At 40.5% G+C, this 72,089-nt stretch overlaps 2 protein-coding genes across 4 annotated transcripts; one reads left to right on the top strand and one right to left on the bottom strand.

Moving 5' to 3' along the window:
• Positions 1–14,232: 14,232 nt before the first annotated feature.
• LOC122661975 (prostaglandin reductase-3-like) lies at positions 14,233–54,919 on the bottom strand. 3 transcript variants are annotated; one of them, XM_043857501.1, is made up of 6 exons: positions 54,914–54,919; positions 46,606–46,611; positions 40,784–40,877; positions 23,248–23,334; positions 15,734–15,820; positions 14,233–14,421 (listed from the first exon to the last, which is right to left on the bottom strand). In XM_043857501.1, the coding sequence occupies exons 3-6, from the start codon at positions 40,838–40,840 to the stop codon at positions 14,371–14,373; spliced, it is 282 nt and encodes a 93-aa protein (XP_043713436.1). In that variant the 5' UTR covers positions 40,841–40,877; positions 46,606–46,611; positions 54,914–54,919; the 3' UTR covers positions 14,233–14,370. The 3 variants fall into 3 exon arrangements, with proteins under 3 accessions (XP_043713436.1, XP_043713437.1, XP_043713438.1); XM_043857502.1 differs by lacking the exon at positions 54,914–54,919 and adding an exon at positions 51,489–51,493; XM_043857503.1 differs by lacking the exons at positions 46,606–46,611; positions 54,914–54,919 and adding exons at positions 42,490–42,495; positions 46,402–46,407 and having other exon boundaries at positions 40,784–40,864.
• Positions 54,920–56,855: 1,936 nt separating this feature from the next.
• On the top strand, positions 56,856–69,145 carry LOC122661974 (T-complex protein 1 subunit eta-like). The gene is made up of 10 exons (XM_043857499.1): positions 56,856–57,043; positions 57,330–57,465; positions 58,293–58,409; positions 58,587–58,706; positions 58,790–58,888; positions 58,977–59,066; positions 67,543–67,630; positions 67,866–67,954; positions 68,042–68,116; positions 68,849–69,145. Exons 1-10 carry the CDS (start codon positions 56,889–56,891, stop codon positions 68,948–68,950), a joined length of 1,071 nt encoding a protein of 356 aa, XP_043713434.1. The 5' UTR covers positions 56,856–56,888; the 3' UTR covers positions 68,951–69,145.
• The last annotated feature ends 2,944 nt before the right edge of the window (positions 69,146–72,089 follow it).

Here is a 72,089-nt window from a genome sequence, read left to right as displayed (position 1 = left end):
GTCAAACTTCTTTGCCTTAGTGGCCCAGGCAACAACTTTCTCCTCCTTGTCATTTAAGGGAATTGGCCGGTTCATAATTTTCAATTTAATCTCGAGCCACTCCGACCTGAAGGGTGACCCAAGAATGTCGGCATAAAAGAACCGATCTTTCCACTTCTTAACCGAACTAGGCATAGCCACCAAGAGCTTGAGCCCCTTTTTATTTTTGCCCAAATTACGTCAAGTAAAGTAGTACCACCCATCCAAATTACATTTCTTTAACATAAAATAAAAATAAAATAGAGGCAAGGTCGGTTCACAACTAATTCTCTTGAAAAACACATAAAAACCGAGGATAATTCTCTAGGAGTTCGGGACAAGCTGGTAGGTGGTCAGAAGCCAGTGATCAAATATCTCCCTGACAAGGTCCAGGACAGGGAGCCTTAGTCCATTAAAAAAGGACATTTCATAAAGATTGACCCAGGGACTCTGGGTGTGGCATGCCATCTCTTCCTCGGACGAAACTCTTAAGACGACCTGATCCGAAATTCCATATTTTTTCCTTATCCGAGCTAGGTCAGGTTTAACCAGAATACAACACACATTATATACGCTCTCTTTCTGCTCGTCCGACCCGGACTCGTCACTATCATCGTCGTCATCATCATCATCATCATCGTCATCTTCATCGTCCTCCTCGTCGGTGCTGACTTGACCTCCTTGGCCGACCTGATCTTGACCACCATGATCAACAGAGCCCTGGCTCTTCGCGGCCATAATTTCTATTTGTTCAGCCTCGTCCGCCTCAGCGGCAGGACCGGCAGTCTAGACTCGTCTCCCCAAATTGGGACGAGCGACTAGAGGTTTATGGATCTCACGATTGGGTCCCACCGCCACATCCTGATCAGGATGAACATTTTCAAGATCGTTGGAAGCCGAACAGAGGAGTTCTTCTACATTAAGACTATCGGACATGATAGGGTCGGAGATTTGGCTAAAGCCCTCTACAGAACCACTCACCTCAGGTAATTTATACTCACTACCACTATAAGCCATGGGTAAAAGAAAAAACTTTCTTTTGATCGATCCGATCAAATATTACTTCTCGAAGCAAGAAGATAAAACGCCGACCAAAGAAACAATCCGAACTCAAGGAATGTCACCGACCTAGACAGCAGCGCGACCTTTAAAGCGAATAACGAATAAGAAAAATGAAGTTCAATGCTCTCCTATTTATAGCTAGAAGAAGCGGTGATCCAACGGACAGAAATCGACGTGATGTGTTTGCAAGAAATAATTAACCGCAAGCGTACGGATCAATCGTAGCTACGGGTCCAACTCAAGGAGATGTACGCCACTCTATTTTACTCAATTAAAGCAATACAAAGTGAACCAAATTAATTAAAGGGTGGAATTAAACTAATGATAATTAAATTAACGCGTCCTAACTCACAAACATCTAGCAAAATTATGCATCTAACGAATTAAATTGGCGTCCTAACACACAAGCATCTAACTTATCAATTCTAACGCGGATTGAAAGGAATAAATCGCAGCCACACACCACAACCACACAAAAAAACAAAAGAAGAGGTTAGAAAGGGAGAATGAGACTAAGAGATTAGAGATGTAAAACCTGAAGGGGCTTGAACCGGATTGAAATTGCTTGCTTCTCACACTTGAAATGGCGTTACCAAATTTGAAATTAAAACAAAAATAATTAAATTAAAATTCTACCATAATGCATGATAATAATAGTGAATGAAAAATAAAATCTTAAAAGCATGATTGAATTAGAGAGGTAGAGAATGAGAAAAAAAATAAAAAGTGGAATATGAGAGTCCTACTAGAATGGATGGAATGGAGGTGGTGAGAGTGTGATTAAAATAAAAATAATGGAGAAATTAGAAGGTTAAGAAGAAGAAGAAAAAACTAAAAATAAACATAAGAGATTAAGAAGAAGAAGAAACTAAAAATAAAATTAAGAACTAATACTCCCATCTACCAAAGTTGAAAGTGCATGAATTAAATAGGCCTTGCATGAATGAAATTGAAGAAGCTTGAACACTTGAATAATCCTTGCATGGCTTCCTCTTCCAAGTCTTCTAAATCTTCTCACTAGAATTAGAAGCCTAGACTAGAAAGCTTTAAAACTAAACTAGAATTAAAATATTACAATCAAATTGAAGACATAAATTGAAAGCATAAAATTATTACAACCATTGAACTAAGCTCATAAAATCAAACTAGAACTAAAAAAGCACAAATTAGAAGGAGAAGCAGAAGAATTTTTACTAAGCAATTGAACTAAAAATTGCACTAAAAAAACTGAACTAGATTAAACTAGAATTAACTAAAACTGAACTAGAACTAACACTCTTACAACCCAAGAGCAAGGGGTATTTATAGGAGAAGGAGAAAAGAAGAGAGAAGAGGTAGGAGAAATATTCCCTTCTCCTTCCTTTACAAAAAGGCTTGAACCCCAAGAAAAAAGAAAAAAATAGAAAGTGGGAGAGATAAAAATCTTAGCTACATAAATCTTCTATTTTTCAAAAAGTGGACTTTCTAATTCTATTCTTGTGCTTCCTTTTCTTTGTAGGTGTCTTCTCTAAGGAATGAGATCATGGTATCTTTGACTTTTCAACCTTCCAAGGATGAGGGAATATTCTACAAAAAATATCTATCCATAGTAAAATTCCTAAAATACCCTTGGAGAGTTGGAGGAGAGAGAGTGTGAGGACTAAGATTCCACTCAAGAATAAATAAAATACTCATTCTGTCCTTCAAAAAATATGGAGCATGGGGTGCATATATAGGCATCACTATTGCGTTCCTTGCGAAAAATCACCCAAAATAGACCCAAATTTCGTCCAATTTGGAGTTCGGGAGCCCAAGATATCTCAAGTTGAAGTTGGACTGCTCCAGAGCCTTCCAAATGGAATCTTTCGGCTAACAGAAAAGATAACTTCTGATAATTGTAATATGGCCCCTCGAATCCGAACTTCCACTTTACTTTGTCCCCAGTCGATTTTCGATAATATTAACAAACCCCTGCATGCCATTTTCACGTGTCGTTACGGAAACGGCCGTAACTTCTTCGTTTCAACTCGGAATCAAGTGCCGTTTGAACCGTTGCGAAGCTGACTCGATGGGCTACGCATCCATACTATTAACACCTCAAAATTATGCTAAGGGTCCCACTGTACTCACGTTCAAATTTGACTAATTGGCGTGATTCTTTCAGTGCTCAATCCAAACTTTATTTTCTCGACTCCTGGGCGCTTCCGGCTACTGCCAAACACCACTAAATAGCTTAAAAATGGCTCTTTAGCATAATTTGCTCTATTTTCACAAGAATTCACCTAAAACCTGAAAACACAAACAAAAACCTTGAGTAGCTCCATTCCAAGTATGAAAATGCATGCTCTATGGCCCTAAGATTTCACCCATAAATGTGATCATCAGATTCTCCCACACTTGAACTTTGCTTGACCTCAAATAAACAAAACAAAAATTATCTTAAAATGCAGAAAATCCTAATTCACTTTCGTAGGAATCACGGTTGCACTTAGCATGTGCAACATGCCTTTAAACCCCTAGGTTACCCCTAGTGGACGAGTTTAGTCTCGTGGTGTTTGCAATGAATGTACACCCAAAATTCAATAAAAAGAAAGAATGCTGCAAGTTTTAATCATGGCATAAGTAGGATAGTGCACATAATCTCAGAAAGTGCTCAACTAAAGATCAAGGAGCCAAAGGTTCCCCCACACTTGAATTTTATCACCCCACATCAATTCAAGTAACAAGCATGCATCAAGATTAAGGGATCTTCTCATATTTTCTGAACACTACTCACCTTCAGGTAAACCACTCTTAGCATCGATGGAACCAAAGACTTAGGCTTTGAGCATTTTTTACGATACTTTCTTTTCAGGCATTAAGGCAATAGCTTTTCTTTCACAAGAGTAAACTCTGTTTCTACTCCACTACTGTTCCCTGAATGTAGGGGTGTCAATAATGCCCGGCTGGCCCGAACCCGCCCTGAGCCCGGCCCGGACCCGACCCTGATCTGCCAGCCCGAAGGGGGGGTCAGGGTTGAGATTTTGGCTGACCCTGGCAGGGTCGGGTCGGGTTTGGGATAAGACCCTGGGCTTAGCCGGCCCGGCCCTGACCCGACCCTGTATTAGTTATAGGCAATGTATAGTTGTAATAATGTATCAATTTGTCATGGAAAAGATAAAAATGCCCATCTCTTGAGGGCAAACTAGTGAACCCTAATACCCAATTTCGTTTCACTCTTCATCCATCTCTTGAGGAAAGCGCCGCTCGAGTTCATCACTTCCTCCTTTCCTGCTACGATCAAGGTATAGTAGCTTGTTTCTCCTCCACTCGACCTGCTACGATGAAGGCATTGAGCAGCTTGTTTCTCCTCCAGTCGACCTGCTACGACGCTCTCTTGACACAGGTATGTTCATGACCAAGAAACATCCTTTTCCTTCCTCGATCTGAAAAGACGAAGAATGCCACAACAATTCCCGCTGCCCCACCAAACCCCACAAAGTATCCGCTCAGTACGATTTACCAATCATACCCAAACAATTGGCGATTTTTGCTCTGGGTTCCTTCTGGCGGAATCTCCTGCAATTTTTTTGGCAAAAAGCAGATCCGGGTCTGTATTTGGTAGGCGAATTTCCACCCCAGTCATATGGGTTCTCCCGTGAAAAGACTTTGCTTTGTTCTTCAATTTCCTCGCTCCTTTTCCATTGTCTTCTATCCCTCTTCGGTTCCTACTCTTCAAAGGGTTCGGCATTTTTTTTCCCTCTATGTAATGAGTTTGAAAATCGATCACCTCAATCTGCGGTAATGGAAGAATCTGGTGTCGGGGAAGCCGAGAGCTGGAGAAGAGCTTAGGCTCTCAGGGTCCCTGTCGATTGCAGCGATCATAACCAAATTTATAGAGTTGTAGAGTGAAGGGGAAGTAAAGGGTTTGGAGGCGTTAAGGGAAATTGAGATCCCTTTGGTATCATTCCCGTAAGGTTGTTCCAAGATAGGTGCAGGACCAAAAGGAATGTTAGGATTGTCAGCTGCTGAGGGATCTCTCCTCCTGACTTGTTGCTTGAGAGGTCTAATGACTCTAGCTGTTTCAGGTTCCCCAAGGATGATGGTATTCGACCAGTTAGAGGCTTAGAGCATTCTGTGACAAGTTAAGAACGTAGAGAGAAGTGAGATTTCCTATCACATATGGAATTTCCCCTTGGAATCCATTATTTGAGAAGTCAATGGAGGCATGAATGGTTAGGATGTTTGTCAAGTCCATTTCTTGTCTTTTGATTGTAACAGGTAGTACCCTTTTTTTATCAAAAAAAAAACAAGTAGTACACTTGTGACTTGACTGCATTTTCCTAGCTATATTAGGACTGCTCTACATAGCCTTACCTGCAAAACTCTTATTGCTATGATATCTTTAGAGAAATTATCACCTACTTGATGATACAGAAATAATTACATGCATTTCTAATAAAAAAAAAGAGATTGGGTAGGTAGCAAGAGGAAGTTGGGGGTGATTGAGGACATGCGAAATTGGATGAGCTGTTCATTGCTATTTTAGACTTGATTATGTTTCCAGGACTACACTTTGAAATTTTTTTCTCCTTCATTTTTTTACCCTATATATGCTTGAAAGAAGCTAGTCATCAACAAATTCAGATGCAAATGCTTGTTAAAATTGATTGAGATGCAGTTAGTAAAGAGAAAGATTTTTTTTTTGGTGCCACTGGGGGAGTTAGTTTGTAGAATTCTTGGCCATTCATAACACTCTCTTGTCATGTTTGTTTATGCGAATTGATGGTCGTAAAATGACAGTACTAGTGTTATTATATTATCTATTGTTTTTCCTTTACAACTATGAAATTCTGTTACTTTCCTTCCCCTCTTATTCTTCTTCTTTAAAGAATTTTTTAGGTTTTTTGTAGATATATTCTTTGATATATATCAATCAAGGTCAAGATAGGGTCAAAACAGGGTCAAGATAGGGTCAATCAGGGCCAACCCAACCTTGCCTGACCCTATCAGGGTCGGGTCGGGCCGGGCCGGGTTAGGGAAAACCCTGGTAGGGCAGGGTCAGGGTTGAGGGTTTCTTGGCCCTGCCAGAGTTGGGTCAGGGTCAGGGTTTAGGTTAAGGCCTCTAGGGTCAGGGTCAGGGTTTAGGCAGGCCCGGCCCAACCCGACCCATTGACACCCCTACCTGAATGACATGGTGGAGCATACACCAGACACCCAAGTACTTGGTAGCTTCACTTTTTGCATATATCCATAAAGACTTTGAGACATTGATGCAAGCGTTTTTTTTTTTTTTAGTTTCCTTCCAAGGAATTTCGAACAAGTCACCCTGCTTCCTGAGGCAACAGTGCCCTGTCTAGTTCCAAGGAATTCCACTTTCCTTTCTTGGTCCCTTTTTTTTTTTTTCATTCACTTTCACTTTCATGCCTTGCCTTGCCTTGCCATAAACAAATTGGTCTAACTACTAGCCAAAAGATCAAAGGGGCCATAAAACACATAGAGGAATCGAGCCATCAAATGAAATAACGCTCATATTTTCCAACTTTGTCCCTCTTACCGGATACATACCAATTACCGTCCTTGAAAAGGGATTTTTTTTATTATTTCGCATGCTAGGGCACCTAATTCCCTCTCTCTCTCGCTTTGCACTCAAAGAAACGTATGCACAAAACCAAACTACCGCCATAATCAAAATTCAGAAACTTCACCAATTAAGTCCAACACATCCCCCACACTTAAATCATAAAATGTCCTCAATGCATACAGAAAAATAAAGAATAAGGACAAGGGAGGGGATAAAGGGGGCTTACCAGATATAATCAACAAAGAGGATCATGAAGAATCATGAGCTCTACAAAAAGTGCTAGGGGCAGCAACAGAAATCTCAATCCATGGCCAGTAAATGTAAAAAGAGCTTCAGAACCAGAAAATAATCGACCATGAATTTTAGTGAAACGAGAAATAATATTGAAGTTAAGCACAAATGATAAATACCTAATAGGAAAATCTGTCCTCGTGGGATAGTGGAAAATGAAGGTAGTAAATCTCTAGTAGAGGAGATATCCATGTCCATATTAGGATAGTAGAGGAAGATTGTCTCTCTTCCTTTTCTCCTTGCTTCATTATGGTGATCATTCTACACCTTCCATCTTCGCTAGCTCTTTCTAAACAAAACTCACTCAAATTGTCTATCAGCAGTAAACTGTCGAAACCCTAAATCTCCTAAATCAGCTTTTCTATCAGACATGCACTACCATTTTCATTACAAGTAGAACTAGAATATCTGGTTGTAATTCAGATCATAGCTCTTATCAACAAAATTGACCAATTGATATGAGCACATGGAGAAGTAAACACCAAATTGAGCACTTGATTCCAACAAGGGAGTCTCCATAGATCTAAGTAAGAAGACAATAATATTACACTAAAACTGGATTGGATTTTGTCTAAACACCCACAAGTTTTAGGTGAACTGATCTACGTGAAGATATCACTTTGACCAAGTTTGACTTGCCTGATTCACCAAGTTTTGAAAATGGTGAGTCATGTTGAAAAACCTGGTTTTCCAACTATGTTCCACAATTGAAGAAAAACTTAATCTGAAAAACATATGAGGTTTGAAATGGAATAATAAAAAAGAAGAAGAGGGGGCTGGTTTCCTACACGGTCCATGTAGCAAGGGTTCTCTCTATGGTTCAAATATCTACCATGTGGTGGAGAAATTTTTCAGAAATAAGATTATTTACTGGTTCGGCCTTCCCCAAGTCCTTCTCACCGATAATGGAAAACAGTTCGACAAACGGGAGTTCCATTCTTTCTGCGACATGTATCAGATCGAGCTCCGCAACACATCGGTCGCATATCCTCAATGTAACGGCCAGGTGGAAGTGACGAACTGCACTATTAAAGATGGCATCAAAAAGCAGTTATTGGAGGCCAAGTAAAAGTGGGTTGATGAACTCCCCAACGTATTATGGTCTTACAGAACCATGGTTTGGACACCGACAGGAGAAACCCCTTTCAGATTAGCTTATGGAACCAACCAAGAATGGATCGCAGTCTAGAATCCCTTCCATTTCCTCCCATGGTCAATGCAAAATGCATGTCATTATCGCAAAAACCAACCAAGAATGGATCGCAGTAAGCATCAAAAGGATCATGAATATCAGTAACCTCATTAAGATAATCATAAAAGAATGGGAGGTTCACTCAAATCAATCCTAAAACTATCCGCCCTTTGCATAACTTGGTTTGCCAAATAGGGATCATGATAATATGCTTGAAGAGCATTATGACTAACATTGTCCTCCTCAATAAAATCATCAAACCTAGGAGGTTTGGACCAATCAACATACGGGACAAAACAATCCTCAGTATGACAGTATGACAATCATCTGAGTTTTCCAAAGAAAGAGAGGGAGATCGAATTTCTTGGGTTTCTATGCTATCATGAAAATTTGATTGTAAATCAGTAGAAACACTAGGCTCACTAAGATCAGGAATTTCAGGCAAAAGTTGGACTTCCCTAGGTGGCTCATCAAACTTCGCTTCACTAACATCTTCAGGAAACTCAATCTCAACAAATAAATCATCCTGAAAATCGTCTTGTTGGGGGTGACTCTCATTAACTTTAAATCGGGGTGGTGGATTTTCAACATCATTAAATTGGGGATGGGGCGGTTCATTCTGAACAGGAATCCGATAACATGGATTAGGTTCAGGCTGACTAGGTAATTTACCCATTTCCTCCTCCTGCATCATAGTGATCAGTTGAGAGAGTTGCTTGTTATTACTACTTTCTATGAAAAGTTCAACAGTCTTCTCAAGCTCACTTATTCTATCCTCCTCACCCATTTTCTGAAACTCAGGGGGTTGTTGATATGGTGCAAGGAGAGGTGGAAGGTTGGGCATTTGAGGACCAAACTAACCATGATATTGGAAATTGGGTGGTCCAGCTTGGTTATTCCATTGATCCCATGAGAAATTGGGATGATCACTCCACCCCTGATTGTAAGTGCCAAAAGAATTGTACTGAAATAGAGGACTCATATTCTCATCACCATAGCTACCTATCACTCCACCCCTGATTGTAAGTGCCAAAAGAATTGTACTGAAATAGAGGACTCACATTCTCATCACCATAGCTACCTCCATAAAGATTAGGGCATCCTTCCATATCATGGATAGTCTAGGGATGTGACCAATCAAAATTTCCTGAAAGCCCATAGTTGGGTTGGGGAACAAAATTGTACTGGGGTGGTGCAAAGTTGTTCTCTAACTCTCTACTTTTGGACGCCCTTGCCTGGTTAAACCTTTCCCCCAAAGTCATATGTGCCTTAGCATCGTTCCACCTCTCCCCCAAAGTCATAGGTGGAGGTGTACCTCCCATTATTCCAAACATGCATAAACTATCCACCTATCCAAAATTGAGGTCTCCCTAAAACAATTTTGTTTTTCTTTTTTTTTTTTTTTTTTTTTTTTTTTTTGGATGTTAAAGAAAAAGGACTAGAAAAAATCACTAACAACAAAAGCACTCACTATGTCGCTTTCCTGTTATCAAAGTTGGTCACCTCCAAAGATAAGACACATGCCAATCCACCCAACCAAGTCAAGATGCAGCGTCATAGGTAACTAAATCCTATGAGGGACACCAAAAGAGGCTGGGTTTGGGCATATGAAGGACTTTAGATTGGGTGTACGGTCTTTGAAACAGAAGAGTAACAAGATGAGGTTTTCAAAAACTTTTTTTTTTTTTTTTTTTTCTGAAAATGAAGAGGAGAAGGAAAAGAAATTAAAGCACTTCGAATTACTTAAAAATCAGAAAAATAAAGTGGTCAATAATTTCCCCGGCAACAGCGCCAAAAACTTGTTTGCAAGAAATAATTAACCGCAAGCCTATGGATCAATCGTAGCTACGGGTCGAATTTAAGGAGATGTACGCCACTCTATTTTATTCACCTAAAAGCAATGCAAAGTGAACCAAATTAATTAAAGGGTGGAATTAAACTAATGATAATTAAATAAACGCATCCTAACTCACAAGCATCTAGCGAAATTATGCATCTAGCGAAATTATGCATCTAACGAATTAAATTGGCGTCTTAACACACAAGCATCTAACCTATCAATACTAACGCGGATTAGAAGGAATAAATCGCAGTCACACACCACAACCACACAAAAAACAAAAGTAATTAGAGAGGGAGAATGAGACTAAGAGATTAGAGATGTAAAACCCGAAGGGGCTTGAACCGGATTGAAATTGCTTGCTTCTCACACTTGAAATGGCGCTACCAAATCTGAAATTAAAACAAAAATAATTAAATTAAAATCCTTCCATAATGCATGATAATGATAGTGAATGAAAAATAAATCCTAAAAGCATGATTGAATTAGAGAGGTAGAGAATGAGAAATAAAATAAAAAGTAGAATATGAGAGTCCTACTAGAATGGATGGAATGGAGGTGGTGAGATTAAGAAGAAGAAGAAACTAAAAATAAAATTAAGAACTAATACTCCCTTCTACCAAAGTTGAAAATGCATAAATTAATTAGGCCTTGCATGAATGAAATTAAAGAAGCTTGAACACTTGAATAATCCTTGCATGGCTTCCTCTTCCAAATCTTCTAAATCTTCTCGCTAGAATTAGAAACCTAGACTAGAAAACTTTAAAACTAAACTAGAATTAAAATATTGTAACAAAATTGAAGACATAAATTGAAAACATAAAATTATTACAACCATTGAATTAAGCTCATAAAATCAAACTAGAACTAGAAAAGCACAAATTAGAAGGAGAAGAAGAAGAATTTTTACTAAGCAATTGAACTAAAAATTGCACTAAAAAAACTGAACTAAATTAAACTAGAATTAATTAAAACTGAACTAGAACTAACACTCTTACAACCCAAGAGCAAGGGGTATTTATAGGAGAAGGAGAAAAGAAGAGAGAAGAGGTAGGAGAAATATTCCCTTCTCCTTCCTTCACAAAAAGGCTTGAACCCCAAGAAAAAAGAAAAAAAATAGAAAGTTGGAGAGATAAAAATCTTAGCTACATAAACCTTCTATTTTTCAAATAGTGGACTTTCTAATTCTATTATTGTGCTTCCTTTTCTTTGTAGGTGTCTTCTCCAAGGAATGAGATCAAGGCATCTTTGACTTTTCAACCTTCCAAGGATGAGGGAATATTCTTCAAAAGATATTTATCCATAATAAAATTCCTAAAATATCCTTGGAGAGTTGGAGGAGAGAGAGAGTGAGGACTAGGATTCCACTCAAGAATAAATAAAATATCCATTCTGTCCTTCAAAAAATGTGGAGCATGGGGTGCTTATATAGGCCTCACTATTGCGTTCCTTGCGAAAAATCACCCAAAATAGACCCAAATTTCGTCCAATTTGGAGTTCGGGAGCCTAAGATATCTCAAGTTGAAGTTGGACTGCTCCAGAGCCTTCCAAATGGAATCTTTCGGCTAATAAAAGATATCTTCTGATAATTGCAATATGGCTCCTCGAATCCGAACTTCCACTTTACTTTGTTCCCGACCAATTTTCGATAATATTAACAAACCCCTGCATGCCATTTTCGAGTGTCGTTACGAAAACGGCCGTAACTTCTTCGTTTCAACTCGGAATCAAGTGCCGTTTGAACCATTGCGAAGCTGACTCGATGGGCTACGCATCCATACTATTAACACCTCAAAATTATGCTAAGGGGCCCATTGTTCTCACATTCAAATTTGACTAGTTGGCATGATTCTTTCAGTGCTCAATCCAAACTTGATTTCTCGGCTCTTAGGCGCTTCCGGCTACTGCCAAACACCACTAAACAGCTTAAAAACGGTTCTTTAGCATCATGTGCTCCATTTTCACAAGAATTCACCAAAAACCTGAAAACACAAACAAAAACCTCGAGTAGCTCCGTTCCAAGTATAAAAATGCATGCTCTATGGCCCTAAGATTTCACACATAAATGTGACCATCATGATGGACGGACACGATTGGGGGGTGTTTCAGTTACCCGAGGCTTAATCATGATGCCTCAACACGTGGCTTGGAGGCGGCACTTTGCCTGAGAGCAGGCCTCGCGAGAAGTTCCAAAGGAAGCACGGCCCGGCTCGCATAAAAAAAAAAAGGGCGATGTTAGCATTGAAACTCACTCAGATCATTACTGAACAGAACGAGTGGGGGGCATTTGGTATACCAGATTCTACCCGGCCAATAGCGCACTGACGCGTGGCTTCTATAAAGGTTAGACAAGCCGAGCCAACTTGAACCGCTGAAGACTAGACCAAAACAGGTCGGTACAACGAGGCGACCCATATAAAACTATAAGTGGAGATCGGGTCGGGATCACCATGGCATAGCCGACCTTCTAGCACCCATCAATTAGCCCACGGAGCAACGACTGGATCACTTCACCCACGTCATGCATTCAGTGTGAGTCGAATGCATGACCCTCTAGGACAGATGTCCTCACCAGCAGAGCTCCACCTATGCATTTCGTAGATCGGAATGACGGTCTAACATCGACAAAAGCCTATGATGATCTATGATCTGGGTCCTGTAAATAGCCAAGCATTACACAGGTAAGGGGGACTTCACTTCTCAGATTTTCCAACTTTGAGATCATTTGTGGCGCACGATCTAATTTAGGCATCGGAGCTAACTCTGCCGGCTCAGACCGACACTCCTTAGCTTGAGTTTGCTATTTTGCAGGGCGGTTCAACTACAGGTCAGCATGTCCAGATCTCGTCACAACAATGCCTTACCTCGCAAGTGAACATGACAATCTCCAACATGTTCAAGAACATGGGGAAATTCCCTGGAAACAGATTTAGAATGAGATTGGGCAAAATCTAACAAAGAATCTGAACAACTCCTGAACCTATTCCCAATAATGGATAATATGGACTAGGGTATGTACCCACGACAGAAGACTTCAAGCGACTGGCTCACAAGTAGAGAGAAAAGAGCTAAGAGAATGAGATGGAGAAGCATAATCCAAGAAAAAGGAAAGAACAGAGAGACAAAGGAAAAAACTATCCCTCTTTATCCAAAACCCTAAACAGATATTGGGTAAGGGAAGGAGATGATTTTCAATATTGTGGAATCCCTGAACCTTGGATTAATGATAATAAGAAACTGACGCCAGTATTCAAAATCTTCTTTGTAGATAAATTCAATTGGATGGAGCTCGATCGTCTTGTGCAAGCAGAATCCCATGAAGATTTGAAAAAGTTCGAAAACGAAAGATGAAAAATTAAGGATGTGTTTGGACTTTAGGGCCTTAAATAAGACCAATCCAAAGGATGATTCCCCTTTACCCCACATAGACATCTTGGTAGAACCTAGTCATCTCATAGGTCAAATTTCACTAGAAGCATAGTTATCAAGGCGCGAAGGCGACCATAGCATTTTAGAGGGGCAAAGCGCCCAAGACGTCCAAGGAGCCTGGACACCATGGCGTTGCATTGGTGACGCCTTGATAACTATGACTAGAAGTGAGTTTTTCTTAACACTACAAGAATGTCACTTCACTGTTATTGAATCTAATGGCATGCATGTATTTTGATCACTTCAAACTGCATTTACACATGGTTTACGCTGAAACTTGGTCAATGAGAATGTGGTCAACCACTTTTTTGACCAACCCTTGTTTATCTTTTTTGCAAGATGCAAGTTTGTGATGGAGAAACGTCTGGAAACTTAGTTATGACCATTTGTTTATTCATTTTAGGGATAAAGTTCTCAGGGGCGTAGGGTGCGCCCAGACACATGGGGGTGGGCGAATGATTGGCCTGCCCCCCTGAATGACCGAAATCCCACCCCATGCTGCGCCCAGATGTGCTCTCGGGCAGAGAACATCGACCCCTCTACTTTATTCCAGTTCACTACTAAACGAAACACGGCCTCGAGGTACTTTAGAAAATTTGTAAGAAAATCCGTCTTAGCTTTCAACACGAGGCTCCTCCTGCACTTGCTGGTGTAGCAGTATGAGTTTAGGCAAGAAAAGAAAGAGCATGACAAAATATTGTAACAGAATTCTGCATTAGAAACCATGATAGTGCAATTAAGTACATCCATATATTACGAAGATCATTTATACAGTATTTCACCTTCAACAGTAGTATATGATTTTCTTGCTGGCCAATGCCTAGCTTATGGGTTCAGAAAAACTATTTCTGCTTTTCCTTATTCTGCATTTGTCTGGCAATTTGCTCTTGGATAGAAGCACTAATTTCTGGAAAATTGGAACATATACTCCTTGTTTCAAAACGGAATGGAAGGAAGAGGGAAAAAATATGTACATCAGAGATAGGCAACATAAGCTCATAGTTTTGCCACTTGTTGACTGTATGTTGGATCAATGCACACAACTACCTGCAAGATTTTGGGAGACAAATTTTGTAGTGTGAATTACAATTGCGAGAGAAGTACAAAAAATATACATGATGGGAAACAGTTTTATCCAGAGAACCTCTAAACATGAATGCATCGTTTGATGCATGGTGCCTTACAAACTAACAAATGGCAGTACATGGGTGGGTTCATGTGACATAGAGTAACTCCATGTCCATATCAACGGTTTTCAGTCAAAACGAGAAGGGAAGAGTCCCAAAGTTTTAATGTGAGGTTCGTTTGTTTCACTGTAGAATGGGTGGAATGAAAAACAAAAAAGGAACATATAAATTTCAATTAGAGATGTTTTGTTGGAAGTAAACGTTAGAGCTGTAATTTATTTCGGTCGGGGCTACTATTTTATATGCAAAAACTGTAAAATACATTACAAAGTGTAAAAGATTTCACTCACTTTATTTTATTTCTGGGCATTCCATGTTGAAACAAAAAGAGCTGAAGTCCCGCAAGCTTTAGAAATTGTCATAGAGAAAGATGAATATAAAATGGGCAAAAGGTTTCCTTGACAGCCATCGAGGGACCAAGTATCTGCTATGTGGTGGTTCTATTGGTACTTCAATTTTATACGCATGTTGTCTATCATCTATTATTTTAGTAAATTTCAACCCAATCCAACTTTCCTACATGGAGACATAGAGCTTGACAAATGGTTGAGAACTCAAATTTATCAGTTTCAGTTAACCATTTAAAATACAAGGACGCAAGCTCACTAATGGCGGGCCAAATGGTTGAGATTGGGTCCTAAATTTGGCACTGGTTAATCAATGGGTGTATAGCCCTTCCAACCACCAGTCTGGCAATACCAACCATCCAAATGACTCTAAATGGTGGGCCATAATGATAAGCTTATTTAACTAGACTGTCAAGTAGAGATAAAGAAAACTGTCCGGGAGCAGAGCGCCTGCACCCAGACACAAGGTGGGGTGAAATGACTGGTTGCCCCCCATGAAATTCCAAAATCTTGCCCTTGTTGATGCTTCAGAGCGTGCTTCCATTGGCCCCTGCGCTGGTGCATGGGCCACACTCCCGGACAGAAAACTCTTCCCCAAACAAAAATTAAGGCATCTTTCTACTTTTGTGCCACTTGGTCTTCTAATTGCTGGCTGAAACTTTACCAATGAGATGAGTGCTGGGTTCTTTATGACTTGGGAGTTGGGATCTACCCATTCATTGTCGCATGGCATGTTGTGATTCCTAGTGGCATATCAAATTGCAATGTTTTGTTTGTTCTTTTTTTTTTGGGGTGGGGGGGGGGGGATGGGATTGAAATATGTACCTTGCCAACACTTTTTCCAGAATGCAGATACTCAACAGCGTCCGCAACAGACTTGAGGCCCAAAAACTTCTTTGGGTCCACAGCAACCTATAATGAGTAAACATGAACTTAATTAATTATTCTAATTAGTAGTAAGAATAGCAACCAAGTGTTCTCAAGAGAAAAGTGAAACAAGTTTTGATGATGATGCTATTTAGCAAATTAAAAGTTTATCTTTTGCTGGATCAAGGAGACATGGGATAGTATCAGATAGATGGGTTTTCCACTTTAAATAAATTTCCAGCTCAACAATATATATATATACACGGCCGTGCAAGCATGCACGGTCGTGTCCCCTCTCACAAAGAGTTGGAAAAGTCATAAACCCCCCACCCATATTTAATGCCTCGAAACTCCCACCCTCTCACATGCACGGCTTACACAGTCGTGTATGAAAACTGTCCCCATCTATATATATATATATATATTAACCTGAATATTATCTGGGACCTGGGCCAGCCCCTACGATTTTATTAAAGTGAAGCCAACTAAACGAATACAAAGGGGGGGGGGACATTCCTGCCTAATCCCAAGCCCAAGCGAAAACATTAGCACACAAACCCTCAAAGAAATAGCTCACAACCAAACCCAAGCAGATACAAAATTATAATCTTAAAACTGGAAGACCACTTGCATCCTTGCGAGAAATCCTTCGAAGATCCTGAGTTAAGCTAGAATCTCCGTGAAAAATCGTGTCCCTCTTTGAATCACATGCCAACTTAGCCAGAAAATCCGCAGCCCCAATCCCTTCACAGTATGTGAAAGAAATCATAGGTTTAAGGAAGTCAATCAGCCCCAAAACTTCCTGAAACCAGTACCAACCTTTCCAAAATCTGCATTTTCTTTTCGCAATGCACAGAACAGTTGCCGCCGAATCTGAATTAACATGAAAATCCTTAATTCCTAAACTCTCACAGAGTTTTAGACCATCTCTCATCGCCCTCAGCTATTCACCATAGAAGTTTGCAAAGGCAGCAATAACCCATCCCTCCATATTCCTTATGATACCCCCACCCCTCCTACTCCCAGATTACCTTTGCAAGCACCATCTACATTAAGCTTAAGAGAGGAAAAAGGGGGGCACCAGAACACCGGAACCGGCGTTCTAAAGGCTCTAGGATGATGAGTTACACCAAAGTACTGAAGAATAAGAGATTCCCTGAAAGAGGGGAACTTAACAAACGAAGAATAAAAAGGAATCTCATTGATCCAATTTCTAATTACCTTCACAATGCAGCCGGCCGACCGAGTCTTCTCCCCATGCCTGCGATTATTCCTTTCTTTCCATAATTCCCAAATTATGAAAGAAGGAAGCAGTCCAATAACCATACCACATAAGCTGTTGACCATTGCATGACTATGCCAAAACAAAATACGACTATGCACCTCCTGCAAAGGAACAAGTTCCACTTCACACAACTGAGAGAAAAAGCTCCAAACTTTATGCGCTGTCCCTCCAGCAACCAGACAGTGAGTCGCCGTTTCACAGCAAGGAGGCCCACAACACTGACACTTCGAAACTAATGGCACCATCATCTTCATGATGGTATCATCCGTGGGAACCCCCCAAGGGGATCGTTCGATTCCAACACCACTTAGCAAATGGTTTATCGATCAAACCAATTCTGATTTCATTCCACAAAGAACTCGTTGAGATCTTACCATCACTCGCTGGCGTCCAAGCAAGGCAATCCTCCTTATCAGACAGAGAGAAACTTCCATTCAATAGGCTATCACGAACAGTACTTGAGTCGATCTTAAACATCACCTCCTGATTCCAGCTCCCATCCACATTTAAAACCTCCTTAACCTGAACAGCGAGATCAAGATGAAGAGCACCATCTACAAATCCACCAGAGCTCCCTAACTGGACCAGTAATCCAACTAAAAATAAACGTCACCTTTTCCAATGAGCCACCGAGAGTTTGACAGCAGAAACTCTTTATGCAATAAAGTCTTCCTCCTAGATGCCGACCCACCAGCCTTTAAACCTGCCAAGACAATATGCTCATTCTTAAGGTATTTTGCCGTAAAAAATGAGCACCATAAAGATTTTGAAGATAGGAGTCTCCACAATCCCTTTGAGCGCAAAGCCAGACTCATGTCTTCTACCTGATGGATACCCAGGCCACCTTCAGAGATCGGCTTACACACCCAGTGATGTCGCTTACCCCAATCAGAATGTCCCCACAAAAAATCTGAACAAATGCCATTAAACTTTCGAATCACAGTCTTAGGGATGTCCAGAGTCGAAATAATATGAATCGGCATTGATGCAAGCACATGTTTAAGCAAAACAACCCTTCCACCTGATGACAGTAATTTTCCTTGCCAGCCAGCAACCTTTCTTCGCATTTTAGATAAAAAATCATCAAAGAAGTTTATGCGAAGTCGTTCTTTCTGGGGAATCCAATAACCAACTCCACCATACGGCACCTGCGTTCGGAGGTTTTCTCGCTCTTCATGAAACAACTTTTAGCCTTATTTACAAGTTGTCCTGAGAAATTTTCATTCCTGTTGATAAAGCCACAAATTTGTTTCAACGAAGTCTTCAACCCCTTGGAAAATATATTGTATCATCAGTAAATAGACTATGCAAAATTCCCGGGCATCCCCTAGGAAGCTGAAAAAATTTCACTCTTCCCTCCACAAACAAGGATCTCAAACCCCTGCTAAGAACCTCCTCCGCAATAATAAAAAGAAAGGGCGACAAAGGGTCCCCTTGACGTACCCCCCTCAAAGACTTGAAACCTGAGGGACCACCATTAAGAACCACAAAAAACCAACAATTTTTCACTGTCTTCTAAATCAAGTTGATCCACTCTTCCGCAAAACCAAATTTATGTAAAACTTTATACAAAAAGTCCCATTCAAGCCGGTCATAGGCCTTTGCCATATCTAGCTTAAGCACCACATTACCACGACGTGTTCCTCTATTTATGTCTTGAACTATCTCTTGCACCAAGGCTATATTGTCATGAATATTCCAACCTTGAATGAAGGCTCCTTGCTCCTCCGAAATAATAGAGGGGAGGATGGTGGCTAACCTTGTCGAAATAATCTTAGCAATTATTTTATAAGAAAAGTTACATAAACTGATAGGGCGAAAGTCCGACATTACCTTTGGATTATCCTTCTTAGGAATTAACACCAAGTTAGCCAAAGTGTAACACCGCGGCAAAACACCCCCAGCAAAAAAATCCTTAACCACAGCCCAAACATCATTTCCTATAATCTCCCAGCAAGCTGTAAAAAAATAGCCTGTGAACCCATCCGGCCCTAAGGCACTATCCGCCGATAAATAAAAAATCGCCGTTTTCACCTCCTCTAAAGAAGGGGAAACCAAAAGAAGCGCAATCTTCTCTTTAGAAACCAGTGGGGGATGTACTGCAAAAGGTCCTCATCCTGCTGACAATTTTGAGAAGAAAAAATGTCAGAAAAAAAATCTTACCGCCCCGGCCACTATATCTGCGGCATCCGTGACCCAATTGCCATTGACATCTTTAATTTTATTCACACCGATGCTGTCTTCGAATATTGACCGTGGTATGGAAAACTTTTTGTATTTCTTTCCCCCTCCTTAAGCCATTTCACTCTCGATTTTTGTCTCCAAAAAATTTCTTCTTGAAGCAAAACTCCATTGAGAGCATTTTTGGCTTCCTAGGCATTTGCTCATACTCAATTTCCGCTCTGCAAACACTATCCTCCGCCTTTCTAACATTCTGGTGAATATTGCCAAACACCGATTTATTCCAAACCAGAAGATGAGCGCGAAGCATCTTTAATTTAAGGAAAAGGGTGTGAAGAGGCGAGCAGTAGCATGGAGCCGCCCAACACTCCCTAACACAATTCAAAAAATCCGGGTGAGAGAGCCACATCTGTTGAAATTTAAATGAAGAAAATTTAACAGCCACCTGCTCAGAAAATTCCAAAAGAACGGGGGCAAGGTCCGAACACACCTTGCTCAAGTGAACCACTTTACTCACAGCAAAGGAATTAGCCCATACGCCATTAAAAGGAAACAATCAAGACGAGCTACAACTTTGCCACCGCCATTTTGGTTATTAGACCAGGTAAAAGAATTACCTTGAAAACCACCATCGAAAAGCCCAATTGTATTAAAAAAATTCCCAAAATCCTCAAGAGAAATTGGGCAAGCTGATCTCTCCCTAACCTTTTCAACTGGATCCAAAACAGCATTAAAATCCCCCCCCAATCGCCCAAGGAATGTTAGAAGATCACACATCCTCCAGTAAACCAGCCCAGAGTAAACGACGATCCCCCACCGAGCACAGAGCATGCACAAAAGTAATTAAAAATTTGGGGGAATTAAAAGAGGAACATTCCAGCGCAACGATAAGGTTGCTCCATTGTGACCAAATGGTTGCAGGTTTGAGTCAGGAAACAGCCTCTCCGCGACGCGGGGGTAAGGCTGCGCACATGATGATCCTCCCCAGACCCTGTAGTGGCGGGAGCCTCGTGCACTGGGTACACCGAAGGGAAACAACCTCTCCGCGAAGCAGGGGTAAGGCTGCATACATTATGATCCTCCCCAGACCCTGCAGTGGCAGGAGCCTTGTGCACTGGGTACACCCAAGGGAAACAGCCTCTCTGTGAAGCGGGGGTAAGGCTGCGTACATTATGATCCTCCCCAGACCCTGCAGTGGCGGGACCTTCGTGTACTGGGTACATCCAAGGGAAACAGCCTCTACGCGAAGCAGGGGTAAGGCTGCATACATTATGATCCTCCCCAGATCCCACAGCGGTGGGAGCCTCGTGCACTGGGTATGCCTTTTTTTTTTCTCAAGGGAAACAATAGAAAAAAGGCTAGTTTGAGGCACCAAAAAAAAAAAAAAAAAAAAAAAAAGGAAACAAGGCCAACCACCCAAAACATTGAAAGAGAGTTAGCTAAAACCACGCCCAGCAAAAACACCAAACACACAACTCCAAACCCCCACCTCCTAAGTGATGCAGTTGCAAGGTGGGCCGACCTGACCCAGGAAGAACCAGGTCCAAACCTGATTGTCGGTCCAATAGTGGTATTTATGATATAGCTATTTGTGATACTTCTGTAATTTGAATTTTGAAGTTAGTTTATTTTTTATTGGATTTAGCCAATGGTAGGAGTAAGAGTCCTAGGTAGTTTCAAGTTTGTGGTTTCAGGATTAGGATTGTTTTGAGTCTTTATATTTGGATGCATGTAACCATCGATTCTCAGAGTTGATTGAATAGAAAATTGAGTTTTGATGTGCTGCTGTGCTTTGGTGCATTGCGTGGACTGGTGATTGGTGACAGACCAGCCAAGGTTCCTCTGTTTGAACTCCTCCTTCCAAGTTTAATCTCTCCCTTAAGTAACCTCGCTTCTATTCTCTTTTATAATTTATTCTCATTCCTTCTTTTATTTTGTTTATCTTCTCCCTCCTATTGAGTCGTAAGACATCATCTCCCAGGGGGTGAAATCCATAATAGGCATATAGAAACTATTGTACGTCACATAACATCAAAAGTATTGGTTTCAGAAGATGGAATGTCTAATGTTTTTTCACCTGGAGAACAAATTGGATTATTGTGAGCAGAGCGAACAGGGCATGCATTGGAAGAAGCGATCTCTTACTGAGCCGCCTTATTGGGAATAACGCGAGCATCTCCGAATACTCAAAGTTTCATATCTAAGGTGAGTTTTCAAGAAACTGCTCGAGTTTTAGCAAAAGCCACCCTACGGGGTTGTATTGATTGGTTGAAAGGCCTGAGTTCGAAATCATAATAGCCCATTCATATTCAATCATCGAGATTCAAGGAGTTGAGTCAATTGACATTTTTTAGGACAGATTTAACTCAATGAAAAAAGACTCGTTTAAATTGTTATTTGAATGTTCAATAAATCTTAGCTTAGTATCTAGTATCTTGGGATGCTGTCATCTATTCATTGTTTCTGGCAGTACTAACTGCCCAAAAAAATTAAGTGAAACTTTATCCATTCTTCACTTTTCTGCCTGAGATTTCATGTGTTGATTATACTCCTAGGGGCGACTTATCCTTCCCAGTTTGACTCCTTAAGAACATCATAGTGCTGAGAATCATACCTGCAAACAGGGATGATTTTGAGTTTTCCACCAGGTTCAGTTTTAGTGGTTGAATAATCTTTCTTCCACTGTGTTTTTGGGTGTTCATTAGATGGATTCAAGAGGGCTGGCAGTAAGGATTCTTATCCTGAAATCCTAGGTCGATTGATGTTTGTATGTGAGAGTGCCTCCAGCGAAAATTCTGGTTCTACTGCCTTGCCTGTTCAATCGAGAGGTAGAAGAAGAAGATCGATCCTTTCTTATATGCAAACAAGGCTAGATTCTTGTTAATTACATAAAACCAATTCTTCATTAATTTGTTTCTAAGTTATTCCCCCCTCCACTTTACAATTAGAGAAAAATCCTTTCCCTTATACTTGCCCCTCTATCCCAAAGTCCCTTTTTCCCTTCCAAATATAGTTATCAAGGCATCGCCTAGCTGTTCAGGCTCCTTGGTCGCCTTGCCGCCTTGATTTTGGACCCTCTCCAACGCCTTGGTCACCTTGCCGCCTTCATAACTATGCTTCCAATAGGGTCCTAAACTGTTACCAGAATTTATAGAACTTCCACTGGTCTTTTATATACGGAATTTGATTACTTAGGGGGGGTCCAAAGCAACCTACATTAGGGTTTCGGAACCCTAGGTTCCATTATTAAGTCTCTACCCCTCCCTCAGGAGGAAAGGAGAACAAAAAAAAAAAAAAAAACTCCAAAATGGATTAGTTATGGAATATACGAATAAACAAGAAAAGAAATAAACAGAAACAAAGCATATATATAATAAAAGCAAAGGATTGATCTACCTCAGAAAGACCAAAAACCAGTCCACAGCCAACTCTAGAATGCTGAATTTATTGATTTCAAATACATAACTTCCATCTCTGGATATACATAACTTCCATCTCTGGATACACTATTTCATAGATTATAGAATGGACTGACCCTATGAAGAAAGAGGTAAAAGGACTAAAGTCGATAAAATAAATGATGGAATTCAGATGCAAGATAAGAGTAGTTCTGACTATTCTTTAGACAGCATTAGATGAGCCCAGAGCAGCTTGAAATTTATGAAGCCATTTGATGATTAATAATGCAGATTCAAGATGAAGATTTAAATCCCATTATAAATTCCAGCATCATCATCCTCTGTGAGAATATTGTAAACAGAGCAGAAAAATTTGGACCATCCTCAGAAAGAGACATGTGGGAAAAACAGAGATCATAGTACTAGTATTAGCATTGCTAAACACCATAACACATGAAGAGATGAAAAAAGAGATAAAATTACCAAAATAACAGGGCGGATATGGTGAAATTTAACTATTATTCGATAAAGAACTTTCTTGAAATGCATACGGAGAGAGTATATACATACAGGCATAAAAGTTTACTGCAAAGTAGGCCTTTGATTACCTTAAGCTTTCCCATGGAGAAAAGATGAACAAGCCTATCCAGATGTTCTTGCCACAGATGAGCGTACTGGACCAGGAAAAACCCAGCCTGAAATAAAGTAACAGATCTCCAAATAAGACAAACTAGTTACACTAGAAAGAGCACCTGCAATAGAATCTGAGCATGTTCATCAGGTCTTAGAAGAGTTCGTTCATATAACAGCAGCATATATTACTTATGCTTCCGGTATTTTGTAAAAGTTGGAGCAAACTGTTGGGCAACTGGATCATGGGTTGTCATTGTTGGCAACTTGTGTGGCAGTATTTGATGGCATTATGGAGTTGTCCGGATGATGCACAGGTGTTGTGGCTGCCAGTATATTATATGTTTTATACAGTGTTTGTCATAAGGATGAAGAAGCAGATGAAGGCTGTGAAACCCACCTCTAATTTGAATTTTTTCGAACTTGTGTGATTACAGGTTCTGGGTCTGTGTCTACGCTTGCCTCTATGTTGTAGGCTGCATCAGTGGTGGATTCAGAGCAATCCATTGACACACCTATGGAGGATTCTGAGGAGCCAGTACAGCTAGCTATCCTTGAGTCTGAGAATCCTGCCGGGTCCCAGCAGACATGCTGGATCGAGCATATGCAGAACCTCACCATCTCCTAGGCTAGTTTATATATTGCATTTTTGCTTAATTACTGTACTAGGGGCAGAATAGTAATTTTTACCTAGTGGGACCCACACCTTCATGCTATAAAGGCTTAAGTTATAACTTAAAAACTTGAACTAAGTAATTAATTAACTTTAAAAACAGATTTGAAAATTACATTCCTAAAACTAATTCTAATTAAAACATAACAAACATACCTTAGTAGAATTTTACTATATAAGAAACACTTAGTTTAGGATTCATTTTACACCTAAACAAGAAATCGTTTTCAGCCTTGGAAGCTTAGCAGAAACTAAGGGAAAAGAGAAGGAAGAAGAAGAGAAGAGAAGGGAATCTAGGGTTTGATCTCTTGGAACTTGGAATTGGAACTGCTACCACCATCTCCTCTTCAATTTCAGGTAGATATTCCAACCTCAAACCTGATTTCTCAACTTCTTCTCTAGTATTCTTGCTGAATTCTTCTTGGGATTAAAACCCAATTTAGCCTAGACCTAGGGGATTAGATGGTTTGTGATAGAATCCCAAATTGGACATGGGCATAGCTTGGTAGATCACCAAAGCCAAGCTGAAATATCAGCCTCTTCTTTTCTTCTTTGGTTTCAGCCATGTTTCACAAATTTCAAGAATTCTTTTTATTTAATTCTAATTGGAAACTTAGATTTGATCTTGCATGCAAATGGTCAATAGTTTCCCATGGCTGTAACCTATCTTTCCTCTAAGCCAATTTTGGAAATAGCCCCCATGCATGAAGGGATCCATGAGTTTTGGATCTCAAACAGCCACTGGTTGGCCAACCGGATTCAAACAGCTGAACCCTACAATCAACTGGATTCAGCCAACTCTGAATCCAGTTCTACCCACAGGCTTGGTTTTGGTTCTTGTATACTTTGGGCTTTTACCCAGGGCTATGTTAGACCTAATAATTGTTGTTTATTGGTTATATAGGCAATAATAACATCAAGTGGTGTAGTAGTTTGTGTGTATTGGAGTTTCAATTGACTAGGATAATTTTCCAATACAGGTAAAATTCTGACTTCTTTGGGAGTGTTTCTTCTTTAATTACTGTTTATGCTGGCTGCCATTGACATTCATCATCATAGTAGTACTTAATCATGTAGTTTTGTAGCTTTTATTTTGCATTAGATAAATGCATTTTATAGGTGTCATTTCATATTGCATTTGCATACTTTTATTATGATCTATTTTGATGTGTTGAGAAATGATGTTTGACTGCGTAATTACTATCTACTGTCGCCTCACATGACATCATGTTTAGAAATGCAATGGTTAGGCTATCATAAACCCAATGCTACGACCCTTGCCAATAGGGGTAAGGTGTTGGATAACCCGTAGTAGGTCTGAAGGGTTAATACCGAAATGCCATTCACTGTCCCAGGTCTGATGAGTACTTACCGGAATGGGAACAACAGTAGGGTTATCACTGGGATTATTGCAGGATATTGGTGTCGCTGACCATCTTCCCATGATGCTATATTGTGATAACAAGGCTGCCATTAGCATTGTTTATAACCCTGTCCAGCATGATCGTACTAAGCATGTGGAGGTTGATCGACATTTCATCAAGGAGAAGCTTGAAGCCGGACTCATCTGTATTCCCTTTGTGAAGTCTGCTGATCAGTTAGTCGATTTGTTCACGAAGGGGCTAAGTGGCAAAATGTTTCATCCTATTTTAGTCAAGTTGGGCATGCATGACACATATGCACCAACTTCAGGGGGAATGTTGGATTGTATGGGCCAGAATACCGTGGGGGGTATTCTGGACCTTTTACCTCTTTATTATGCTTTCTATTGTGTAAGGGCAATTCTGTCCATGTTTATTTAATTTTCTCATTACAAATATAAAGCTTGGGATCGTCTAAGATTAACCAAGCATTATTATTCTCTAATTCAGATCTGTTAACACTCCTCAATAAGTTGATAGCTTCTATCGTGGATCTACCTGGCATAATGCCAAATTGGTTCACCAAGATATGAGTCTCTCTTCTCAAATAGGCTTCAATAACCTTCTCCCAAAGTTTCATAGTGTGACTCATTAGCTTTATGCTTCTATAGTTATTGCAGCTTTGGATATCACCCTTATTTTTGTAGATCGGGACAACAATGCTTCTCCTCCATTCATTTGGCATCTTCCTTGTGTTCATAATCCTGTTAAACAGATTGGTTAAGCAATGAGCACCACAATCTCCAAGGCTTTTCCACACTTCTATTGGAATCTCATCAGGGCCTGAGCCTTGCCAGTTTTCATCTTTCTTAAGGCTAAATTAACTTCTGCAACACTAACCTTTCTTACATATCTATGACATGTAGTATCATGTTGAATAATGTAATTGTCCTAGTCATGTCCACTCGACCTATTTCCATGAAATGATTAATGAACAATATAGGGGAGAGAAGTCGATTCTCTCTCTCGACGGTTCTCTCATCTTTTCTTCTTCTTTCTGTCTTCTCCTCGCTTCCTCTCTTCTCTTCGTTCTCTTTTCTACTCAGCCTTTACTTCCTTGTTCCTTGTTTGAATCAATCCATACTTTATTTCTAACTTGGTATCAGAGCTTGGTTTGAGAGTCGACCAAGCTTACACTTTCTTTCTACCTCTCTTTGGAACCCTAGAAAGGTAGAGGGTTCCAATAGAGACTATACCATGTAAGATAATACTCTTAGAAGACCTACTAGAGTTCTTTCATCAACTACAAGACCTAATGGAGGAAGATTTGGGGCTGTGAAGGTCGATTGAAGAGTAAGAAGCCCAAAACAGTGTTACTGCCAGCCTCCTCTTCATGTCTGAGTTTCTCTCTCATTAACCACTATTTAGAGTGTGGCTAAGCCTGCTAGAATCGCCCAGGAGGTACCTTTCAGGTCCCTAGGTCCTCAGTTGCTTAAATGGAATGGTATGGAAGCACGACCCATTCTCTCCCTTTTTTTTTTTTTTGTGTGGTAGACAACCCATTCTCTCCCAGCTTCACAGGTACCGCTAGGTTCACCTTTTCATACTGTTTTTGCATAAAATGCTTTGTTATGTGTTGAATGACTGGTATTGGGTGGAAAGTTACATTATGTGGAACTTATTGGTTACTATGGATTGCGACTATGTTGTGAGCAATGCATTTGACTTGATTTTCTTCAAGAAACTGTGGTTAGTTTGCTTACTGGATTTTTTTTTTTTTTTTTTTTTTTGGGTAGAGTTTACTCCCCACTTGATTCCGGTATCACATTGGTAATTGGTTCACTATGTGTGTGATTACCATGTCTGGTTCTGAGGTCAGTGGACCTGTGGAAGCTTCGGCTAGTAGTTTGGGTGGTACCAACCCCAGTATGAGTCTCTTTGAGAACCCCAATAACCGGATATCCATTGTAAAGTTGGACAATACCAACTATTTGGATTGGGTTAAATCGGTGAAGTTGTCTTTGCGAAGTAGGGGGAAACCGGGGTACATTACTGGTTCTATTAGGGCCCCTACATCGACTGATCCCACGTATCTGAAATGGGAGACCGAGAACTCAACCGTTATGACTTGGTTGATTTTCTCCATGAAACTCGAGATTGGTAGAAGATTTATGAGGAAGGAGATTGCAAAGGAGATTGCAAAGGAGATTTGGGACAGTGTCTTTAAGATATTGACCGAGTGGGTGACTCGACAAAAGTTTATCAACTCCTTCAAAAGGTCATCGCTATAAAACAAGGTGACCGGAGCATTTCTAAATATTACAACACTATCATTGGTCTCTGGGAGGAGTATGATCATTATAGGGAACTCCAACTATCAACCCCGAGGATGAGGCAAAAGTGTATAGGACACTTGAGAAGGAACGTGTTCTTATTCTACTTGGCAGGCTGAATCCAAAATATGAAAGGTCCCCTCTTCCATCTTTAGATGAATTTTGTAGCAATTTATAGAGTGAGGAGACCGGAAGAGTAGCCATGGAGACTACACCATCCCTAGAGAGGTTTGCACTTGCCTCTAGCTCTCACAAAGACTAGAGAAGTTGGGGGAGAGGGGCCACCCCATGGAGATGATAGAGAAAGATTCAAATGTGATCATTGTGGGAAATCTGGGCAAACTAAAGAGAGGTATTGGGTATTTCATGGTCGTCCCCCTAGTATACGTGGTGGATCCATCGGTATGCGTGGTGGCAGGAGAGGGGAGCTAGAGCCTACACTGTGATGACTGAGACTGAGCTTATGGGGTACCCATCTGGACTGCAAGCAGATCATGACTCCCTTACTAGAGAGGATATTGCAACGTTTTACATGATTATATCTCGACTTGGCAGCTCTTCTACTACTCCTACAGTGTCAGACTCTTTGGCCTCCACCTTGCAGGTCTCTACATTTGCACCTTCCACTGTTCCTTGGGTCATTGACTCCAGTGCCGTCGATCACATGACTGGTATGTCTTAGTGTTACGATTTCTACTCTATTTTCTATAGTAGGGATAAGGTTAGGGTTGCTGATGGTTCCCTTTCATCTATTTCTGGTAAGGGTAGTGTTCAGGTGACTTCTTCTATTTCCATTGACGCTGTCCTTCATGGTCCTAACTTTGCCACTAATCTATTATCTGCAAGTCATTTCACTAAATCTCTAAATTGTTGTGTCACTTTATTCCCTTCTTATTTTTTTTTTCCAAGATTTGGTGATGAAGAGGATTATTAACAGTGAAAGTGAGGAGAAAGTACTCTACCTTCTTGAGCCCTGCACACTTGTTTTGCCTACTGCTCAGTCCTATGTGTGGCCAGAGTGACAACAGTACTATAACTTTGTGATGCTTTGGCATCAACGTTTGGCCACTCATCTTTTGTTGTTATGAAAAAACAATTACCATACTTGTTTACTTCTTTTTCTTCTTCTCATGTTTTTCAGTGTGAACCATGTATTTTTGCTAAACATTGTCATTCATTTTATCCTTATCATGGTAATAGATCCACTGTTCCTTTCAATATTGTGCATTCTGATGTTTGGGGACTTGCTCCCACTATCTCTTTGTCTGGTTATCATTATTTTTTTTCTTTTGTTGATGACTATTCCTGGTCCACTTGGAGTTTTTTGATGAAACAAAAGAGCGATGCCTATGATGCTTTTAAAAATTTCTATCAGCTGATTTGTATTCAATTTAGTATTCGCATTCAAATCGTTCATTCTGATAAGGGGCATGAGTATATGTATGGGGGTCTCTAACAGTTTTATACATGAAGTTGCTTGTGTCGATACCCCCCAATAAAATGGGGTGGCTGAGAGAAAAAATTGTCATTTGTTGGAAGTCACTACGAGTCTCCAGTTTGGCATGCAAGTCCCCAAGGCATTTTTGTCTAATGCCCTTCTTGCTGCTTCCTTTCTAATCAACTGCATGTCCACTCAGCTTTTTGGCTCCGAATCCTCACTGGAAACTTTATCTCCTCAAGTTCCTGCTTTCTCTCTTCATCCTAAGGTGTTTGGGTGTGTGTTTTATGTCCACATTAATAAATCAGCTCGGATTAAGCTTGACCCCTAAGGCACTCAAATGCCTTTTCCTTGACTATTCCACCTCTACCAAGGGGTATAAGTGCTACCATCCTTCCTCCCGAGGCGACTTCTCTCCAAAGATGTCACCTTTGAATCTATAGCTTTCTTTTGTGCTTTCGGATAGAGACAATGTCATGGTGTGATCTCCTGCTAGTGATGGTCTTTTCTCTACAAGGTCGGCATGGAATGAGGTCCGACGTGGGTCACCAGGAACTTCCTTCGCTAAATGGGTCTGGTGTCAGGCGCTGCCCCCGAAGGTGGCTTTCTTTTCTTGGCAGCTTCTTATGGGTAAGATCCCCACCGATGATTCTCTGATGGCTCTTGGTATCCCCCTGGCATCCAGATGCAACTGTTGTGGACAGACAAGAAGGGAGACCACGGATCATTGCTTGGGTTCTGGAGGTACGGCTGCTAAGGTTAGGATTTTCTTTTCTAGACTTCTGGACATTCCTTTCCTGCTCTCTCAGGATGTCAGAAGTCGGGTGTTACTCTGGCAAGAGTCGGCGGGCTGCAAGAGCCTTAGTGCCTACATAACAGGGATCTTGCTTGCCTTGATTATTTGGGAGCTTTGGAAGGAGAGAAACAATAGAAGGCATGGGGAGAGATGTCGTACTGCAGCGTCCATTATTGAGCGAGTTAAGAGGATGGGTCAGAGAGGTGAACCTGCCCTCCAAGATCGGTCAGCTGGGATCCTCTAGGGATGACTTAGTTCTTCAGTGTTTTGGTCTTTTGGCGCTACCTACAAAGCTGAAACCCCCCCTCCCCATTTACTGGTGTCCCCTTTTTCTCTCTGTTAAGCTTAATGTGGATGGTGCATGCAAGGGGAACCCTGGTCGGGGTGGAGGGGGATGATAGGGATAGGAATGGAGTGGTTTTGGCTGCCTTTGCTAACTTCTATGGAGACTGCACTAACTCCATAGCTGAACTCAGAGCACTGAGAGATGGTTTGCGTTTGTGCCAGGAGCTTCACTTGGCTGAGATGGTGGTAAACTCTAACTTGGCTACCACGGTTAGAATGGTCAACCTCAAGAAGTGTAATTTATGGAAGGGATGGTACTAGTTCCACGAGGACTTGGCTCTAGTCTCCATTACGCAAGCTCATGTGACTTTCGCATTTCGTGAAAGCAACAGAGTAGCGGATTGGCTGGCTAATCACGCTTGTGAAACAGGTTCCTCCCTCACCTTCCATCAGGGCAGTATGCTGGGTGGGGGTTTCGCAAGTATTATTAGGGAAGACAAGGCAGGGATGCAAGTCTTCAGCGTTTAGCGAGCATGATTTTCTTGTGCGGGGAGTGAGGTTTCACTTAGATAGGCCCTTGTGTGGTCGTGAGCTGTGGGATGAGGTAAGGCGGAATGTCTTTGATTATTTTTCTGGAGATTAATAAAATGCTAGGGACTGGCCCGGGTCCCAAGTAAAAAAAAAATAAAAAAATTATAGCTTTCTTTTCTCCTCATCAGCATCCTCTTCAAGGGGAGAATAATGCGAGTGAACAGGTTGCTTATATCATCTCTTTTCTTCCCCCTTTGCCTATCCCTAGTCCTACTTGTATTGGGAAACACAGAAGTGGATGTTGTTGACATTGATAACCATTCAGGTGTTGGTACTGGAAATGAAAAGGAGGTTGTTGTGTACAAAAGAAAGGGAAATAAAGGAAAGAAGACCTGCCAAGAGTCTTCTTTAGATCCACATCATGATTTCCACCCACCTCAGTCAAGTAATATTCCTCCTCCTACCTCTGAGTTACATCTTCCCATTGCCATTCGAAAGGGAAAGAGAGATTGTACTAACCCTATAGCCAAGTTTGTTTCCTATAATGCTGTTTCTCCTACTGGTATTGCTTTTTCTATCTTTCCTCTTCTTCCATTCCCAAGAATGTCACTGAGGCCATGTCTGACTTAAAGTGGAAGGAAGCCATGTCCGAGGAAATGATGGCACTTGAGAAGTTGGACACTAGTTGATCTTTCCAGGGGAGAGTTCTAGTTGGATGCAGGTGGGTCTACACAATTAATTACCAATAAGATGGTGCTGTGGAAAGATTTAAGACCCGGTTGGTGGCCAAAGGGTACAGTCAGGTGTATGGCATTGATTATCAGGAGATATTTTCTCCTATGGCGAAACACAACTCGATAAGAGTCCTCCTATCAGTGGCAGCAAATAGAGACTGTCCATTGTATCAGTTGGATGTGAAGAATGCGTTTCTCAATGGCAACCTAGAAGAGGAAGTATATATGAAACCTCCATTTGGTTTCAAGTTTCCCTTAGCTGAAGGGAAAGTGTGTCTCCTCAAAAATGCACTTTATGGCCTCAAACAGTCTCATAAGGCTTGGTTTGAGCGATTTAGATAGGCCATTCTAAGGAATGAGTATTCCTAGAGTCAGGCCAACCACACTTTGTTTATCTGGTGAGGTAATGGTACTATCACAACTCTTATTGTCTATGTGGATGACATTGTAGTGATTGGGAATGACAAAGATGAGATACGTAAATTGAAATTATACTTGACCCAACAGTTTGAGATTAAAGACCTTGGACTCTTGAAGTACGAATTGGGGATTGAAGTGTCAAGATTAAAGAAGGGAATCAATATTTGCCAAAGGAAGTTTGAGCTAGAATTGTTGAAGGGAATAGGGAAGTTAGGTTGTAAACCAACAAACTCTCCAATTGATCAAAATCACAAGCTTAGTGAAGATTATGGTCCTTCTCTTATAGATGCAGGAAAGTACCAGAGATTGGTGGGGGAGCTAATCTACCTCTCTTTGACTCACCCAGACATCACCTATGCAGTTGGAGTGGTGAGCCAGTTTATGCATGCCCCCAAAAGTGGGCACTTGGATGTTGTTTATTGCATCATCAGATACTTGGAAGTCTTCTCCAGGGAAAGGACTTTTATATGCCAGACACAACCATTTGTGGATAGAGGGTTGCACTGATGTCGATTGGGCTGGTCCAGTTTCTGACAGGGGATCTACATCAGGTTATTGTACATTTGTAGGTGGTAACATGGTTAAATGGAGGAGTAAAAAATAACCTGATGCAGGCCTACTTGGGCAAGGCCATATCAACAACCATCTACCAGCCATAAGGATTATTTTTGGAAGCTATTGTTAAGCACAACCGATTGCAAGCCGCCCCATTATTGTGGGAAAGATAGAGTTGCCGGTTGGGGAAGAATTGTAGTATTTATTTTCCTTCCTATATTTTCGGAAGCTTATTTTGAAGAAAATCTACACAAAATCACCAACGTTATCACTCACGATTTGCAAGTTTCCTCCTTCCCTAGTCTCGATTTTGTGGTGATTGCTTGATATCGATTCAGGGTTTTGGGAGGTGATTATTTTTTTTTCGATTTCAGTTCTTCTTTTTGGTGGTTTGAAGGTACTTTGTAAGGTTTTCCCTGAATCGATCCTTGCTGGATAATGAGATTGCATCGATTTTTTGTTCTAAAATTGATCTCTGAATTTTTCGTTGGTTGTTGGCGATCGTGTTTGCTTGCTGATTCATCACTTTTGCTCAGTTTTTATTAGTTGTTGGTGAATTTCTGCATCCGTTTGTTTGATCGAGATGGGTGACCCAACTGAAGATTCTAAAGGTGTTATCTCTGAGGTTGTTTCGGGCTCTTCCAAATCTATTACAGAGAAGAGATTGGAAGGGGTAAGTAATTTCCAGCAATGGAAGAAAATTGTGTGGGTTGTTTTGACTGGTCGTGGCCAATAGAAACATCTTACAAAGGCCAAACCAGAGGATGATGAAGCGTGGGAAATTGTAGATGCATGCATTCTGGGACAGATGTTGAATAGTATGGATTCACAGATTGTTGACTTAGTGACTCACATAGATACTGTAAAGGAGTTATGAGATTACTTACATGTTTTGTATTCTGGACAGAATAATCTATCCCGTATATATTAGCTGTCACAGGAGTTCTATCGTGCTGATAGGAAGGGACGTCCGTTGACCCAATATTTTGCCGATTATAAACGAATGTTCGAAGAGTTAAATGCATTGCTGCCCATTAGTTCGGATGTGAAATAGATGCAAGATCAAAGTGAACAACTTGCGGTCATGGGATTTTTGGGAGGACTGGGCCAAAAATATGACTCAGTACGCTCCACTATTCTTGGAGGAGATAAAATTGCCTCATTTGTAGAAACTTTTTCTCGCGTTCTTCGTGTTTCTCGTGATAGTTCCCATGAACCAGCAGCTACTCCTGGTGAGAGCTCTGCCCTTGTTGCTTCTAGTCAAGGGAGAGGTAATGGTGGACGTAATGGGGGCCGTGGTGTTGGTATAGCTGGCCGTGGAGGTGGAAGAGGCAATGGTAATGGTAATGGTGGTGAAAATTCTGGTTCTGTGAAGACTTGTAATCACCATGGTCAACCAGGACACATCCAACACTTTTGTTGGAAACTTCATGGGAAGCCACCGCAACAGCAATATGCTAATTCAACAGCTAGTACCGAGTCTCCTGCTACACCTTTTGAGGGTAAGTTGGTAAGGTTATCTGATGAGGATTATGCTCAGTTCACACAGTTTCAGATTTCTCGGCCTTCTACATCTTCCTCCACGGCTACTTTTGCTCAGATAGGTAATGCCACTGCATGTTTCTCCACTTCTCGTCCCTAGATCATTGATTCAGGTGCTTCTGATCATATGTCTGGTGTGTCAGGTAATTTTTCTTCCTTTCGGTCTTCAGAGTCTAGTGTTACATTGGCTGATGGTTCCCTTGCCAAAGTCACTGGCACGGGTACTGTCAACCCAACTAAGTCCTTGTCCTTGTCCTTGTCTTCTGTTCTCCATTTACCTGACTTCCCTTGTAACCTGCTTTCTGTTAGTAAAATTACTAAAGCCTACAATTGTTCATTGACCTTTTATCCTGATTCCTGTGTTTTTCAGGATCTTATGACAAAGAAGACGCTTGGTAGGGGACGTGAGCAAGGGGGGTTGTATCATCTTGAAGACTCTCCTTCAGTTGCTTATTCCAGTGTTTTGTCTCCACACCAAGTTCATTGTCGGCTGGGCCATCCGTCTTTGCAGAGTTTACAGAAGTTGGATCCTCGTTTTAGTTCCCTTTCTAGTTTAGAGTGTGATTCCTGTTACTTCTAAGATGGGATTTAAATATTTTGTTACTTTTGTCGATGGCTATTCTCGAGTCACCTGGATTTATTTAATGAAAAGTCGTTCTGAGCTGTTTGCCATTTTTCGTGCATTTGTTACTGAAATTCAAACTCAGTTTAATAAGAATATTTATGTTTTACGTAGTGATAATGCCCTTGAATATTTTTCTGCTCCATTTAATTCTTTTATGGCTGACCGTGGCATGTTGCACCAGTCTTCTTGTTCAGATACACCCCAACAAAATGGTGTAGCTGAACGGAAGAATAGACATTTAATGGAAGTGACCCGTTCAATTCTTTTTGAGATGAAAGTACCAAAAATCTTTTGGGCTGATTCTGTCTTGACTGCCTGTTTCCTTATAAATCGTATGCCATCTTCTGTGTTACAGGGTGGGATTCCTCATTCTCTTTTATTTCCTACTGATCCTCTCTTTGTTTTACCACCTAAAATTTTTGGGTGTGTTTGCTTTATCCGTGACCATCGTCCAGGTCTGTCCAAATTAGATCCCCGGGCTATTAAATGTATTTTCTTGGGTTATTCACGCACTCAAAAAGGTTATCGGTGTTATTCACCAGTTCTTCGAAAGTACTTTGTCTCTGCGGATGTTAACTTTTTTGAGTCCACTGCTTATGATGATACATCTTTTGTTTCCTCGGAGTTGGATAAGGATCTTCCTTTATATGTGGTGCAACGTACTATTTCCTATGGTCAACCGGCTGCTGCTCTGTCTCCGCCACCTCCGCCTCCGCCTCCGCCTCTGCCTCCTCCTGTTCGGCCTGCCTGTCCTCCTGTTCGGTTTACATTTGTTCGGCGTCCTCGAGATGATACAGCACCCCTGGTCTCTACTGATCCTCCAACTTCAACTTCGCCTGCGGATCCTACTCCTCAGTTAAGTATTCCTTCTTCTGATCCTGATATTCCCATTGCTCTTCGTAAGGGTGTTCGTAGTTGTACTCAACATCCTTTGTCTCATTTTGTTTCTTATACAGGCTTATCTGCTAACTTTACTGCTTGTCTCTCTACTGTTGAGTCTTGTCCTAACCCTACGTCTGTTTCAGAGACATTATCCCACTCTGGCTGGAGGACAGCTATGGAGGAGGAATTGGCTGCCATGGCTGAAAATCACACTTGGGACTTGGTACCATTACCTACTGGCAAGAAGGCTGTTGGTTGTCGGTGGGTATATGTGCTTAAAGTGAACCCTGATGGTTCTTTGGCTCGTTTGAAGGCACGCTTAGTTGCCAAAGGTTATACATAGGTTTATGGAGTTGATTATCTTGATACCTTTTCCCCTGTTCCCAAGCTTGCATCTGTTCGTCTTTTGATCTCTCTTGCCGCATCCCATCATTGGCCTCTTTTTCAGTTGGACGTGAAGAATGCTTTTCTTCATGGTGATCTCCATGAGGAGGTTTATATGGAGCAACCTCCTGGGTTTGTTGCTCAAGGGGAGCCTGGTTTAGTGTGCAAAGTTAAGAAGTCGTTGTATGGTTTGAAACAATTTCCCAGGGCTTGGTTTGGGAGATTTTCAGATGTTGTTCTGGAATTTGGGATGACTCGGTGTGGCAGTGATCATTCGGTGTTCTACCGGCATAGCAAGGCTGGCAGGATATTTTTGGTGGTATATGTAGATGATATAGTCATCACTGGTGATGATGTTGAAGGCATTAAGCAGTTTAAGTTACATTTGCAGTGTAAATTTCAGACCAAGGATCTTGGTAAGTTGAAGTACTTTCTTGGAGTTGAGGTAGCTCAGTCTAGTAAAAGTATTTCTCTCTCCCAGAGGAAATATGTTCTTGACCTGCTTTCCGAAACAGGTATGCTTGGGTCTAAACCTTTGGATACTCCAATGGACCCAAATTTGAAGTTGACAGCTGATAGTGGTGATGCTCCTGATGATCCGGAAAAATATAGAAGACTTGTTGGTAAATTAAATTATCTCACTGTGACTCGACCGGATATTGCCTTTCCGGTTAGTGTAGTAAGTCAATTTCTGTCCTCTCCTAGGACGTTACATTGGGATGCTGTGATTCGAATTCTGAGATACCTCAAGAAAGCTCCAGGTCGTGGTCTACTCTACACTGATCATGGTCATGGACGTGTTGAGGGATTTTGTGATGCTGATTGGGCTAGTTCTCCTTTGGTTAGGAGGTCTTCCATTGGGTATTGTGTCTTTGTGGGGGGAAATTTGGTGTCCTGGAAGAGCAAGAAACAACCAGTCGTAGCAAGATCTGGTGCAGAGGTAGAGTATCGGCCTATGGCACAGGTTACTTGCGAGCTGATGTGGATGAAGCAGTTGTTGACTGAGTTGAAATTTACGAAAGAGTTACCTATACAGCTGTGGTGTGATAATCAAGCTGCTATCCATATAGCTTCCAATCCTGTGTTTCATGAGAGGACGAAGCATATAGAGGTTGATTGCCATTTTGTTCGAGAGAAACTACAAGAAGGTTTTATTGCTCCACAACATGTTCGTACAAGGGAGTAACTTGCTGATATTTTTACTGAGTCCTTGGGAAGTGTGAGAATTGATTATATTTGTAACAAGCTGGGCATGATTAACATCTATGCTCCAGCTTGAGGGGGAGTGTTAATATGCTTTGGGTACTGTTCACGCAAACAGTACCGTACACTTTTCACGTGAACAGTACCATACACTGTTCACGTGAACAGTAACTAGAAGATGAGAGTTGTTAGTCAGGGGCAGTTTGGGAATTTCTCTTGTGTGTTAGCTCTACCCTATTATTAATAATATTGGTGAAGAGGAGAGAACAATTTTTCATTCGATAGTTCTCCCCAAAGGATTACAGCCACTTCTCTTCTTCTTCATCTTCTTCCTCTCCATCTTCTGCATTAAATCTGGTTTTATTTACATAGACAACAGTTTCTTCAGCCATATAACATAAACATCATCTTCTATCCAAAAAGAAACCTCTACTCAAACTGCTCAAGAGTCAAAAACTTCTTTGGGGAGAGAACCCATGCGAGGACACTGATCTTGATGTAGTAGTACTTCTCCAGATAACCACCCTATCTTTTCTCTCTTTTTTTTAGTAGAAGGTAAGACAATTACCAACCCCCCTCTAGTTTCAGGGTCATACTTAAAAAGTTGAAATGGCTTTCCACAGACACTGACAGTTTGCATCATTATTTTCATCTCTTTTTTTCCTCTCATATACTCTGCAGCCTTTGAAGGAGATCAGCAACTTGGGCCTAATCAGTTTTCGGACTTCAAGGTCCAGAAAGCAGAAAATGTAATGCCCATATAGGCCTGATCAGCACAATCAAATAGGCAATATCCCAACCATTAGGGGTCAGCTACAATGCTGTTTAGCATTCCACTCTTACTAAGACATATTTTCCGGCATTCATGTCTTTCTTCATTACTTCCAACCAAAGTCATGTTGTCATATTTTCCGGCATTCAAGTCTTTCCTTTGGGTTTTTAGAACCTCCAACTTGCACCGTATCACTCTTCACCAGTGATTTCATTAGTCGTTGTTTTACATGGTTTCACCACCCCTACAATTTTAGTTTTAGTTCCTAACATACATCCACATACAGCATCTACAGTTTAGCCATAAAAAATTTCCATTTACTAGTAATTAAAAGACAATGATGACCCCATTCTAGAAACACCTCTCCATTTCATCCCCCATCTCTAGACCTGCAGGCAACAGCCTCTTCAATTTATTCCTCCATAGAGAGGGGGGATAATGTTTGCTAGCACTTTAGCATCAGGAATTAACATTGACAAAGATTGGTGAGGGTATAGAATTAAGGCATTGATGTTATCCATTTATAGTTGGTCCTTCATATGGAATGACTACGTTGTTATTGGCACATATGATATTTTTGTTCAGCAGCAGAATAATTTAAGATAGGTATATTTTCATAACATTGATATTTGGATTTTGGGGTTTGGTTAAGGTTCATTCATCTTCAATCTCACCGACAAAGAAGAATTTAGTTGCCATAGATTTCTTTTTCATACATCTGGAACAAGGAAACTTGCAAAAAGCACCCGGATTAAGAAACTAGCTTGTCCTTCATGTTTCTTGGAATCCAAGATATCAATTCGAGACAATCCATTTAAAAAATAAGGAGACGTATCGGTATGTATCATAGCGGTATCGACCGATACTGATACGTATCGGTCCGTATTGTATCATATCGGTCGATACTTTAAACCATATCAGGTGGCAACGGAAGCAGCCATACACAGTGGGCATGTGAAGGGCACCCATATAAGTTTAATCACCATTCACAAGATTGGGAAGAACAGCAAACAGAGCTCCATGAGGGTTCCAAACATCGATCAAGAGGTCTAGTCAGTAGACTAAATCACTAAACTATGGGAGGTTGCAAGTCACATAAACCTTGCGTCATTCCTTTCTTCATCAGTGTAGAAGCACTTCAGTTAGAAGCAAGAAAAAGGAAAAAGTGTGAGAACATTTCTTCTTCTTCTTCTACACAAGGTTTACAAGTTCTAGCCTACGAATATAATCATCTTGGAACTATAAAAATAAGACTACAATTGTTTGAAAAGGAACTCAAAAATTTTGTAGGAACGACTAAGAAAGAATAGGAATTGCAGGTTACAGGTGGGTCGTGGGTGTCCCTACTTGCATGACAAGAAGTCAAATGCTTCTCCATCCCCTAAGCTGGGCTGCCATGTGTATCCCCAAAAAGGAAGGTGGCCTAGGCATTAGAAGAATCAAAGAAATAAATTCTGCTGATATCATTAAGCTTATCTGGAAGATTGCCTCAAAGAAGAAAAGCATATGGGTCGATTGGATATACTCGGGTCTCCTTCGCCAGGATTCAATTTGGACTGCCTCAGCCTTGTCGGATGCTTCTTGGGTTTGGCGCAAAATTCTTGCTAACCACCACCTAGTGCTTCAGGTCATTCGCTCCAAGATTGGTGATGGTCTCTCTTCCTACCTTTGGGTGGGACACTGGCACCAAATGGGAATTCTTCTCCACTTGGTCACTCCGAGAATCATTTATGCTTCGGGACTCCACAGACTCTCCTTGGTGGCTTACATCCTTGATCAAACTGGCTGGGCTCCCCCCTCCACTTCTACCCCCTCCCTTAACCTTATTTGGAATGAGCTTCCATCCATTCCAAGAAGGCCTGTGGCAAGAGGTGACTGTGTTACTCGGTCGTCGAACAACTCAAGTTCCTTCTCCTCCAAGGTAGCCTGGAATCTCATTCGTTTGAAAGGCCCGTTGGTTTCTTGGTGTAATCTTCTTTGGTTCAAGCATCACATTCCTCGTCACTGCTTCACGGCTGGAGAGTCTTCACCAACTGTATCCCAACTCAGGCCTTTCTCCGCAGCCGGCAGATCTCAGTCTCCCCTTCTTGCTGCCTTTGTTGGAACAATGCTGAAGACTTGAATCATCTTTTCTTTGATTGCCCTACTGCCGCTGCAATTTGGAAATGCATTTTGAGCAAATGCTGGCCTGCCCACAAAAGAATTCTCCCTTTCTCTAGAGAGTGGATCTGGATTGATATGACCTATGCTGGTTCCTCTATTTGCGATTCGGTCGGAAAGATGGCTTTTTGTGCAACTCTCAACCATATTTGGATGGAGCGCAATATCAGGAAATGGACCTCCAATTCTCGATCTTACCAAAAGATTTGGGATTCCATTTCTTTTGAGATTAAAGCAAAGTTATTGCTAGCTCCTCCCTCCCATTGTTTAGACACCCCAAGGAACAGGCTCATTATTGATTCCTAGGGTCTCTCCAATGTTTCTTTAGTTGCTCCAGCCACCCTTAGCTAACGGTTGGGCTTGCTGTTTTATTTTTCTTTCTCCCCTTCGGGGCCCCTTGTTTTCTTTCTTTCCCCTTTGGTAATGAATTTATTTATTTACCCCAAAAAAAAAAAATTACACTTCACAGGAGAACCTTTCATGTAGTGTTAATGATCATGTGACTTGGCAAAAATTAAAATAAGAAAAGTTCTTGTAGTCCAAAGATTTATGGATATAAATTATAGTATAAATTGTTCCCATAATTTTCACTTCTCACTTCTCAGGAATACCTATCATGAAGTTCTTTCCCCTTTTTCTTTAATCTTAAGATGGTTTTTAATATGGCCATTACTAATAAACCTATAAAGAGCGTGACGGAAATACAATATCCGACAATATGCAGAATTGAAGAGTGTACTACATCCTGAAAACCAAGAACAGTAGATGGAACTTTCAATACAAAGTCACAAATAGTTAATCAATCTGAGAGTCAACATACCACAGTCTGGCTTTTTGCTAGGATTTTCTCACAAAGTCCAGTATAATTTGAAGGCATCCATCCTCGTGCTCCTTGGTACTGTAACCATAAATCAATAATTGTTGGTCCATTGACTAAGAAACATAACATATTACATCATTATAAACGTCTGAATAAAAAAAAAAAAAAAATGGCATTCATATTCCAGTTATTTCATGTAGCATTTCAATAAATCTGGAGTGGAGAGAACACCACGTCTGTTAATATTAAGTTCCCTGCATAACCATTATTTGGCACAAACACCTCAAAGAAATCTTAAAGGCCATACGTGTAGACGGCTAAATCATTTTATTTTTGTCGATATTGATTGGCAACGATGAAAGAACTTCAAATTTATGGCCATAAATATATAGGAAACAGGAAAAATCTTCTCCATTTATGATCGACAAATAAAACACTGGATAATCGGATTTTAAGATATCTATCATGGACATCCATGGAAGTTCCACAAAAGCTAAGAAATAAGACTCTTAATGGGCAAGCCTTGGCACAACGGTTAAGCTGCGCTATTGCAATCTGTTGGTTGCGGGTTCAAAACTTGTTGGAAACAGCCTCTCTTGTGAAGCAGGGGGTAAGCTGCGTACATTTGCCCCTCGCAGACCCTACAGTAACAGGAGCCCTGTGTGTGAAACCTGCCAAAAACAAAAAAAATAAAAAAAATTGAACCTTTGGAACCTGTGTGATTTCAGGTTCTAGTTCAATATTGCCCATGCTAGCCTCTAAGTTGTGGGCTGTCTCGATTGAGAAATTCAGACCAATCTCATGACTCGTCTCTTAAGGCATCTCGAACAGCCAACTACCTTGGCCTTAAATGAGTCTGAGGTGTCTAGCGGAAGACAACACATAAGCTTGGCATGCTGGATTGATGGCCTGCAGAGCCTCTTTCTGTCTTTGGCCGAATGCCAGGTAAGGATCCCGTCTTGTTAGTATATATATTGTATAATTACTTAAAATGAATTATAGGGGCAGAATAGTCATTTCCGCCTGTAGGACCCGCATCCCCAGTGTGGAATCCGGCTTCCCATAGTATACCCCGGCTGGTTTTGCACTTGTCTCAAGGGACATCACCCATATGACTTAGATATAGGAACTAACTAGTTAAATTCTATTTAAAATCTGTTTTGGGAATTACATTCTCAAAACTGATTTCAGCCCACACTAATCAAACAAGCTTTAGTTAAGCCTTAGTATATAAAGGACTTAATACACTATTCATCCATTTCTACCAAAACCAAGAGAGGAAAATCGATCCAGCTTGGGAAGAAAAGAAAGAAGAAAAGGAAGGAGAAGAAGAAACCTAAGGCTAGGATTGGACATTGGAGCTTGGGTTTCCATTAGAGCTGGAATTGGGGCTGCTATTGGCTCTCTAAAACAGAAATCAGGTGGGTTCCCTTCTATCCCCATGCTGTTAGACATGTCTCCTCCCTCTCTTCTTTCCTCTATTTGGTTCTAAACCTAAATCAGCCCCAATACCTTGAATGGCTAGGTATTAATTTGACAAGTCCCCAAATTGGAATGTGATTCTGACTCTAAATGACCCAATTCCGCCCTCAAACCATAGATTAGGTTAAATTAACCAAAACCCCTAATTTCTGCTGTTCCCCATCTTGTTCTTCTCTAATCTCAGTCCTAATTAACTCCTAAACCCTAATCAGCCATTAAAGCTTAGAAATCTTAGGTTTATTAAATTAATTTCAGTATTTAAACCTTGTTTTGAACCAAAGAATGGTTCAGATGTATCTATGACCTGAGAATTTCAGTTTAGAAACCCAATTCCCTGCTGATTTACTCAATTAACAAACCCTTGATCATCAATTTGGGTTAATTTGTTAAACCCCCCAAATTGATTTTCAATTTTGGAATTAATTATCAAATTGGACTGACCCACCTTGGAAAAGGTTAAAAACATGAAATTAAACCCATGCATGCAAGGATCCATGCACCTGGACCAAAACCCCCAAATCTGGTTTTTGAATCGGATGCAGAACCAGGCCTTGAACCGGTCAACCGGTTCATATGCCCCCAGAATCCGGTTCTGTGGTTTTGGACAGAAATGCCCCTTGACCCTTGGTTAGACCTTAGCCTGCCTTCTGACCCTAATACTTGATGTTTCTAATGTTTTAGGACTGTGTTTGGGTTGTATACCCTGTTCCTGTCTGTGTTGCTGGGATCTTTGGAGGGTAGTTGATTTAATCTGATCTACAGCTTCAGGTATGGGAATTTGATTTTAATTTCGGTGTGTTTATGACCTTAATTTGCTGTTGTTTTGATTGCCATGCCATGCATCATCAATACTACTCAGTATATATAGTTTATTAGCTTGTATTTATTGCACTAGATTGCATATGATTTAGGCTGCATTGGCATCCTGCATTGCATCGATACTTATTATTATTGTTAAATTGATGATAGTGAAGTACTGTTATCTTATAATTCAACTGATCATACATGTGCCATTATGATTAGATTGTACTGGGCTAGGTTGTATATTTCATTACCTAGTACTACGTCCCTTACCAATAGGGGAAGAGGTGTTGGACAACCCGTGGTATAGCCGAAGGGTATGTCGGGATACCATTCACTGTTCTATGTTAGCGTGTATACTCCGCTATGGGAACAAACAGTAGGGTTGGCCATTGGGGGTCTGCTAGGGTCAGATGTATGATGCCTGAACTGGCAGGTCCTCACCGTAGTAGAATGGTTTCGCTCGGGTGACCGACGTCTGGTTATATGTTTCCGGGACCGAGGTTAGCATCTACTACAGTAGTACTTATACCCCATATGACTTAGTTTCCATGTTAGGGGCATGTTAGATTAGAACATTCATCATGGATTATTGTGTTGTGTTTGCATGCATTTCCTTACTGGGCTCGATGGAGCTCACCCCCGTGGTTAACCTTATTTTTCAGATGAGACTACTCTCGGTGTTGCTGGTATTTCTATGGGGACTCCTTCTGCTCAGGATCTTCCTACTGCTCTTGGAGTTGATACTCCTTTTCTGGTGGAGCACGAAGCTTCGTGCTCATATGACAACTGCGCCTTCTCCTGATCTTCCTGATTGATCAGGCTATCTCTACCCTTTTTGTTATATCACTTTGTAATGAATATTGTACATAGTCTTTTTAGAGTTTGAGTTACTTCTTTTGTGGTCTACCGATGTAACTCAGTTGTACTTAAATGTCCATATATATATATAACTGTTATCACTAGTTCTTCTTTATTACTGTCTTATTGCCTTATTTAATTGCTTCCGCTGCATTTAAATTCTGTATTTGTGAATGAAACTGCGAATAGAGTACAGCACTTGCGATCCTGGTGGGTTGGTTGGATGTGAGACGCATCCAGTCACACTTGGCCCTTATAAACCAGGCCGGGGTGTGACACTGTGCATTGGGACGCTCTTTACTAAGGATTCTATAATCAAATTTTAACAGATCTATCATGGAAATCCATGGAAGTGCCACAAAAGCTAGGAATTAAAACTCTTAATGTGGATAAAAATCATGCCACATCTATTCCTTATTTAAGAATAATACATTGGTTACCCCCCAAAAAAGAAAAAAAAAAGGATCATATTTCATGTATCTGAATCTTTTGAATCTTTTCTTTTTCCTTGTGCTTCATCTTGCATAATGTATGACTATTATTCATGTCTACTTTTAGTGATTTTTTTTGCTTCACATAATGGAAACCTGTGGTAATCATGGTGAGGAAGAGCAGATTGCAGCAGTTTTTTTTTTTAATATATAAATATAAACTCCGCCAACGTTTGCTGCCAGTCCCAAGCCCAGATAAAGGAGGGGGGTTGGTTCGTCAAGTCGGCAGGCGGCACTGGAAAAAACCCTAGCCAAAACCTTTTACATGGGTTCTACAACCTTATATTATAAATGCTATGCTAGGGTGTTCCCTGACAGAATAAGTGATGCTATTCGATGACATGGGTGTGTGAGAAGTGAGCATGGGTTAGCTAGGGCGTCTCCTATAAGCAACGCACTACGTCGGTGCCAGATGCGGTGACAAGTAGGCAAGGGTTCATGCACCATGGACGAATGCGGGTAAAGAAGCTAGTCCAAAAGTGTAGGATTAGATTAGCATCTTGGAACATTGGATCTTTAACAGGTAAGAGTCTAGAATTGATAGATGTTAAGAGGAGAAGAAGGATTAACATAGCCTGTATTCAAGAGGATAGATGGAAGGGTAAAAAAGCTACGGAGTTGGACGACTTTAAACTTTGGCATATGGGGGATAAAAGTAATAGAAGTAGAATGGGCATAGTAGTGGATACAGATTTAAAGAATTATGTGGTGGATGTCAAAAGATTTGGAGATAAGATTATATCCATCAAGCTTGTGTTAGAGAAAGAGGTTGTCAATATAATTAGCACTTACGCACCTAAAGTAGGATTGGATGAAAGTAGTAACTTACAATTTTGGGCACACATGGATGGATTAGTTCAAGCTTTTAGTCAAGAAGAAAAGATTATTATAGGGGGTGCTCTGAATGGACATGTTGGGAAGATCGTAGAGGCTATGTAGATGTACAACGAGGATATGGTTTTGGAGAGCAAAATGAGGAGGGGATCTCAGTTTTAGATTTTGCCGTGGCTAATGATTTTTCCATTGCAAACACTTACTTTGAAAAGAAAGAGGAGCATTTATGTGAAACCCTAGATTTCGGAAAACCTGAGTCTCAACCTTATGGGTAAAACAGTAATTTCATCCCTAGGGGTATAGTGGTAATTATGCCCATATATTAGGGTTTATTATTATATGCCTATCAATACAAAAGTAATGTTTTATAAAAGTACAGGTATATATGTACATACAATTAAGATGTATAGATGATTGATCCTAGTAATGAAGGAAGGGTTCACAACATGAAGGAGAAGAAGAAGAGAGAAGAAGAGAGTAGAAGAGAGGAAGAAGAAGATAGTTGGAGAGAATCGAGGAATATTGGGAGTAGCATCTCCTAACATCCATTTACTTCATTAAACCATTCTTAGGAAATTACAAGGACCTCCTTAGGGAGGTAAAAGAGAAACAGAAATAAAAGTTAAAAATACAACTCTAGTGACATATGACATAGACATGTACTAAAGTACCCCTAGTACATAAACTCTAACACTACCCCTCAAGCTGGAAAGTAAATTTCATACATTCCCAGCTTGGACAATAAGGTACTAAATAGACCAGGAATGAGACCTTTGGTGAAGATATCTGCTACTTGATTACCTGTCTTCACAAAGGGAGTACAAATGCACCCAGAATCCAGCTTCTCTTTGATGAAGTGTCGATCAACCTCAATATGTTTGGTTCGATCATGCTGAACCGGATTATGGGCAATGCTTATAGCAGCTTTGTTGTCGCAATAAAGTCTCATTGACCCTTCAGTTACAAAACTCAAGTCTTGAAGAAGTCTTTTTAGCCATATAAGCTCACACACTCCATGAGCCATGGCCCTAAACTCAGCCTCTGCACTGGATCTAACTACAACTGGTTGTTTCTTGCTCCTCCAGGTAACTAGATTACCACCCACAAAGGTACAATACCCAGAAGTAGATCTCCTGTCAGAGACTGAACCAGCCCAATCAACATCTGTGTAGCCTTCAATCTGCAAATGGTCATGCCTGGCAAATAGAAGGCCTTTTCCTGGACAGGATTTCAAGTATCTAATGTTGCGATACACCGCATCCAGATGTCCACTCCTGGGAGCATGCATGAACTGACTCACCACTCCAACTGCATAAGAGATGTCTGGTCGAGTCAAGGAGAGATAGATTAGTTTCCCAACTAATCTTTGGTACTTGCTTGCATCTATAAGAGAAGAACCACATTCATCACCAAGCTTATGATTCGGATCAATGGGAGAAGTTGCTGATTTGCACCCTATCATGCCTGTCTCTTTTAGAAGATCCAAGACAAATTTCCTTTGGCAGATGTTGATTCCTTTCCTTGATCTAGATACTTCAATACCCAAGAAGTATTTCAAGAGTCCAAGGTCTTTAATCTCAAACTGTCTAGCCAGATAAGACTTCAAGCTGTTTATCTCCGCAACATCATTCCCAGTTACCACAATGTCATCAACATAGACAATGAGAGTTGTAACTGTACCATTACCTCTCTTGATAAACAAGGTGTGGTTAGCTTGACTCTAATAATACCCATTCTTCAGGATGGCGTGTCTAAATCTCTCAAGCCAGGCCTTAGGAGACTGCTTCAGGCCATAGAGAGCTTTCTTCAAGAGACATACTTTCCTTTCAGCTGAGGGACACTGAAAACTAGGTGGAGACTACATGTACACCTCTTCTGCTAAATCTCTATGAAGAAATGCATTCTTCACATCTAATTGGTACATTGGCCAAGCTTTATTGGCAGCCACTGAAAGAAGAACCCTGATTGAGTTATGCTTGGCTACAGGTGTGAAAACCACTGTAAATTTGAACTTTGGAACTTGTGTGATTTCTAGTTCCAGTTCAGTGTCCATGGTTGCCTCGATGCTGTGGGCTGCATCAGTAGAGGATGCAGATCGACTCCTTGACACACCTATGGAGGATTCCAGGGAGTCTTCACAGCTTGCTATTCTGGAGTCTGAGAATCCTGCTGGTACCTTACACCAAAGCTACCTGTGTCAGATCTGCTGGTTCGAGCGCATGCAGAATCTTTCTACACATGAACTAGAACTGGCTGCAGTAGTATTTGCATTGAAGATGTGGAGGCATTATCTGTATGGTGAGAAGATTGAGATCTTCACAGATCACAAGAGCTTGAAATACTTCTTTACTCAGAAGGAGTTGAATATGAGGCGAAGGAGGTGGCTTGAGCTCATCAATGACTATGAGTTTGATATCCTATATCACCCAAGAAAGGCCAATGTAGTGGCAAATGCACTCAGCAGGAAGTCTTCAGATTGGGTAACAGATAGGATAGTGATTGAAGATAAAATTCTGAAAGACTTGAATGGGTTGAATGTGGAAATTATATTTGGGGAGACTGAAGAGTTACTTTCAGTGTTGATGGTACAACCATCACTACGAGCCCAGATCATAGCAGCCCAGTCTTCTGATGAAGAGTTCCAGAACATTGTGAGTAGTATTCATGCTGGGACACAGAAGGATACAGATTTCACATTGACAGCTGAAGGGGTTCTTATGTTCAGAGACAGACTATGTGTACCTACTGATAGTCATTTGAAGATTCTGGTTTTACAAGAAGCCCACCAATCTCCTTTCTCTCTGCATCCAGGTGGTACAAAAATGTACCGAGACCTGAAACAGTACTTGAGGTGGCATGGTATGAAGACTGATGTGGCAGCCTATGTCTCTAAATGCTCAACTTGCCAGCAAGTTAAGGCTGTCAGACACCGACCACAGGGGATTCTGCAACCCTTAGCTATACCAGAGTGGAAATGGGAAAACATAACTATGGATTTTGTCACAGGCCTTCCTCGCACTAGGAAGGGAATGGATACCATCTGGGTAGTTGTGGACAGGTTGACCAAGATAGCCCACTTCATTCCAATGAAGATTACTTATTCCATAGATCAACTGGCCAAGTTGTATGTTGATAACATTGTCAGATTGCATGGAGTACCAGTAAACAAAGTGTCTGACAAAGACCCCAGGTTTACATCTAGATTCTGGAAGAGTCTACAGAGGGCAATGGGCACAGAGTTGAACCATAGTTCAGCACATCATCCTGAGACGGATGGACAGTCAAAAAGGACAATCTAGAGAAGACATGCACAAGGCATGTGTGCTAGAGATGAGTGGGAGTTGGGATGAAATTCTATCTCTGATAGAATTGGCATATAATAACAGCTACCACGCATCTATTGAGATGACTCCCTTCAAAACACTATATGGGAAGACATGTCGCACTCCATTGTACTGGGATGAAGTTGGTGAGCGGCATATATTGGGCCCTGAGCTGGAAACCTGTGAGAAGGTAGACCTCATAAGGGAGAGGATCAAGGCTGTCCAGTCCAGACAGAAGAACTATGCTGATAGAAGAAGACAACATGTTCAGTTCAAGATTGGAGAGAAAGCCTTCCTGAAAGTGTCCCCAATCAAAGGTGTTGTGAGGTTTGGAAAAAGAGGGAAGTTGAATCCCAGATACATTGGCCCGTTTGAGATTCTAGCCAGAGTTGGTGCAGTGGCCTATCAGCTTGCACTGCCCCCATCACTTGCCAGTGTACACGATGTATTTCATGTCTCTATGCTGAGACAATACATCTATGATTCGACACATCTTCTACCTCAGCAACCAGCTGAACGCATTGCTGACTTGACTTATGAGGAGGTACCTGAGGAAATAATTGATAGAAAGGAACACAACTTGAGGAGCCGTACTATCTCTTTTGTTAAAGTCAGGTGGAGTAATTACTCAGCTGAAGCATCTTAGGAAAGAGAAGACTTGATGAAAGAGAGATACCCTTATCTTTTCGACCTCCTAGGTACGTCAATTTCGAGGACGAAATTCTAATAAGGAGGGGGGAATGTGAAAACCATTGTAAATTTGAACTTTGGAACTTGTGTGATTTTAGGTTCCAGTTCAGTGTCCATGGTTGCCTCGATGTTGTGGGCTGCATCAGTAGAGGATGCAGATCGACTCCTCGACACATCTATGGAGGATTTTAGGGAGTCTTCACAGCTTGCTATTCTGGAGTCTGAGAATCTTGCTGGTACCTTGCACCAGAGCTACCTGTGTCAGATTTGCTGGCTCAAGCGCATGCAGAATCTTTCTATTTCCTAATCCTATTGTAAGTACAAATCTAAGCTTGTGTATATATAAATAATATGTATAATATGATCAATTAGGGAATATAGGGGCAGTATAGTAATTTCCACCTGTGGGACCCACATCCCCAGTGGGGAATCCAGTTCCCAGTAGTTACCCCAGTTGGATTTCCTCTGATGTCATATGACATCACCTTAGTGGTTAAATAAGTTAACTAATTAGATAATTCTAATTAAAATCAATTTTAAGAATTAAATTAGAAATCAGATTTTTTGATTACTAAGGCAAACATGCCTTAGTTAAATCACTTATATAACCAACCTATTAGTACTATTCATAATTCCTAAAACAATAGAATCGATTTCAGCATTAGAACTTGGGAGAAGATAGTAAAAGAGAGGAGAAAAGAGAAGAAGAAGAAGATGAAGAAGGGAAGAGAGGACCATACCTTGGGGCTTTGATCTTGAACTTGAAATTGAAGCTTGGAGACCTTCGTTGGAGTCTTTGCTGCATAAAACCAAGGCTGCCATCACCCTTCCTTACTGCTGTACTCAGGTAAGCCATAAAACCTGCTGTTCCCATCTTCATCTCCTCAATTCTCTATATCTAATTGGGTTCTACACCCAATTCAGCCATTAAACCTTAGTAATTATAGGTTTAATAGACCAAACCCTACGTTTTGACCCTGAATTGGACCAAATTATGGTTCAGGCAGTGAATTGAGCTGAGTATTACATGCTGCCTTCCAAATTACAGCTGAACCATGTAATTAATTAAACCCTAAGATAGTAATTAGGGATAATTGGCCAAAACCCCCAAATTGTTTATGGTGTTTAGAATTAAACTGTGAAATTATGTTGACCCACCTTAGATTAGGATCAAAACCTGAAATTGGGTCCATGCATGTGAGGATCCATGCATTTGGAACAAAAGACCCAATTCTGACTTGGCAGCCGGATAGAGTTGCAGGCCTAGGAGCGGTCGTCCGGCCCTCTGGCAGTTTGCATCCGGCTGCCCATTTTGATGTGTTGGTTGGACTGACTCTTTAGGGTTTTACCTAGATTACTACCCTAACTAATATGTAATGTTTTAATGTCTAGTAGGGCTGTTTTACTCTGTTTTTGGTGAGGACTACTTGTACTTTGGGGTTTCTAATTGGTTAGATTACCAACTATCAAATGAATTACCACGTGGAAACTTCAGGCCGCTTGTTGTGAATGGCCTTGGTGCAATGCGTCTTGTGCTGTCCCTTTTTTTTTTTGGGTTGAAATGCTATCTCTTTCTTTGATTGATTAATACATTGCCAACAGATTAAATGTTTGGTAGCATAGTTGTCAAGGCGTCGCCTAGGCGTCTAAACTCTTTCTTGTGTCTAAGCTGACAGCACACCTTATTGACACTTCATGAGTTTACGTTGATTTATGTTTATTGCTTTGTTTTTGGTAGAATTAGGTGTGCAAATTAGTGCCTATTTTTTTCCTTTTTTTTCATCTTTCGGATTTGAAATCAAGCACTTAGTGGAATTGATAAATACTTGGTAAGTTTCATAGTTTAAGTTACTATTTTTGAGTTGTTGAGTTCTGTAATATCTAGGACCCTTGGAGTACATTGAGTTTATATAATGACCCCATAGGGATGGCTACTGGTAGGTATTGTTGGGGTTGAGTGTGTCTTGCATTCTGCGGGTCAACATAATTATTATTGGTCTTGTATTTGTAATTAGGACGGGTTTTGGGTCCATTGCATGTACCGGGGTAGAATTGCAATTTTGTGGGGATTAGGATTTTGGGTTTCCCTATCTATTTGTCTCTGTGTGGAAAACCCTATCACAAGCAAAGGGGAACACTTTTTGAGATGGAGAGTGGTTAATGTAAGACCAGATTAAGATTAACATAGTCCCAAATAATCCACAAATAAGTTAGTCAGTCAACTAACAATAAGCTCCAACAGTAGGGTAGAAACCAGGGCCAAAATCAGATTTAGGGCACAGACTAGAACTCAAAATTTATAGCCAGGAATAGGACTGCAATTGCCATCGAGTGTTGGGCTTGAGAAGCTTAATTAAGTCCCTGAATCAGGGCAGAATCGTATGGCTAGAAACACAAGCACAGCAGGTCTTCAAAATTAGAAAGTAAAGATGAGTGTGTAGAAACCAAACCAGCCAATAGAAAGAATGAGACCAAACTAATGTAAAGCTAGGTTAGGGTTAACCCAGCCCCAAATAAACCCAGAATAATTGACAGCAGTCAACCAAAATAACCCCAACAGTAGGGTTTAAGCAAGGGCCGAAACTCAAATGTAAGTCCTCGGTTTGCAGTCCAAAATCCAGCCACTTAATAGGGCCGATAGCAGGGTCGAGTGCAGGTCCAAGGGTTTTCAGCAAACCCTCCAAACAGGAACAGAATAGGATGCCCAGATCACAAGTTATCAACAGATCACAAAAATAGAAAGTATGGATCAGTGTGTAGAAACCAAACCAGCCGGTAGAAAGTCTCCAAATTCAGGTCGAATGGACGTGAGGTTGAAGAGGGGCTGCACTCCAAATTTTAGCGAATTCTGATGGCTAGAAGTTGAGATATGAAGACAACCCCAAATTAGAAGGTTTGGACATAACTTGCAAACCAGTACTGCACTTGGGCTCCAAGTAAGATCGAGTGTAGGGCTTGAAGGGGTGATGTCTTGCTGCAAGTTTGGTGTAATTGTGGTGGACAGAAGTGTGGGGGTGGAATGAAAATAGAAAGTTAATGAAGACAGAAAATTTCAGCCTGTGGAATGGGGTGGAAGTGAGGATCGAGTGGAGGGAATGAGTGGGGGATGGTGTGCTTCAAAACTCTGCAGGTTTTGATGGATGAAGGTGGAGATATGCAGCCTTGAAGTTGCAGCAGGAACTCAAGTCCAGGAGCAGCAGCAGTCTTCACTTGAATGGAGGAGGCAGTAGCAGCAACAGCCTTGGATTATGGAATTGTTTGCAGCCTTCAATTGAGTCTCACAATTCTGGTATTAGTCAGGGGGTAGCAGCGACACAACAGTGGATCGATTGCAATGGAGGAGAAGATAGAGAAGAGAAGATAGAAGAGAAGGGGGTAGGGGAATGGCTCTTTCAGCCTGGGTCTCTCACCCACAGCTATCCTAGCTATTGAAACAAGGTGGTTCTCCCATAATTCGATGGCAATCTTGGCCAGCAATATTCTCTTCTCAGAATTTTGTTCCTTCATTACAATAAGAGGCCTACTAATAACATAGGCAAGCTTACAATAAGAATAGAAACTTCTAAAATAGAAACTAATCTAAAATAGAAACCTAGGAAAATAGAAACACCTAAATCCTAACTAAAATAGAAGGTAGTAAAAATTAGAAGCTACTAAGGCTTTATAATCCAGCCTTCTAAAACTAAACAAAACAAGGTCACTAAAATAGAAATAATGTAGTCCTAGATTGGTAGGAGACCAACTAGGAGCCAGTAAACCAGGATCTGTTATGCACAGGTGAATCGGCTATGTCAAAAATAAGGTTTTTGGAGAAATTAGGGTTAGGGTTTGAGGTGATGGTTATGCTAGGCAGGTGTGGGGGAGTCTATCAGTGAAGATCCTGCGATGTTTTGATGAGTGGAAGTTTATAAACTTGAATGGCAACAGATTAGGGTTTCGGGTTTTTAGAAAGTGTAAAATGAGGGGATCTAGGGTTTAGAGTGGGAATTTGGGAAAGGGCTTTGGATCGAATTTTTCAAGTGTGGAGGGGGATACTCGGCCAGGGTTTGATGGCTGGAAGTGTCTGGACAGAATACTAGGGTTTTGGGTATTAGAGGGGAGAGATGGATTTTAGGGTTAGGAGGTAGGTTAGGGCAGCAAAGGGGATCGAGTGCTCCTATGGGGCAGAGGAGTGCTCGATCAGAATTTGGGCAGGAATGGATGGGTGGTTAGGTCTGTGGGTAGTCTAGGGTTATGGGAAACTGAAAAATCCAAAGGTGGAAAGTTAGGGTTTGGGGCTGTAGAGGATTAGAAATATAATTGGGGGATGGGGGAATGTTTCAGACTCACTTGTAATGGCAGAATGTAATCGGCAGCAGCTTCTTGTTGAAGTAGCTTGAATAAAAATTGAATCATGGACAGACAACTTGAAACGAACCACCCGGGCTTCACACCGCAAGGTGTCGGTTGGATTAGACACCGATCCCACCAACGAACCACCCGGGCTTCACATTGCAAGGTGTCGATTGGATCAAACACCAATCCCACCAACTTTGATCACACACAAAGCAAATCTTCAAGAGAAGAAAGGTTGCAGCAGCTTACAAGAGCAAATTTCATAAAAACAGTGAGGTGAAGAGGAGCCGCACGGTTTGCCTTTATTTATAATGGCGAAAGGCCTAAATCCTATGCAGCCCAGGAATAGCAAATCCCAAATCCCAGGCTGAGTCTAAATACAAAACACTCCCTCTCTAAAAATATAACTTAAATTAAAAAGATCCTATTCTGAATGAATATTCCAAAATCACTTAAATTGGACTAGTGGTTCAACCGGTTCAATTTAAAACACTAAAACATGAAAATAAACTAAGTATAGGGCTAATCCCGTATGCAACTTATGTACCCCTACTTTAGGTCCATAAAATTTACCTATTACATTGAAAACCCATGGGACCAAAGGCCCAACATGTCTATAACCCAACCCTAGACATAAAAGTGACCTAACCCTAGACTTATTTAGGTCCATAAAAGTGTAGGGCTAATCCCGTATGCAACTTATGTACCCCTACTTTAGGTTTATAAATGTGACCTATTACATTGAAAACCCATGGGACTAAAGGCCCAACATGTTTATAACCCAACCCTAGACTTATTTCTAAGGAAAGAAGCCCAGTTTGGTGATAAACCTGCATCAAGAAACTAAGGAAATTAGAAACTAAGCAGTTGGGGAAGGGACTGGTCAAAGACCAGATCATCTGTCAAAATCGTGGCCAACAAAGGCCCTTCTAGAAGTCCAGCTTGCTGGCTTGAGCTGGTCTCCTTGGCTGGTTCGAACTGGTCCAAGCTGGGCTGACTCGAACCACCTTGGTTCTTCTTCTGGCCAGAATCTGCATCACAAACTTTGGTCGAGTGGTGCTTGTGGTGAGGAGAAGCACTGCTGAAAATCTCAAAAATTCTGATGGCTAGGTTGATAGACATGGAAGTAGCACCAAAATAGAAACTTAGGCACTGTAGAGCAACCTAGCCAGCCGTAGGGACTAGAACTTGGATCGAGTGGAGGGCTTGGTGTGAGTGTCCTTTGTTCCAAAACCCAGCAGATTCTGATGGTGGAATATAGAGATATGCAAGCTTGAAGTTTGTTGGAGAAGCAGAGCAGAAACAAAGGACACTCACACCAAGCCCCTCCACTCGATCCAAGTTCTAGTCCCTACTGCTGGCTGGGTTGCTCTACAGTGCCTAAGTTTCTATTTTGGTGCTACGAGCAGGAACAGCAGAGCCGCAAGGTGTCTGGGTCTTCCTTTGGGTTTAAATCCCAGATTTTGGGCTTATAGAATTGGCCTATTACATTAGGAAACTCAAAATTACTTGGCCCATGACCCATATTATCTTGGACAAATTTGGACCTAACTTATTGAACTTTGGGTTCAATTTGATAAAAAAAAACTGAATCAAACCCAAATCCGAAAATTCTTCTTTTTCTTCCATGGGCTGTGATCTGCATCAGTTCTCCCTGGCTTTCTAAAACTCAACCTTGATGTTTAGAAATTCGAGGAATCAACTTTGTGTGATGGATGTCCTGTTTAAGCCCATAGCAAAATTCTTGCCGCTCTTGGAAGTTGGGAATGTTCGAGGCGTGGAGGTTTATCTTCAAAGAACTTCAGTGGCATGACAAATTCTATGTGCTCAACCGCTGAATCAGTATAAACCATGACTGTCATATCCATAGATTCGTTCTACCTGTTGATCTTCGGTCTTTGAAGCTTTAAGCAAATCCCAATCTTTGTCTTCTTTATCATCACAATTCACTGTGATAGTGTGATCACTTCAGCTTTATCTCCATTTTAGGCTCTTTTTCTTTGACTGATGCTCTCTCAATTTCCTTTTGTAGTGTAAATTTGAGTTCAACCTTCGCTTTAACATTTTGGTGTCAGACTTCAACACTCCGATTTGCGAATTGAAATTTATAGACGACTAAAAACTTCCAAGTTCTATTCAGCTTTAAATGCCTTTTAGTGGTAATCTTGTCGAAGGGAGAGCTATCTTTGATATGTTCTGGTTGGTACTTGTTCTTCAACTTGTGCTTCATCTCTTACCAAGTTCTAGGATCACGTCTTCCTACTCTGAGCCTCTCTTCATAGATTCCCCATCATTCTTTAGTACAACCAGTCAATCGTTAGTAATCAAATCTAAGCTTCCGCTCCTCCGTCAGGTTGTACTAATCAAAATATTCCTCTAAAGAGTCTAATCAATCAATGAATAGGCATGGCCGCATGGGTCCTTATGTCCAGCAAAGTAAGGAACTTCTTACTTCACCTTCTTTCAGTTCTTTGCAGTAATGTCAATCCTAGACTCCTAGGAAGTGCATAATATGTAGGTGCAGAATCAATACGCTGCATTTTCATTGTCATGCGTTCAGTCAACTGGTTCAACATCTCAATCATTTGTGTATTAGAATCAATGGTCTGGTTTGGGGTACTAGGGTTACCCTTGGCCATGACTTTGATACTAAATTAATGGGTTCTAACTTAGCATAACCGCAGATTTTAGAATCCTCCAACAGGCAGAATCGCAGGACAGAAGAGGAACAATCTGAATAAGAGAAGTTCAATATCTCAAGATTAAGAAATCTGATGACACCCAATGTCTGGTCGACTGAGGGCCTTATATAGTAGTTTAAAATTCCGAAATATGACGGTAATCCAATGGCTGGATAGTCTGCTACAAGAATGGTTTAGAAATTGAAACTAGTGATTCCAGAAGATAACAAGCTTTGTTTTATGCATGCGTTGACCAATGAGGCCTTGCCTAGGCCACCGCCTTGGCACCTTGAAAACTATGTATTTGATATTTTCTTGGTTGCTTTGTGTTCATATGTTTGATTCTTGAATATTTAAAGCTTATTGAGACTAGAATGTTGTACGCTGGATGGATTCAGTTCTCTTTTTTTGAGTTGAATCGAGTTTTGGCTTTATACGTGTAGAATATTCTTTATTCACCTGAGTGGTGCATGCAATTCTTACCAGAATTACTTCTGTGATGATACGTTCTTTTCTTCTTGTAGCTAATCAGATTTTGTTTGAAGTTTGGTATGTCTTTGAAATGGTTTGAAGTTTTTGTTTTGTGCTGTAGGTTCCAGGGGGTACTATGCGGGACTCTTTTCTTGTAAGTGGTGTTGCTTTCAAGAAGACATTTTCTTATGCTGGTTTTGAGCAGCAGCCAAAGAAGTTTAAAAGTCCAAAGATTTTGTTATTGAATGTTGAGTTGGAATTGAAGTCTGAGAAAGAAAATGCAGAGATCAGGTGGGCATCTGGAAGTTGGGTCCCTTTTTCTTTTGGTGTGGGTGTGGGGGATCAAAGTTTGGCATTTAAACCTGAGGGAATTCTTCTACCTAATCCTAATTAGGATTAGGGGCCTATTTCTTTTGGTACTTTTCCTGTAGTCTTGGGGAGGGTGTTATATGCACTTTTTCTATGTATGTCTGTGACCTTTAAACTCTTGGGTCTTGCAAATAATTTCCTATAACAGTAAAATCTTTCAAATGTTATCTATTGGAAAGTCATGCTGATTGTTACTTGCCTATTGCAGGCTTTCAGATCCCTTACAGTATCAATCGATTGTAGATGCTGAATGGAATATAATCTATGACAAGTTGGATAAATGTGTACAGAGTGGTGCCAAAATTGTCCTCTCACGCTTGGCAATTGGTGATCTGGCAACACAGGTTTTTTTCTTCTCCTAATTTCTAACATGTAGCTCAGCCTTAGATTGAAATCCTACAATGTAGAATCTTCTATTTTTTGGATTTAAAATAAAAAACAGGAAATCAATAAGAACTTTATTTTTATTTAGTTGGCTTGTTTTTTTTTTCCTGGTCAAATGTTAACACTAGCACTGAGTTTTGCATGATATTTTTGATTCTGAATTTATTATGGAAAAATTTTATTTTGGCTAAAAGATTCTTTGCATGATCCAATTAGGAAGGGGTTCTGTGGTGGCCCATCGAGTTGTGCTATGTGGAAGAATGATGTGGCAATTCCACCATTGAATAGATAGTGCATGGTTTGATTGGACACGTTTCAAATTTTAGAGCCTAACTTAATTGTGTACTACCCCCATTTATTGGCATGCACCTTCTAGGTAGTCCATACATTAGTCTGCACCCTCTTTGAAGTCTTGGATTTGCAAAGCTTTATTTTTCCATGTTGCCACTTGCCAGTTCCATTTGGCTTGAAATTTGACATGTGAGTATGGTACCTTGGGGTCTTCCTGTCCTCAAAAGTCTGGCCCCATCTGAGCTGTCACGTGGTAGACATTTGGGCTCTATGGGTTTGTATTTTTGTATTGTTCTACCCTTCATGGTTTGTTGATCATTTATATCTGGAGAGTAATTAATGGAGTTAAAAAATCTCCAGTGTGAGTTGTCTTTCATGCTCAAAGAATAGTCCAGTATGACATCGTAACAATGGTAAAAAGATTGGTATTGTGCAAAAAAGCCAAAAACTCAATTATCAAAATCGTAAGTCCATCATCTGCTTGGTTTTTCTACAGTATTTTGCAGACCGAGATATATTCTGTGCTGGCCGTGTAACTGAGGAGGACCTGCAACGGGTTGCTGCAGCGACCGGTGGAACTGTACAGACATCTGTCAACAATATTATTGATGAGGTTCATGCTTAATTCTCTCTTATTTTTTAGATTATCATTGCCACACTGAATTCATCTCTCTTAAGCTTTTAAAAGGACAGTCTGGTACTGTATCTCTATTTTGAAGCCTTAGCAGTTTTACTTTCCTCCTTTTGTTAAACTTTTATTTCAACTGAAAAGTGAATTGGTTATTTAAAGGTTATGGGGTCATGTGAGCTCTTTGAGGAAAGACAAGTTGGAAATGAAAGATTCAATATCTTTAGTGGGTGCCCATTGGGTCAAACAACCACAATTGTTCTTCGAGGTGGAGCAGATCAGGTGTGTCATTGCTTAAAGGAGCATGGCAATTTTTTGATTGTAGCATTTATTTCTTGATTGTTAATCCTTCTGCTCATTTTCAGTTCATTGAAGAAGCTGAGAGGAGTCTACATGATGCTATTATGATAGTCAGAAGGGCTCTAAAGAACTCTACTGTTGTAGCTGGTGGTGGTGCTATAGATGTATCCTACTTATCCTACGGAAGCTTCATTCGTAACTTTTTCTGCACTCTTAAGGACTTGGTCATTTAATAAATTATTCTTGTGGCAGATGGAGATTAGTCGGTATTTGAGGCAACATGCACGGACAATAGCTGGGAAGTCACAACTTTTCATTAACTCCTATGCAAAAGCACTTGAGGTTGGTATTTTTGTGCGATAAGCTCTTTTTATATTCCTTGCTGCTTTTTCTGTGCTTTGTCTGTTTGTATTAATTTTACTTTTTGGGACATTGTGATTTGTGGAAAAGAAAATCTAACAACTATAGTTCTCACCTCTGGTTTACCAGAACCTCAGACTTGGAAAAATGTCAAATTTACAGATGACGCGGCACATATCTACTTCTTTTTAATGTTTATACATTTGGTCTGGAATTTTGGATGGATTTAGAATCTTTGTTTAGTTCAGAAGGGTTTCAGTGGCAATAGTGTCATTCGGTAGCTAGTCAGCAGACAGATCTTGACAGTTGTGAGTACAAATCCAACAAGTACCAACATAAAGCTGAGTTTAAAGCTTTGGATTGCAGATGTATAAGCTTATTCAAGAAAAAAAAAATATACCCCTTCATTTACAAGTAACCTTGGTCGTATGAATTCATTTCCTTTATGCTTGCTTGGGCTATAGGTATCTTTTGTGCATTAGAGAAAAATGCCAATTTTGCTTTATACAAACGGTTTATAATGCAGAACTAATCCTGAACCAGGGAATCTGGTAGGAGATTAGCTTGTGACAGGATTGCTGGAAAAGAACACAATTAGATTGGGGAAAACTAAATAAGTCACTCAAAACAAATTAGATAAGTCAGAAATTCTGGTCGATTAGTTTACTGGGCAGGAAAAGCAAACCAGTAAAGTTAGATTGAAATATTATGGTTAGATTCAAAGATATGGGGCAAACCTACTGGGAGTAGGAAAACACAAGAGCTGTAGAATTGATGGACTACGGTTTCTAAACAGGGTTCCGTTAAGAGTTTAAATAGATGATTGAAACTCAATAATCCTAGGCAGAAATCAGATTTGTAGAAGCCGAGTTAGAGTAGTATTTCAAAAAATCGATAAAACTGACTAAAAGCGGAAGCTGATTTTCTATAATCTACCCAATCGGTCAAGGAAGCTCAGCTCAGCGAACTCTTGAAATAGCTGAAGCTAACTTGAGTAGAGCTGAAGGAAAGAGACAAATAATTGAGGCAAATTTATACTTGATCAAGCAAATCGATGTCAAATTCTAGTATTATTTAATCAGGTATTATTAACTCAATAATTAGAACTAGAAATTGGTATATGAAGAGAGAACAAAATCAGAAGAAATTAGAGAAGAAAATAGAATTAGAGGGAAATAGACTCAAAATAAAACTCTTAAAAGTTATTAAATATCCTAATCTAACCCAAACACTCAGTAACTAATGTCGCGTACTAACTTTATCCCCATTTTATGGGCCCATAAGTTAGGTTCATTACAACGAACCCCAATAAAATAAAAGGCCCAACTTATAATATAACTATTCAAAGCTTGTTTTCAGCACATTAGACTGCCATCAGCACCTTGTGGGCCTCCCAAGGTTGTGTCTAGGCCTCTATATTGGAACCAATGCCTAATGCAACTCCATGAATTCCCCGGTAGTTGGAAAAGACTTGTTCTCAAGTCTTACAGTATGGAAGAATCGTCACCACTCAATTGACATCCACGATTAGTCGCCTTGATTTGACGATCCAATGCTTCCCTTGAATAACACGGACAAAATCAGTGACTTGGAACTTTTTTGTCGAAGAATTGTCGGGGGAGAAAGCTTTCGATCTCTGGGGGGATCTTGATTTGCTCCTTTTCAACAAATCCCTTTGTGGAAGACTCCTCAACTTCGATCACGTCTTCATTTAATTTATCATCAATTTCAATCGTATGCTCCTCTTGAAGATTTTCATCTTCAAGAGCTTTCTTTTTCAATTCATCTTCAGCTTGTCATTGTATAACTTCAAGTATAACTTCAACTTTTTGATTGGACTTTTGAGAGACCTTTCTATAATGGTCTGGAAATTCCATAAAAGTTGCCCTCATGTCTTGCATACCTTTTTAATTTGATTGAATACAATCCTTTAGTGAAAGTGGCAAGTTGTAGATATGTGGATCAATCTCCATGATTAAGACCGTGGCCTAAGTTTTGCTCTGATATCAAATAATGCAGAACTAATCCCGAACCAGAGAAATCCAGTGGGAGATTAGCATAGAACGCAATCAGACTAGAGAAAACAAGATAGGTCAGTCGAAACACATTAGACAAGTCAGAATTTTTTTGTTGATTAGTTAACTAGGCAGGGGAAACAAACTTGTAACATTAGATGGAAATCTAACGGTTAGATTCAAAGATATGGAGCAAACCTACTGATAGTACGAAAATTCTAGAGCTGTAGAATCAATGGACTGTTAGGGTTTCAAAACAGGATTCAGTTAAGAGTTTAAATAAAGATTAAAAAAAAGGGCGTATCCAGTGCACGAGGTTCCCGCCACTGCGGGGTCGGGGTCTGGGTCTGGGTCATATGTACGCAGCCTTACCTATGCTTTCGCAGAGAGGCTGTTTCCAAACTTGAACCCGTAACCACTTGGTCACAATAGAGCAATCTTTACCATTGAAACCAGAAAATCGCAGGCAGAAATCAGATTTGAAGAAGTTGAGTTGAAGTAGGATTTCAGAAATCGATGAGAAAACTGATTGAAACCAGAATCTGATTTTAATGCTTAATTAAGCAAATAGATGGCAAATTCTGGTAGTGCTTAATCAGGATTAACGCAATAACCAGAAATAGAAAATGATATATGAGGAGAAAAGAGAAGTAGAAGAAATCGGGGAAGAAAGTAGAAGAATTAGAGAGAAATATCAGAATTAGAAAATAGGAAAAAAGAAGAATGAGGATAAGATTACACCTGTTAAAAGCAGAAGTTCGGAAGAAGAAAAAGGAAGATTTCAGATATCAATCCCATATTCACTGGTTAACAACATCAAAACTCTTAAGAAGACAAAATTCTTTAATCAAAACATGTCCAATTGAGAGGACTCCTAATTACTCTCTTATACTAACTTGACTTGATAGATTCAAAATAAAACTCTTACAATCTATTAAGTATCCTTATCTATCCCAAACACTTAACTTAGGTCTTAGCTATTAATACCATGTACTAACCTCACCCCCACTTTATGGGCTTATTAATTAGGTCCATTACAATGAAACCCAAGAAAGTAAAATCCCCAACCTATGACATAACTACCTAAAGCTTATTTTTCAGTCCATTGGACTGGCATCAGCAGCTTGTGGCCTCCTAAGCTTGTGTCTAGGCCTCCATACGGGATCAATGTCTAATGCAACTGCACCGGTTTAAACAAGCTTGTTCCATATTCAGCCTCAGTTCTGACACGTGGCTTGATGACATGGTAATTCCAGCCATTTGTTAGACAATGGAAGATCTAGATAGGCCATGTGTGAAATTCCATACTCAAATTCAACCATATGCCATCCCATGTATGTGCATGCATGCCTACAGTACTGCTACCGCTACTGCGCATTCTCCCTTAGTTTTCAAAGCTTTATTTTGCTACATGGCAAACTCCAAAGTGGCTAAAACTTGACATGTGAGTAGGGAACCTAGAGGTCTACCTGTCCTCAAAATTTAGATAGACTTGAAAATCTTAGGTTTGCTCAACAATTGCATGATCTTAAATGCTGAGTGATACTCTTTTTATTTTGCTTCATTTTTGTATTCTTTTGAGGAGGGGCTACGACAGGTACATGTGAAGAAATGATCAAAAGGGCTGTATTTGCCAGAGAATTGGGAGTTCCTATCGTTATGCACGACTACTTGACGGGGGGATTCACTGCAAATACGACCTTGGCTCATTATTGTCGAGATAATGGCCTACTTCTTCACTTGGCCACAGAAGAAGGAGGCGAGAGACTGGGCCAACTTACTACTTACTGCCATGGTTGAAGCTTTAGGCTCCATAGATGGAACTATGTATTAGGTATTAGGGAGGGGAGGACACCACTCAGCACCTAAGGTGGGGTTCAATGCCTAACAAAAACGGCCAAAAGCAGGCGAACGAAAGAGATGTGTGGCTGAGGGGAGGAGAGAAAGAACGCATGCATGGAGATTCTTTCTGTCGGAGGTTCGAGAATCATAGGGGGGAGTTTTAGCCGTGAAATATGACCTAGAGGGGGGTGAATAAGTTATTACTAGTGGATTTTGTCTCTTTTTCGATTTACTTATGATTTACAATGTATGATGTGTAATATTGTTGAAACAATTTACAAGAGTAAATAAACAATTACACAATTAGAAGAAAGACAGATTTATAGTAGTTCGACTTAGCAAGTCTACATCCACTCCTCTCAACACTTGAGAGAATTCCACTAGTATTTTCCTTTCAATATAATAGATGGGGAAATATCACCTTTACAAATCTTTTTCAAGGATAAGAGGATTCCGTACAATCGTTTAAGGATAAGGAAATCCAATCTTTTAAGGATAAAAGGATCCTGGTAATAGTTTAAATACGATCTAGACAATGCAATCTCTTTAGGATGAGAGGATCATTGAAAGTGTTCTCCTGATGATATCCTAGAATCTCCTCTCAAGGGACATATGATGTATCCTCATCATCATTATTGTTTGCATCAAGAGTGTCTTCAGTCAAGATAGGATCCTCTAATTACTGTTAGTTTGAAGGTGTTGTAGAAGTTGGCTCCTGAACTTGTATGCCCATTCTTCGCAGAGTGGATGCATCAATATCAAGAGGTGGTTGGTCCGGTTCTTGTCCTTCGAAACTTACATTGAAGTGGCAAAGGATTTTGCACATCATCCTTCCATAGGGAAGTTTTCCCTTATAATTCTTGGCAGCGCACATCTCCATAGTACACATAAGTATGAATGAGAGATTTACACGATTTCCAGTTACAAGGCACCAAGCAAAGAATGCTTGAAATGGAGTTACTGCATCCCGATGTCCACCTCGGGGGAGGATATTGTATTGGACAATGAGACATAAAATTCCAGGAATGTCATGAAGCTTTTTCATGGTGACATTTTTGGTGATACCAAGAAAATTTGGCATAATCTTGTCATAGACAAGTTGCTCATTCATGAAGTTTCTGTGAGCTGCCTTTGGAGGTAGGAATTTGAGATCTCCTACAGATGAGATGTTCAATATATCTTCCAATTGTGTCATAGTAAGGGAAATAGGCACTCCTATGACCAGGGAAGTCAAGATGAGGTCATAACCCATACCTTCCATTTTAACATCGCAATAAATGTATTGCACCATCCTAGGATAACATTTTCTTTCAAAGTAGGTGACCCATGCCATTGAAGATATCTAATTTGTAATTGATTAGGGAGTTGAAATTTACCGTTCGCTCCTGCTCAACCTTCTTCTTTTTGTATACTTGCCAGAAGATGGAGGCTTCTCTTGAGATGAAAAGATCTCCATTGTAACTTTCGGATCCTTTGTGAGCAATGTCATTTCTTTTCTTTGACGATTCTCCTTTGGGCGCCATTTGAGAAGTTAGGGTTTTGGGTTGAGGAAAATTTCAGAAATTTGTTGTGGAAATCGGGTTGAAAGAGTGAGAGATATGGTGTTGAGTGAGCATTTGATCAATCAAAAAGGTGATTTTGAAGGTTTCATCCAAAAGGTGCAAGAGACGGTTGAGAGAGAAGAAACTCAATGGGTGGATTTTGGAGGGAATGCTAAATGACTTTTTGGTTGCCCCTTTTAAAACATAGATTTTCCCGTGTCTGTCGACCGATAAGACTCTCTAGTCGACTGTCAGGTTAAAAATAATAAGATTAATAACAGCTAATTTTTAATTCTGACTTAGTCATACAGCTTAGGCCTTTGTGCAAGCTATTTTAAGGAGTTTTAGGTTTAATCAAATGGGTTAAAATACCCATTCTCTCCTTGGGGTGCAAAACCTTTCTTCACTCAATGGTTTTGTGAAAATGTCCGCCAATTGTTTATCAGTTTCAATATATTCAAGGACATTCACCTCTTTGAGTGTTTTCTCTTAGGAAGTGATGCCTAATGTCAATGTGCTATGCCCTGGAGTGTAGAATGGGATTTTTGCTGAGATTGATTGCGCTAGTATTGTCACAATAAATAGGTGAACACTCAAATTTTATCCCGTAGTCCATGAGAGTTTGTCTCATCCAAAGGACTTGGGCACGACATCTACCGGCAGCTATATGTTCGGCTTCAGTAGTGATAGCAACAGAAGTTTGTTTCTTGCTAAACCAAGAAACAAGACATGATCCAAGGATGTGACAAATACCACTTATACTCTTTCAATCCATATGACATCCGGCAAAGTCGGCGTCAGAGAAGCTAATTAGATTAAAGTCTTGATTCATAGGATACCAAAGTCCCACATTTGTAGTACCTTTAAGATATTTAAAATTCGTTTCACAGCACTAAAAAGTGATTTCATTGGATTAGCTTGAAATCTAACACAAGCACAAACATAAGGATGAAACATATGCACCAACTGGTTGATGGTGATTCCAAGAGCCTGATTATTGGGATAATACCCAACATCCACTAGGTTCAATATCACACCCCCAACAGAAACATGTGACTCAGGACTAGCAGACCAAACATCACATATAGCCCCCAATCTAGGGTTTAGAATAATCCCTAATTCAGATCAGTTAAAGCAAGATGAAGATCTAATAGTCGGACCTCAAGTTATCAGCAAAGTAATGAAAATAGAAATTAATTTTCAGAATTAGAAACAACACTATATATCAACATCTGCATGGCAGAATAACATGAAAACATTAGTATGATCATCACTCCGTGGTTAGTTCATCTTGTGTAGAAACCAACACAATCCAATGGCCAGATATTTCAGATCAACAGTTCACAAAATTAGTAGCTGAGGTTCAGTTTGAGAAACTAACAGTAACCATCAATCCGCAGGATAGAAAGCCTCCACATCCGAGTCGACTTCATCTTTTAGAGCATTGAAGAATCAGTCTTCCAGATTAAGAACCAGATCTGAAGGTCAGATGACACAGTAAAAAATATCCCTAATCAGAGAAGAAATAACCAGAAACAGAGATTCGGCATGTCTGGTTTAACTACTGAAATCGGCGATTCTTCAAAAACTATTAAATCTCACCATCAACAGAGGAATACTTAATGAGTCCCAACAGAACAGCAAGGTAACAACAATAAAGATATTGGAATAAAGATTGGAAGAGCTTACTGAATACCGTAAGCAAGAAGGAAACAAAAAGATGGAAGAAAAAAGTGATACAAGTTGGATTTCCCACCCAAGCTTCAACTAGCTTCCCACCAGCCTGGTCACTGTCTCTCACAGCACTGCTCCACATAGACAATGCAGCCATAGCAACACAAATTGGATTGTCAAAGTCGTGGGCTTCTATTCTGCCCTCTTCTTCTTGTTAACAAGTTAATCTCTATTACAAGAATGGAAGTCTCCAAAATAGAAACTAATATGTGGTATTATAACAGGAAGGCATAAGAAAGGCCCTTAATTGGCCCTGACCTGGCCCATTAATTGGGCCTAAAATATAAGCCACAAGTGGGCTTTATGGTACTGGACTTGATGGGGCTTTATGGCTGGCTCTATGGGGCTTAAGGGCTAGCTGTCTCAATAGGGTTAAGGGCTGGCTGCTGCTGGATGTTTCTTCTTCTTTAGAATGTACTGCTAATCTTGGAACTACATCATTGATTGTGGTGATTCCAATCAGATCCTACTATGGTGATTCTGTAGGTTGGATATGGTGGTGATTCCCGCAGGCCAAGTGGCGAAGCCTTGGTTATATCCTCTCTTCTTTCATATGTAAAAAAATAAAAGAGTTGAAAAATTTTCCGTCATTGATTTATGTGTCCCATATTACGATACTGTTGCGATTGATCTATTGTTGGCTTTATTGGGTCGAGATTGATTCTGCATTAGGTACAGTAGTCCAACAGACTTTGGATTTTTTTATTCACGTTGTGTTGTTTTGGACGGAGTGGGTGAGCCTTGGTGCAACGGTTGAGTTGCACTATTGCACCATTAGGTTGCGATTTCGAAACATGGAAACATGCTCTCCGTGAAGCGGGGGTAAGGCTGCATACATTTGCCCTTCCCAGACCCTGCAGTGGCGGGAGCCTCGTGCACTGGGACGCTCTTTTTTGTGTTGTTTTGGATGGTGGGAAAAGTTCTCAAGAATAATACAGGTCTGAAGGCCTGATGGAGTGATCCAACCAAGTCAAGTGTCGGACTCTATTATGTCTACAAACTGGAACACTATTGAGTGGTGCCACCTTCCAACTTCTGTTTTTGTTCTGTTTATGAGCGGCATTAATGTTTGGGGCCATGAATTATTCTCTTAGGTTAAATGATGCGTTCTATACTATTATAACCAAGACTGTCCCCAATTATTTTCTTTACTGCTGTGGGCTATATGCTTCTTTCTGCTTTATGGTTGTCTCTTCATTGTTCTCATCCAAAGAAGATCAACATTTATGATTTAGTTCGAACAGACTGGCTTGTCCAGCCCGTGGTTTCTATGTATTGGATGGGCTGTTCATGAATATGGTTCTTTTTTTAATCCTCCTGTTGCAGGTCATTCCTCGGCAACTCTGTGATAATGCTGGATTTGATGCAACCGATGTATTGAATAAACTCAGACAGAAACATGCTCTTCCTTCTGGTTAGTTTTCAAGTTCTTATTCCTATTTATGCTGGCACCTCTAGCTTCACCTAGATTGATCTGATGATTGTGACCACCTAATCCATAAGATTCTTTCTGCCCGGAGCCAAGAATTCCTTCTCAGCATTCAATTGGTTGGATAGTTATGAGGATTAATTTGGTTTTGGGAGGTGTTTTTAGGACCATTTTTTATTAGTAAGCTTCTTTTGAATGATGCTTACGAGGATAATCACAGGTGAAGGTGCACTTTATGGAGTAGACATCAACACTGGCGGAATTGCAGATTCATTTGCTAACTTTGTATGGGAGCCTGCAGTTGTGAAGGTATTCCCTTGTACTTGCATTCTCCCCACTTCCACCATTTTTGTGCCATTTCCAAACATGACGTGGTGGTTTAATCATCTATTGCAGATAAATGCTATAAATGCTGCAACCGAGGCAGCTTGCCTTATTTTAAGTGTGGATGAGACGGTGAAAAATCCCAAGGTATTGTGAACTTTTATGTAAAGTGATACTGGAAACAGCATTCTTAAGCTGAAGATTTGGCACTTCTATTTGGTTTCAGGATATTTCAAAAAAAATTTTGTATTTTTTACTCATAAGAAAAGGAACAGGGTTCCATCAGAAGCTGCTTTTGGGCCAGGTGGCAGTGTCTGACGGGTCCAAATCTAGTGGTTATAGTGTCCACATGGTTGTCTAATCATGGGTTTATGTTGAGATCAATTGGATTTCTTTCATTTTAATGCTTTAAAAAAACCAGTTTTTGCTTAGTACTGGGTGTACTACAGGAACTGTTTGAAAAAACAAGTGAAAGGCCGTGTACATTTGTTGTCATATGGTTGAGTTAGGCTCTCAAATTTAACATGTGGCCTATCCATGTTGTTATTCACTATTTCCGTGTACATTTGTGGTTATATGGTTGAGATAGGCTCTCAAATTTAACATGTGGCCTATCCATGTCATTCACTATTTATACAATGGGTAGAATAACTGAATAAAATAGTTCTCTGCCTCAGTTGGCTACATTTTCCACAAATAGTTTACTGCAATGAGTGCAATCAAGAATCAAGATATCCTTAAAAGAACCAAGGTTGCTGTAATATTTATGCTTGATTTCTTGCAATTCATCTGTTGTGCACATGTAGATGTTCTTAAGATTTTTTCATAAAAAATGTTCTATGATTTACTGTATGGGGTTTTTTTTTTTAACCAATGCAGTCGGAGAGTGCCCAAGGTGATGCTGCTGCAAGTGCGATGGGTGGACGAGGGCGTGGTGGGGCTGCTTTCCGTGGTCGTGGGCGGGGCATGAGGAGGCGATAGATTTTCTTGGGTTGGAAACTGTGTACTAAGATTTTGGTGTTATTTGGAAGGTTATATTTTCCAGGAGGTTATGTTCTGTTTTGGATTGTGTTTTAGGTTGTATTCCCATTTGATTGTAATTCTATTTGTAATCCTTGTCAAATGGTGAGCGTTGGGTAAGAATATGTTGAATGTTTGAAGCATATTTTATTACAATTGGTGGTATTCTTACTTTAAGAAGGAATGGTGCCTGCAAAAGTCGAGATGGGAATGTAATCTAGTGTTTTTCGTAATGGTAAGATGCTGCATATTCGTGGACAGTTTTTTTAGTTCAGCACTTCTGGAGAGAGAATCCCTATGGCATGCCCTGTTTTTTATTCAGAATGAATAGGTTCTCGAAGCCACTGAGGCAGGGTATGCCAGCACCCCTCTCTCTCTCTCTCTCTCTCTCTCTCTCTCTGGAAATGAAATGATCTCGTCTCCCGTCAATGTATGATATTATTTTGACACACTTTATTAGTGTGTTCTCTTATACCACTTGTTTGGAGAATCTTGTATCTTATTTTTTTTCCTAGAATGGAGGGGGTGGGGTGGTTGTTTTGAGGTTGTGCAGTGCCCGTTGGCCCTGAATCCTGACACGGGTGTCCAAGGGCGGCATGTATAGGTGGCGGTCTTTCTCCCTATCTGTTGTTAATGTCTTTATGAGCTCCCCATTATGGGTACCTCTGTTTCTTGCAAAATAAATTTGACTTCCCCTTGCCATTTCACAAGAAAAAGAAAAAAAAAGAAGAAAACAGAGGATGTAGACTTTGAAATGGTGAGGAGCTACCCGACGGCCTAGATGTGTGGTCATGCTCCGTAATTTTTGAATAACAATAGAATGGATTGTCATTTTAGTTTCGTTTCTCAAGTTGGCTCAGGTTGTTAGTTTAGTAGAGAAGAGAATCGTGGCAAGTGAGAAAGACTTAGCTTCCACCCTGAAACATTCCACACCCTTCTCATCTTCATTCTTTCATCTATCCAATATTTAGGGCATTGGTTCTAGCTTTACTACCTAGATCATGTGCAATTTTCACCATTGAGCTATCTTGTTTTATGAGTGTTGCAGAACAAAACTGTTTTAAAGAGAATGAGTATTTAACAACACTGTAAAAATAATTCTCATGACCATTTGTAATCTTCACCTTTGTCAGCCAAGTAACTTGCGCCCATGAATTTCTCCATACTTCTATGGACTGGCTTCTTGGCAACAATATGCCGAATTTAGCTCGTCTCTAGGGAGCCTAGCATGACTAGGGTGCCGCAAACATTCTTAGGCATGCACTGAAATGTGTGTGGCACAGCTCAACCGCTGGATGCCTCCTGGGTGAGCCCTGGGCGCTGGGCTTCCAGGAGACGATCCTGATCCACAATATGCCTCCTGCTCCTTGCTGCAGTCTCTTTGCCTACGATAATTAAACATAATGATAGCTGCTCAACCTTCCTCTTTGTTTTTTTTTAGAGCATCAAAGCTTCCATGCATAATAAGTATTGGATGAGGGTCAGTAGCAGGCCATAGGCGGTCTACTGGGTCAGAGGATATTCATTCTGTGAGTAGATCATTGTTATGTGAATGATCATAAACATGAAGACCAAAATCATTTTTCCATCGAGAGATATTAGTCATAATCCGATTAAGATTGGCATTAATCTGCTGGAAAATCACAAGATTCCTACCCTGCAAATAAAATAAAAGTAATAAAGATTAAGTGTAGAAAATTCTCATTATTTGTTTTGGTGATAGAACTAATTAACAATGAATTTGATTGCAAAATTTCGGTTCCCATATATATAATTACCTTGCAGCTCAAATTCCTTTTTGATAAATTACAAAATAGAATTACATGCCTATTATATGGCAACGTTTTTGGGTCCGGCACACTTGTATATGTTTCTGTGTTTTTTAGCGTTTCTGGGTCCTGAAATGCTGTATGGTAACATTGAAAGAAAAACGTTTCTGTACTAAGAAGAAACAAAAACCTATATGGGTCGTACTTAACAAGTCTAGGCATAAATTTGTAATCAAAATAAATGTTGTCTTCAATGTCGGTACTAGGGCCTCCGGATGCGGGTTTTTCCTCCTTGCGGGCGGGATTAGTTGGTTTCCGTGGCTCCTTGGCAACGAGGGTTATGGATAACATCACATTTCAATGTATCAACATAAGGGGTCAGGATCATGATTCATAAATTAAAATAAATGGACTCGTCCGGTTAAACCGGTCTTTCTACTAGACGTTAGATTTAGAAGATCCTTTCATAATAACACGTCTTATACCAAAATGTAAGGCTAAATTATGATGCATCAAACATAAGAAAGAATGAATGAAAAATCATTTACTATGTAAACTAAAGTAAATTACTTTAATGGTTTACATTGTGTTAAAATAAAGGAAAAAATAGAGATATATATCTACGAACGAAATTAATCAAAGTAAAGAAAATGCAAAAGATACAATATATGAGGTGTCCCCACAGTTCAGGTGGAGACGGACGATCAACTTGCCTCTCTCTTGTCAGACAGAGTAAGGTTACTCTGACTTCAGGTAGAGTAACGATTGTATATGGAATTTTCACTACCCGGATTCACATAGAGTAACGCCTAAAAAGGCTCTGACTACTCTGATGCGGACAGAATACTGGTTATAAATGGATAAAATATAGACTAGGGAATGAAGAAAAATGGGGAGTCCTAGGTGACCTGGACCTTTGACAGAGTGACCGTAGTCTAACTCATGAATGGAAGGGGGCCCAAAGCAAGCTGAAGGCTTGAAAATGCTTGGAAATGGCTCAAAAGAGCATAAACCAGGGAATGAGGACGGAGTGGAGGGGGGTGGGGGGCTAAGGCTTCTTCTTTGTGAAATGAGGGGGGTTCACCTCTATTTATAGGGGTGACTTGGTCAATTGCGGAACCGCGGTAAAAAAATATGCGGTGTCGCGGTGATGACGCCTGTGTTGACCCTGTGGTGTGGTCCCCCCTTTTGGTGACGCTGAGAGGGATTTACTGCGGTGCCACAAAAGGGTTCTATAGTACCATTGTTAAGTCACTGCAGCGCCGCGGTGATATTACCCTTCCAGAAGTGAATTTTGGGGTATTTTTGGATTTTGACTCTTCATAAACATG

Source organism: Telopea speciosissima, chromosome 5 (assembly GCF_018873765.1).
Source record: "Telopea speciosissima isolate NSW1024214 ecotype Mountain lineage chromosome 5, Tspe_v1, whole genome shotgun sequence".
Taxonomy (NCBI): Eukaryota; Viridiplantae; Streptophyta; class Magnoliopsida; order Proteales; family Proteaceae; genus Telopea; species Telopea speciosissima.
The sequence above is the reverse complement of the archived record's forward strand: the minus strand, read 5'-3'. Positions and strand labels throughout refer to the sequence as shown.

Coding starts and splice junctions, on each gene's coding strand:
- LOC122661975 (XM_043857501.1), bottom strand. CDS start 40,840: ATGCCTTCAAATTATACTGGACTTTGTGAGAAAATCCTAGCAAAAAGC. Junction 23,335..40,783: donor TAGCAAAAAGCCAGACTGTG/GTATGTTGACTC, acceptor ACTTTATTTCAG/GCTGGGTTTTTCCTGGTCCA. Junction 14,422..15,733: donor CTGGAAAAAGTGTTGGCAAG/GTACATATTTCA, acceptor AAAATCTTGCAG/GTAGTTGTGTGCATTGATCC.
- LOC122661974 (XM_043857499.1), top strand. CDS start 56,889: ATGCGGGACTCTTTTCTTGTAAGTGGTGTTGCTTTCAAGAAGACATTT. Junction 57,466..58,292: donor TTGGTGATCTGGCAACACAG/GTTTTTTTCTTC, acceptor GTTTTTCTACAG/TATTTTGCAGACCGAGATAT. Junction 58,889..58,976: donor CTGGTGGTGGTGCTATAGAT/GTATCCTACTTA, acceptor TTCTTGTGGCAG/ATGGAGATTAGTCGGTATTT.